The sequence below is a fragment of the Fundulus heteroclitus genome, chromosome 22 (genome assembly GCF_011125445.2).
Source record: "Fundulus heteroclitus isolate FHET01 chromosome 22, MU-UCD_Fhet_4.1, whole genome shotgun sequence".
Lineage (NCBI taxonomy): Eukaryota > Metazoa > Chordata > Actinopteri > Cyprinodontiformes > Fundulidae > Fundulus > Fundulus heteroclitus.
In genome coordinates, this window is record NC_046382.1 from 22303972 (window position 1) to 22376060 (window position 72089).

The 72089-nt window shown below is 39.4% G+C and overlaps 2 protein-coding genes across 6 annotated transcripts in view; one reads left to right on the forward strand and one right to left on the reverse strand.

Annotated features, from left to right (window-relative positions):
* Positions 1–13022: 13022 nt before the first annotated feature.
* On the forward strand, positions 13023–39218 carry crtac1b (cartilage acidic protein 1b). Of its 3 annotated transcripts, XM_012880654.3 has the most exons (15): positions 13025–13230; positions 16309–16499; positions 18782–18978; positions 19330–19466; positions 22113–22269; positions 24762–24896; positions 24982–25124; positions 31333–31469; positions 34203–34285; positions 34701–34801; positions 34906–35074; positions 36091–36236; positions 38060–38102; positions 38197–38340; positions 38583–39218. In XM_012880654.3, the coding sequence occupies exons 2-15, from the start codon at positions 16315–16317 to the stop codon at positions 38696–38698; spliced, it is 1893 nt and encodes a 630-aa protein (XP_012736108.1). In that variant the 5' UTR covers positions 13025–13230; positions 16309–16314; the 3' UTR covers positions 38699–39218. The 3 variants fall into 3 exon arrangements, with proteins under 3 accessions (XP_035982134.1, XP_012736108.1, XP_012736109.1); XM_036126241.1 differs by lacking the exon at positions 38583–39218 and having other exon boundaries at positions 13023–13230; positions 38197–38576; XM_012880655.3 differs by lacking the exon at positions 38197–38340.
* Positions 39219–55795: 16577 nt separating this feature from the next.
* The window catches only part of golga7bb (golgin A7 family, member Bb), a 16834-nt gene continuing 540 nt past the window's right edge, over positions 55796–72089 (reverse strand). Inside the window, exons 2-6 of one of the 3 annotated variants that reach the window (XR_004927599.1) lie at positions 67298–67423; positions 66036–66188; positions 59901–60524; positions 58272–58357; positions 57349–57432 (exon numbers count right to left, since the gene is read on the reverse strand). Coding sequence is in view for 2 of the 3 variants with exons in the window: in XM_021307570.2 (XP_021163245.2) it covers positions 60243–60524; positions 66036–66188; positions 67298–67423 (561 nt within the window). In the remaining variant the exon portion in view is untranslated. Of the gene's footprint in view, positions 57433–58271; positions 58358–59095; positions 60525–66035; positions 66189–67297; positions 67424–72089 lie in introns of those variants that run through there. The other 2 variants (XM_021307571.2, XM_021307570.2) reach the window with 2 other exon arrangements.

Sequence of the window (72089 nt, forward strand, 5' to 3'; positions counted from 1 at the left end):
AGACTGAGATGGTATTCAATGGCACATCACAGGGCCTTTGTTTAGACCTGGTGTGTCTTGACCAGTATCTACAGCTGACAACCACAAATCTTGGTTTTAAAATGGACAATCAGCTTTTATTTGACTGCCAGATCAAGGCTGTCATCACGTCCAGCTTCTTTTGGCTTTGGGGAATGGCCTAGATAAAGCTTGTGCTTAAGAAGAAGCTCTTGGAGACAGTAGTCCATGCCTTTGTGACCTTATGGCTGGATTACTGTAACACACTTTATTTTGGTGTCAGGGGTCTTTAATCAAACGTCTGCTGATGGTGCAAAGCTGCTGCACATGCTTTGGATAACGCACACAAGTTTGAAGTATAGATGAACACCCCCGCTGTGCATCTCTGAGTTTTTACAGCCCAACATGCCTCCTTGTTCTCTCAGGTCAGCTGACATTTTGCTATCGTTAGTACCGGAACCAAGAGAGAGTTGAGAGTGGACGAGGCCTTCTCTGTATCTGCTCCAAAACTCTGGAATGATTTGGCACTCTACATTAGACAGGCATCCTCGCTGGCCATTTTTACAATTCTTGTAAATCAAATTTTTTAATCTCTTTTAAAAACTTCTTGTCTCTCTTTTTAATACTCAGTAGGGTGTTGAGTGTATGCTAATCTTATGTTGTTTTGTCATGGTTTTCCGTCCATCCATCCATCCATCCATCCATCCATCCATCCATCCATCCATCCATCCATCCATCCATCCATCCATCCATCCATCCATCCATCCATCCATCCATCCATCCATTTTCCGACACACTTATCCCTGTTGGGGATGCGAGGCGTGCTGGTGACTATCTCCAGCTGTCAATGGGCGAGAGGCGGGGTACACCCTTAGTTATATTTTGAATTGAATTTATTTCTTGGTGTTACCGACATATATTTCGCTTTTATCTATACAACACTTTAGTCAAAGCTTAGCTAAACAGCAGGAAAATCCATGGATGGAGAGCATTAAAAGCAAAGTCTTGTGGGATGATAGGATCAGGACTTGACACAGATTGGCTGGGGTATGGACACATGACAAGATGATCAGTGGATGGAGCTGTGCTGGGGTGAGTCTTCCAGCTTTGATTTATGTCTAAACTTCGTATGTTACCAGTCTCTGGAGTTTTAAATAGTTGGCTATGTGGCCCCAGTTCTTGGTTCTGTTCATTTTTAGCAGTGCACAAGTCATTTTTACAAGACTAGTCTAACTTGAAAGTCTTTATTTTTGTGCTTTCTTTTATTAATTAAAGAAGCACAAATTTACAAAATGGGGGACAGGAAAGGCAGGAGACATGGAGCACAAGCTGGGGATTAAAGTGGAGGCCATATAACTGAGAAACCAGCTAATAGGAGATGAGACCAGACAGCTTAAATACAGAGGAAATGAGGAGAAAAAAGCAGGAGGGCAGGCGGAAGCAACCAGACGATTATGGATGACAGCTGAGAACAATATAGGTAGAGAGCTGAGGGACAAGGAGACTAATAGGCAGGACAGACAAGGAGGAAACACAAAAAACTACAGAATATGATACCAAAATGAAACAGAATAAACCAACAGAATCCATTAACGAAATTACAAAGTAAAAATAAACAATCACAAAAAGATAATGAACCAAAGAAGGCACGATCCAAGAACTAAATAACCAGTCCAAAATCAAACACTTGGAGATTTTGACATTTAACTACACTATTTAATAGTTTAAGCTATGACTTAATTAATCATTTGAACTACAGGCATTTATCTCGATCAGCCATTAGGTGCGCCCTAAAAATGATGGAGTTCTCTATGCTGTTTCCTTGTCTGTAATATAGGAGGAACCTGGGTGTATTTTTCTTTTGTAGAGTAGACAGAAAGCATGATTTCAGTCAATTCCAGCGAAATCCCCTGACTCTTCATCCTTGTCGGTCACTGATTACTTTGAAAATATCAAAAGCCCCCAAAAAAATTCTGGGAAACAAGTGATCCGCGATTTGAAACGCTGCCGTCGCTGTCGCAGCTCGTGCGTTGGGTCTTCACGGCGCGGCCGATGAAAGCCATTAGTCACTGTTGTTGGCTGCTCCCCTTGTGTCGACCCCATTAGATGTTGGACATTGAGATCTTGAAGTGACTTTGGTAAAAAGCGGTTCTTACACGCAAAAGCTCTTACTTAAGTTTGTGTGCTCTATGCAGTACATGACAACACTGACTGTTGTTTGCATCACTCAGGAAAAATCTGTGCAGTTTGAATAGTGGGACAGTTTGATTTTTAGAACTTTGGACCATTGTTCTAAAAAAGGGGGATCAGCATGGACAGACACCATATCGTCTATCCATGCTGATCACCTTTAGCTTCTCTTCAGCAAATGTCATATGGTTAGATAGTGGCAACAGTTTAAAATTAATCACCTAGAGCCCGTCTATCCTCTTGCACTGTCCACTCGACATGTTCCCTGTTTTCCCTCGCTCCTGTCCTTCATTTGAAATCGATTTGCTATTAATGCTCAAGTATCGGAGAGGGAGGTTGACATGGGCTGAGGTGGATGCAGCCAAATGACAGGCTTCTTCATCTCCAAACAGGAAGTTTGGTTTACATCAGCCCAAGGGCGGGAACTGTCACAGGGAGACCTGAGCGCTAATGGGCTTTATTAATGCCTGCATCTCCTCCTCTTTATTGTGAACCAAGTTGGGAAAAGGGTGAGGTCACTGATGTGTTTGTCGCTGTAGCGTTTCCATCACTGGGTCATCATTAAAGTTTGGAAGCGTGGGGGAGCTAACAAAAATTTGCCTCTAAGACATCAGAAATCATGATTAACGTCTTTAACTATAATTATATAACATTGTTCGGTAAGAAAGTTATTTCTTTGGTTTCCCCATCACGCGGCATGTCAGGACAGATTTAATTCACTTCTCCTCTGGAGAGCTTGGCACTGGGCATTAACCAACCTTTGGTTTTCAAATCAATTTGACAAATCCCCTGAAAATTGTACAACTGACTTAGAGCAAATAATGGCCTGACAATCTGTGTTACAGGAAAAGAAAATGACACGAGACTGACATCTGGGTCATGTGGCTTCTGGGTTTACGCAGAAACGTCTTGTTATGTCGCTCAGGGACTTTCAACAAAGATGTCAGTAAAAGTTAGTGGTTTTTGCGCTGGAAATTAACTTTATTATAGCTTTGTACAACAACCTTTATCTCAGACGCGCTTGCGTGTTAAAATGTTTTAACTAAGCCCTGACCCCAAGAATATTTTTTTCATGCGATTAACCCTCTTTGTTTAGATAAACTAAAAAACACCGTCTGCTATATGACAATAACTGATGCTTTGTATGCATCTGTGATATTTTATGATGTTTCAGCTTTTTACCTGCCATTTCATCCCTTATCTGCAGCCTTCTCTATTCCCTCAACTTCCCCTGCACTCAATCTCTCTTTCTCCCTCTCTCTCCCATCCTTGTGAGCATCACGGTGACTGGACTCATTTTCAGCTATTTATTTGCTTTATTTCCTGAGATCAGCTATAAAGAACAAACACTATTAAGCCAGCCAATCAATAAGGGGGCATCAATGTGCTTATCCCGGCTTGCAAAAATAGATTTATATCTTCCGCCTGAGCAACATAAATCACATATTCATATATTAAATTAAAAACATGATTGATAGCGAAGCCCACAGTATGTTTAAAAGCCTGTGATATAAAACAAAACAAATATTAGTTAGAATGAAGGAAACACACGTCATTTTGTTAGCACAGTTCTTTGCGGGCAGGAGGATATCCATGTTCAGGAGCAGAAATGAAAAAGGGATGCTCTGTCAACTTGCTGCCACAGGCGCAGTCCATGTACAGCTGAAACCAGATATTTACAAACCCTGTATAAATACTCTGAATAAAAAATATAATTATTTTTTTCTTACTGTCTGAAATTAAATTAGACTAAGGATTTCCTGTTAATAGTAACCCTATTTAAAGGAGGCACAATGTGGATGTATCTTAGGGCATCACCTGAATCACATTGCTTACTTGTATGAAATCATCACATTTTATTTAAAATAAATAAATAAATTTAATCAGTCAAACCATCAGAGAGAGCAATGATAACCACCACAAGTCTGGTTCATCCTTTGCAGATGCCCAAAGGTGACACCTTCGGAGTACCCGGAGAGAACCCATGCATGCACAGGGAGAACATGCAAACTCCATGCAGAAAGACCCAGGGTTGGACTTGAACCCAGAACCTTCTTGCTGCAGGGCAGCAGCGCTACATGTCCAATGGTTCAATGAAACTTTGAGGAGTTTGACCTGTTATGAAAAGCTTTTGGAAGGATGTCCAAAATGTGTAATACAGGTTGTTGTGCCATTATGCACTGCTATTCCAGTTATTTAATCTTTAATAAATAACTCTCGGTCTGTTAGGTATTGTCTGGCGAATCTCAGTCCAAACAGCTGATATTAAGACAATAGTTGAAAGGGTGATTCAAGCACTGGCATTGTTTTAACGGCAAACTCTGCACTCATATGGAAATAAAATAATTAAATAATTGCCCTCTGAGATTATTAAAGTATTTCTGATTCTGAATAAAGGAGTGACAAAAAGACAAATAAAATGGTTGAAAACCATCATCAGAACGATTGAGTGAATCCAGGTTCACTGTAGATCTACACCTTAAAGAATGTGGAATAAGGTTAAATTAGCTTAACTAATTTAGATTTGGTATCTGTTTCAACCCATTCACAATGTTGATCCAGAGTTAAACAAAACATTATTCGAGGAAATAACATTTTAAAGATTTATTGCTCAGTAAAACTCAATATAATTAAGACACTTGATTTTATTAATGTGATTATTTCTCCGTGGAATGATTAAGGCTCAAATTGATAATTTAGGATTAAATCACCAAGTTAATAACGATCGACTGGAAATGTATGTCGGGGCACTTCCTGTGGGCAATGTTCACATTACCTTTAGTTTAATCCTAACGTTACACAAGCACCATTAAATCAAAATTAATGTTCCATATTAAGGTTGTAATAACGCTCATAGCATTATCAAACAATGGCGGAGCGAAACGAAAACAACCATTATGTTTAAAATGAAGTGGTGTTTACTCTGTGGTAACCGTAAGCTATTAAGGGGCTAACTAGTGCTATGCTAGCGGACATTCGTCGCTAATTTAAAACACAAACATTAAAGCCCCATCAGTGTATAAAACTCTTATGGAGATAAAGTTTGATATAACCGTAAAAACACACTCAAAAAACATAAGTGACGGGTAGCTTAGCTACGGGTAGCTTAGCTACAAGTAGCTTAGCTACGGGTAGCTTAGCCTCTACTCTCCAGATCTGTTTACCTCATTCAAACCTTCAGAACAAAACAGTAAACACATTCAGAGTGAACCTGTTTATTTCTCTTCCAAACCGGCGGTCTGCGCTCAAGCTGTGAACACAGGGACCTCCGCACGGCCTCCCTGGCGTAGCTGCTTCCTGTGAGGTCTCCTGTGCAGGTGGCAGCTGGCAATTTCCTCTTAGCTTGGCCTAGCCTCAGGAGAGGAGACCACTCCGCGCCGTCTCAACTCAGCTTTCCTGCAACAGTTAGCCGGGCCGGCGCTGCAAATGTTCATGGATGTCCAAACCCATTCAGACCCAAGGGGCGGTCTCCCCGGAGTGTGAACCACGCGTCACGAGGGCTCACAGGCAAAGAGAACGGAGAGTGTTCTCCCCGATACTGCTAAGCAGCGGGCAAAAGAGAGTGATAAACCTGGACAGCTAGTCCTTATACAGTGAGCCCCCCTGCTGTGAAAGGCAGTCCCTGGGTGCCTGTAAAAGTGTCCTGTTGTTTCCAACTCTGTCTTATTTTATTCCACATGGCGATTGCACAACAAGGTCATACAGCTTCAAAGGCAGTTCCTCTAAATACAACTGGAATAAAGGAACGTAACTGATGAACTTGAAACCACGTGAAAGTATCAAAACATTCTCTCTCTTGATTCTTTTTTTTTTTTTTTTTTTTTTTTCTTCCCAGTGTCCTGTCTAGCAATATGGCAATAGGAATTGATGTCTCAATGCCAGATAGAGCTCGACAGATTTTGCTTTTACAAGTGGAGCGAACAGCTTTCGCCATAGTGCTCCACTTGATTTATGCTTGTAAATAGCTTTATTATGATTCCAAATTATATGGACATGACAATGGGAGAGTAAAGGAAGAACAAAAAGTGAAAGAGAAAGAAAAGAAAAAAAAAGAGTAGAGGTGAAAGAAAGAGGAGATAAAAGGGAGAGAATGATAAAACCTTCTCCGTCTGCTCCGTCACCTGGAAAGAGAGATGCAAAAAGAACAGCACAGCCAACAGACATAAAGCAACAGATACAATCGAATAACACCTAGATGCCATTGTTAAATCATATATATTATTATGTAAGCTGACATGTGTAATGTGATACTTGAAAACATTCTCTCTCTTGATTCTGACTTTTAAGAAATAGAAATCATTTTAGTAATTAACAGGAAAAATGGTTGTCTTATGTTACATAGTGAATTAAAACATCTGATTCTATATACAAGTAATAACAAATCTTCCAACAGACCGGTCTATAACAGAAATAAAAGCAACGAGAACTCACAATCCAAGAGGCGTTAAACCAGCAAGGTAACTCTTGTCTACATGTTGTGCTCGTCATTCGTTGAGGTGAGCCGAGTGTGGAGAAACAGGTTCATTCACAAAGTGACACTTAATGGGATATATACAGATTATGCTTTGCATTACAAAGCCTGATGGTTATGGGTGCGTTCTCGAGGAGAGAGGCAGAAAAAATATGGCGGCATCCATCAGAGGCTCAAGGGAAGAAGAAAAGATGCAGGAAGTGAGAGGGAACGAGGGCTCAACTTTGGGGGGCTGCCAAGGACATTTAAGAGAGCTGTCAAGGGAGGCTGATCTATGAAGGACCCTAGTGAAACCTATAGCCCAGTGTGTGTGTGTGTGTGTGTGTGTGTGTGTGTAAGTGCACCTGGGTGTGCGAATGTGTGGAAAACAGCAGTGGAAAGACACAAGTGCTCCAATACATGGAGTAGCACATGCACCCACACCCTGGAGGTTTAAGCAAAGCACAGACAGAGCGTGAGTTCATCCACACAGAAAATCAAACCATTTCCATTTCCGCACAAGATGAAACAAAGAATAAAAATATAAAAAAAACATAGCGAGTGAGTAAACAACAAGGGACAAACTGCTCAACCACAAAAACTGGATGTCTCCAAGGGGGGAAAAAAACGGAGATAATTATAAAAATCACTTAGAGTTTAGTTTTCTGTAACCTAGTACATGACAGGCTAATACACCAACCAACTCAATGTGCATATGTTTTAAAATGTTGTTGCAAAAAGAAGACAAATGTTATTTAAAATGCAAGAAAATAAAACGTGTTTTACCCTCAGATAAAGAATCCCATTTATAAAATTGAATTAATATTGTTATGCAGACATTCAGCTGAAACCAGAAATGTATACACACAATGTCCCATATAATGTTTTCAGACTTTTTTCTATTTTACTATATGCCAGCATAATGAGATATTGTTTTTTTAGAGAAAATTCATCAGGTTTACATACATTTCCTCAGTATTTGGCAGAACTGCCTTTTAAACTTCAGGACGTGGATCAAATATTCTGCTCCCTCCACAGACTTCTTACAATACTCTGCTGTAATTTTATCCCATTCCAAGCTTTAACTTCCTGGTTGACATCTTGGAGATGTTTCCTTAAAATCTCCCCACAATGATCTCTTTTCATCATGCTACCTAGTTTTAAAGTAGCTCATACTTCACACTAGAGATGTTCTCAAGTACGCAAACATTGTTCCTACATAATGCAGACTGATGATTTTTATTTTGGCTGAACGCGTCACTTTTAATTTATTCAGACAACAGGACAAGTCGCTGATAAACCTAACTGTAACTGTAAACCATAATCGACCCTTTTATGTTGCTTTTAGAACAATGGATTCTTCCTCTCAGACTTGTTTTTCGTCCTACATCGCTACAGGACTCGTTTGATGGGGATAATGACACAGTTTTACCAACTTCAGCCAGCATCTTCACACATTCTCTAGTTTTGAGGGTTACATTTCAAACTAAACATGCTTGACTCTGAGTCACAGAACCCGTGTTCTACCTGAACAGTATGAAAACTGGACAGGTTGTAATTCAATGATATAATCATCATCTGGACTTTCAAAACGACCTTAAAGGCTATATTATCTTTGTGTATGTAAATGTCTAAATGCTCGTATTATTCTTTCATTTACCAAATTAAAATAATGTTAGTAAATAGGAAAGATTTCAAGTGTGATTAAATTTGACCAGTGAGGGAAAAGGTTGTTTATTTTTTATGTAGGCTACTGTATGTAAATGTCTGCTTACAATATACTGTTAATACACTTGAGATTAACCTTCACGATACTTTGGCAGGAAGTGTCCTTAGGGTAGGGTTAGGTTTACATGGTTGCCTATTGCTACAAAACAAAATTAATATGTAATAAAACACTTTTATAGAACTATGAATATCAAAACAGGGTTTCACTTAGCCTGAACCTTTGAGGGGAAAAAAACTGTTTAGTTTCAAGTCTATGTCATTGTTAAGCCAAGTTCTGTCCCATATTTTATGCAGGCCTTTAAGGAGATTCTTCCAAAAAATTAGGAAATGTGTTTAAATGAATATTAATAATTACGTAAAACAGGTCCCTTGACAAAATATGTCCAAATTATGACTGACCATCAATTATATTCAGCTTAGGGACAGTGACTGCATCAAAACAAATGGATTGTTTATACTGTGCCCAATGCTGTGTTTTTGTCTTAATGTTTTAATTCATGGCACTGATATTTTAGGTTCAGGTGTGCATTTTCTCTTAAAGTGTAGGTTTTTCCCTTTTTTGAGTGTTTTGAATGCACTCAGTTGGGTTTCTTCCTTTTGTTGCTGTTTTTGATGCCAGTTCTATACCAGGGTCAATAAAACTCCAGCTTCTTTAAAATCTTTATTGACTTTTTATCAGAAAACAAGTGCTAGTAAAAAGAAAAAGAAGAAATAAAAGACCATACACAACATTAGAGTTAAATTATATTAGAAAGATAGTACCCAATAATTATGTGATTTGGAGCTTGGGCTGCAGAGTGTATAGAACTAAATGACAGTATCTTTTATTCATTTTTGGTTAGAAAACTTGTTTTTAAACTGGTTTAAAAATCACGGGAGTGTTTTAAAAAGCTGATGACCTAAAGATATGCAAAATACAAAACGAGTTGTTGGAAAACTACCACTGAACATTAACCCTGACTACACCATCCCTACTGTGACAGATTGACAGCAGTCTTTAGTTGCAACTGTAACTGTAATAAAAGTGTTTTTTTTTTTTAAATTATTGACTCATTTGGCTGAACGCAAATGCATGCAACACTTTTTGGACTTTTAGAAATGTTGTAAGATATTTTGGAAACCTTGCATCCTTTCCCTTCACTTTTACAATACTATTTTGTGTTAGCCTGCCACTTACAATCCCAATAAAATGCATTGAAAAGTTCAAGTTATACAAACACCTTTTCATGGCACTTTGTCCAGGTAAATGTTCAGTTTCTCATCTACCTGAGGACTAAACACTACTTGAAGGGAAGCAGCTCTGGGACCATTACTAAAACTTAATGACATAAGAGAATGGGTCTCCTGTTCTCTGCAAAGATAGATTCATCACAGAGTTTCAACTCCATATTTCAATCAATCGTTTTTTTTAAAGAAAAAAACATGCATTTCTTTTTATGTTGGGAAAGCCTTTCGTTTGCCTGTTTTTCATCCCCTGAGCTCTCCAACCTTGTTGCAGTTACTTACAGAGGAAGGGGCCACGACATTGACAATAAGTCATGGTGAGCAGGGGTGAGGCGGTGAAGAGCGCTGTGTGACTGTGTACATGATAGAAGAGTTACTAACCGACTACAACACGGTGTCCTAGGTTTCTCTCAGCGTGCCCCAGGAGGGAAAAAAAAAAAATACAATTCACTTTCTGGCTCAAAGTCACACTCCACACTGTCACTGGCTTCAGCTGAGCGCTGACTGATTTCTGGCCCCCTCCTCGTAAATAAGCGCCGGTCTTCAGTGTAAGAGACTGTACATCAGGGTGTAAATAGCCGAAGATATCATTTACCACAGAGTAATGCTCACCTGGAGAATTGTCTCTTTCTTTAACCTCCCACATTACAAAGCATGTAAATTACATAAAAGGAGCAACAAAAAAAAAAAAAATCTTCTTCCTGTTTTTTTTTTCTTTATTGCCTGGAGTTTATAAGCAAAAATCACAGCGGGGAGAAGCCTGACGCACGCTGTCCCCGACTCCTCGTTTTTTTTGCACCGTGGGTGTCAGAGCCACCTGCCTGCAGGTTAACGCTGGCACATCGCAGACAATAACATTAAAGACAGGAGTGCACCGTTTTATGACTTCAGCACTTTCAGTTTTGAAGTCTTCTGGCACCAGTGAGTTTAAATTATGGTGGGAGACGTCCTTGGGATGTGAACATCTCATTTCACCATGGCTGTACCCAACCACACACACCCACACACGCACGCACCCACGCACACACACACACACACACACACACAACTCGTTTTATTGGGGTTCTCCGGAAGACTGAACTCGCTGGGGCATGGCATAAGAATTATACATCTGACAGCTGTAAACCTGCAAACTCCTCTCACACACACTCACTTCTGTTATGGGAGAGAACACTAACTTTTCGCTCATTATCCTGAGAGTGAGTCGGTTCATGTCTGAATATTATTGCTGTTGATGTTTTTAATATCCTTTATGCAAATAGGGGGGCTTTTGTTCTATCCATTCTTATATCGCGGATAGCTACAACGCTGTCTCCCCCTTACAGAACAATAAAAAGGCTATTTGAGGACTCACTCTTTTATTCTTCGGTAAGCATTTAGTTGCTTTAATTGCTTTCCTTCGCTTCAGTTGGACTGCTACAGCAAACAGAAAATGCAGTTTTAGTCAATATTTAGATTTGACTATTTACAGATGAAAACAAACAATTTGCTTTCATGCACTAATGAAAATCTATTCTTGTTAGATTTTAAACTACATTATTCCATTATTCTCAAGCGTAGCGAACTGACGGAACGCAGAGTCGTGCAAAACTGTTCACGCCTCTGAAACCTTTCCACGTTTTATCATGCTACAACCATAAGCTTTGCTGTTTCACGGATATTTTAACCGACATAAAGTATACTGCATAATTGTAAATTACAAGGAAAATGATGCATGATTTGTTTGAACAAATAGAAATCTCAAAAGTGTTGCGATTCTTTGGGGAACCACATTATGCAGCTAATATGAAAGCCAGTATTTTGAGTTTCATATGCAAAGATTTCAGACTTTGTTCCGAACACCTTTTTGCAAAAATTATAAGTCTGTCTGGATGGAGAGTGTCTGTAGAAAGCAGTTTCCAAATCAGGCCACAGGTTCTCAGTTTGATTTCGGTTTGAACATTGACTGGACCTTCTATCATGTAAATAAAGTTTGATCTAAACCAGTCTATCGAATGATATATTTGTCCTGTTGAACCTCTGCCTGTCTCTCAATTATTTTACTGTCTCTACCAGGTTTTCTTCTATAATGTTCCTTTATCCAGCTTCACCCATCTCCCCCTAACCGACTGTCCCTGCTGAGAGCCAGCATCCCCACAGCCTAATGTTGCCACCGCCATCGGAAACTGTGATGTGTGTTTGGAGCGATATGCAGTGTTCATTTATTTCACCCCAGATAATATCTTCCATGTAGGTCAGCGTTTTCAGTTTGGTTCCATCATGACCTTGTGCCTCATCTTTGCTGCCTCCCCAACATGACTTGTGGCAAACTTTGAACGGGACATCGCTTTTCCATGGCGTCAGTCTTGCCTCTCTTCCCAAAACGGAAGATTTTTGCGGTATGCTACACAACTGATAGGTGTCCTTACAACGGATTGTCCCTCCCCGCTGGAATTCGGAAACACCTTCAGAGTTACCCTTCCCTCCTGGCCAGGCCTGTCAGTTTAAGGTGGATGGCTGTGTCCTAACGAGTTTGCAGTTGTACCAGTCTGTTTCCCTTTTCAGATGATGGGTTGAACTGTGCTCCATGAGATGTTCAAAGCTTGGGATATTGTTTTCTAACTCAATCATGGATCCATAGGATTCTCCACAGCTTTATGCCTGACCTGTCTGCTGTGTTCCTTAGTCTTCTTAATGCTGTTCTGTTAGGAAGACCCAAAGGCCTTCACTGAACAGCTGAATTTATACTGAGACTAAATTACACACAGGTGAACCCTGTTTACTATACCTAATTGGTGATTTCTGAAGGTAATTGATTTTTTCTGTTTTTTATTTAGAGTAACTTAGGTAAAGGGGCTGGAATTTATGCGCATGGCATCGTTTTCAGAGTTTTATTTGCAAAAATGTGTGGAAAGGTATGTAATGTTTTCCTTCCACATCATAATCACTACTTTACTATCAAGTAAATAAAATGCATTGGTCTTGGGATTGTTACGTGACCACATGTGGAAAAGTCTCAAGGGGTTGGACTACTTTGGCAAGGAGCCGTGACAGGGTGAACTTTTCGTCTGATAATGATCCACGATCATCAATTATAAAGGTCAGGATTTGTTGCAGGAGCTTATGAAAGTTTTTTTTTTTTTTTTTTTTAGATTTTAATATGTTTTTAGCTACATATCATAATCCTAGAACAAAGGATAGAAGACATTCCCAGGACGGCTTACAGCTTCTCGCTCATAAGCACATGGAGCAGGATCTGAAAAAGCACCCAGACCAGAGGGAACAGGCTGAACCCCGCATCTCCATCCCAGCTGCTTCCCTCCCAGCTCAGGCCTGAGGACACGCCCACCCTTCCGCCCCCACCAGCTCCGCCATTGGCCGCCTCGTTACATATTCCGCAAGCTGGCAGGCCATTGGCCAAACTCGCACACCAGGCGATTTCATAAAGCAATTTTTCGTGGGAAGTTGTGTGAAAGTGTGTGCGCGTGTGTTTATGTGTGTGTGTAGGGGGGGAACAAGCCTTTTGATATCCGCGGTATCAACAGCCCCCCCCAATTAGCCGACCCTCACACTCTGGGTTTGCGCTTCTCCCCCGCCGTCCTCTGGCTGTCAATCGCTGCAGGATTTGTTGGGAGTTCCCGGGGAGCGCCTCTCCTGCATCTGTGAGTACCTGAGTTTGCCTGCCTCACTTCGGCTTCACAAACCAAGCGGCGCTCCGCCGGGATGCGCTGCGGCGACAGAGTGGAAGAAAAGTTGCCTTGAATTTGACCGCAACTTTTTTTCTGCCTCCTCCTCCACCCCCCTCAAAGCAAACAATTAACCTTGATTAAGACGCTGGCTTCCTAAGTAGACGTGTTTTAGTTAAGCACCTGCAGTGGCGGTGATGGAGACGAAAGGAAGAGGCGCAGCGCGGAAAGCGGATCACCTTTAAAATGCTGATGGCTGACAGTAAATGTGACAGAAGATCAATGGCTGCAGCGGTTGTGTTTGAATAAGGGTCTTGTCATGTTTTTGCTTTTTTTTTGGCTATTTGTTATTCTTTTATTATGGAAAACTTATTTTTGAATAGGATAAAGCTACGCGTTTTAGATATCTGATATGGACAAACCACTAAATTGTTACAATGTGCAAAACTCATTCAGTAACGCCAGAATAAAGTTTAGGAAAATGTCAACTTTAAGGCAGTGTGCTTTGTGTCTTTGATTCGATGGGAAGTTTGAAAAGTTTTATCCGCTTCTCACTGAGATAAATTATAGGCAAACTTGATTCTGATGCAGTGTTTTTTTTTCTGCTAAAATTAGAAGAAATTCACCTAGTTGTGTGGAGTGCTGTGTGAGAGTGTGTGTGTGTGTGTGTGTGTTCTGCAGTGAGGATCGTCCTTCACAGAGCATCTGGAAGTGTGTGTTTGAAAGTGAAGATGTTGCTGGCTCTTTTTGTCGCAGTGTTATCAGGATCAGAGCTGGGCAGGAACGCTCCAGAAAGCACATGCTGATGTTGCACGCTGTGGTAATGGCCTCTTACCGCCCCGTATAAATAATCTAATGGAAAACATCACTCTGCTTCAAACAACAATGTTTTGTTTTGTTTTGTTTTTTTCTCCCCCCGAGCGCTATCATACCGTGTTTGACTGGTTCGCAACAAATATGTTGCTTCCCATTATTATTGTTGACCCTGCAGATACCCCCACCATAAAACCCCAACGAGTGCATGAAATGCTTTGTGGATCCATCACAACTTCACTTGAGTGGGATGTCTAGGTCTTTACTGCAGTGAATATTGAGCAAAGCGACTCTATGTCCTTGACTGGATAATGTAATACCTCGTGGCTTAATCAAATCCAAAAGTCCCCGGAGGTCTCAGCCACCATTCTTTACGTCTGAATAATAGAGGGTCTAACACAGTTTTCAGGCTGATGCTTAACTGAAAATGTACCATGGGCATGAAGCCTTTTCCCTTCTTTTTTATTGTTACTCAAACAGGCACGGTTCACCCATTCATCTGCCAGGTTCTGACCAGAACATCCATCATTTATCTGGTGCACATGCATGGGAACTATGCAAGATCAATCTCTAATATATCTTTTATTGGAATGACACTACTGGTTCAAATATGTACATGCACTGCAAGAATTTGGATTTTGTTTCCAAACACCTCATTCACAAAGTTGATGTAGGTTAGTTTTTGGACAGTGGCTGCTGTTTTTTCTCCTCAGGCAATGATTTAGCAAATTGTTTGATGTTATGCGGTAGCCTAAATTTGCTTGAAATGGAAGTCCCGCTGACTTCCTGTTTGGTGTCAAACGAGGGTCTACAATCCACGATAGACAACTTCCTGTAAGATTTGGATGAAGAAACATATTTTTTCAGTGGATGAGGTTTGAGGCTTTTATAATTAACAGATGTCAAAGTAAAAGGTGTGGCAGAAAATCATGTCACCTCCTGTTCTTAGTGGACGGGGCTAATGTGATGTCAGCAAATGGTCATAATAGAGTTGTGGACACTCAAAATAAACAAAAGTATTTAGGGAGCGCTGTGGATCCGTTTAGCAACACTCACCAAAAGTGTACAGAAAACTCCACCTGCAGGTTTTTACTTGAGTCATTTTTTTCCCTGCAGCACAATTCTACTTTTTTCTCTTTGTCCACCAATCTTTTTTTTTTTTTTTACCTCTCTAGAGTCTTTACTCCTGGTAATTTATATGTTACCTCTTCTATCTTACATTGGAGTGCATTTCTCATTCTGCCAAACTGCATCCTGAAGTCCTGAACCGGCCGGCTCATTCGTCATCTCACACTCCTCTAATGGGGAGTAACTGCTGTTAATTAACCCTTCCCGCTAACGGCCACTGTCTACGTTTCTGCCAGATTACTGGTGTGCGTTATCGCCGCCTAGCCTCTCCTGCAAATTAGCAGCGGCCCCCGGCTTGCATTTCTGCAGGTGTCAGCTGAGGTGCCTCGGAGTCTCACTGCAGGGCATTACGCAAACAGCGCAATAGTTTTATCTCAAATTGAATTGTTGAAGGAGACGTTAAAGAGTCATACATCACTGGAGTGCTCAGGGCTGAAGGAAAGAATATGCGGCAGTCAGGGAGCAGAGAGGGGAGCCTCTCATTGGTGTCACGGAGGGAATGACGAGGGATGTGTTCATAAATCCCTATGAAGAAAAAAAAATCAAATTGTCAGCTTGTAAACACATTTTAGTGTGTGCTTGTGTGTGTGTGTGTAGTTTTATTTTGGCGATGCGAAGGTGACCTGTCTTTTTCTTTTTCTATCCCGGTTATTATTTTCCGTCCTTGTTTTTGCAAAATCTTCTGCCTGAATGCTCTTCACACGTCAAGCTGGATTTAACCCTTAGCTTTCATCCCCACTCAAAGATAAACACAAGTGAGAAGCACCTTATGTCTCTTGTGTGTGAGGTCATGTTGGTTTTCTCTTGGCTCACCAGACTGTTCGCTTCATGCACGGATATTCTATCCTCTCTACGTGTGATGGGTCGTTAAGACCTAAAACAGGCAGAAGGTCACAGATTCAGAGGTTGACCGCCTTCTTTAGAGAACTCATAGCTCACAGTGGAGGTGTAGACCATATTTCCAACTAACAGAACAAACATGTGAGCGGGTACAAAGCACTGTGTGTGTGTTTTTCCCCAACTAAAACAGCACAACCAGTGCATTTTGCGAGACAAAACGAAGAGCCGATCCAGGTTTTTTCAGGGGGGCAAATGATGTGTTTTACTCTTCAGGTGAGGATGTTGCTGTGCCTGCTCTTCCTCCTGCCTGCCCGCTCCTCGGCTCAGCGATCAGAGCCCATGTTCTCTGCTGTGACCAAGACCGCTCTCCGCCCGGACTATGAGAACAACCCCAGCCAGCTCAACTATGGCATGGCTGTCACTGACGTGGATGGGGACGGAGACCTGGAGATATTTGTCGCCGGGTGAGAGGAGTGTTTCACTTTAATTTATTGGCTTCTTGACCTTGCTACAGTGTTTTATGTGACCCCCCCCCCCCCCCCCCCCCCCCACACCCACCCTCCCCCGTTTAGAGTGCTATCCGATTCTAAAGACTAAAACAGAAATCCATTGTCACTTTCCAAAGGTAAACCTTTAAAACAAAGGTGAAAAACTAAAAGAGGGGACATTAATGTGCCCTGAAGCTCACTCAACCGGTGAAAATGGATGTGATTGAATAGCATGCCACTGATGGGAATAGCTCTGCAAGCCTCCCGCTATCCAATGAAGCAGCAATGAGATTCTCAATGCTTAACAGAATATAGATGAGCCCAAATGAGCGTGCTTACTAAATGTAATTTAGCCAAAACAACCTATTCAGCAGGTATCTGAGGAATAGGCTCATCCGGCAGCCTTATAGAGGATGTAATTTCATTTGCCGTTAGGAAGAGCTTTGCTTGAATATCTTCTGTGTAGTTTATGCTACACCTGTGTTGTTGACCTTCAGTAATCATAGCAATGATCACTTTAGGCATTTTAATCTCACATTCCTACAAGGGTTGTCTGTAACGTAAATATATTACATGTGACGCGTGCTGGAAATGACAAATCAAAGGGTCCAGACTGTTATTTTTAAAGAGCTCATCAACTTCTTCAACTGCTGAGGTTATAGTCGTAAGTTTTTGATTTACAGGTTAGTGTCTTCATGGTTGTCCCTGCTCCGTTTGAAGTGAATTCCTATTCTGAGCAAAAAGGAGGATCAAAATCTGCCCAGCTGGTTCATTACTTTTGTATGTTGCCAAGTCTGATACAACTGCTCAGATGGAACAAGTATCTATTTCAAATAACCTTATTTTAGCCAACAAACATATATCTTTGTATTTATTTATTGTTCCCATGAAGTATGTCAGAAATACCAAAACTATACTTGTACAAAACTACACTTATTTTGAAGCATCCATGTCAAAGTGTGTTTCCTCACAAAACAGAACTTCTTTCAGTGGGAAAATTATGTTGTTTTATTGTCCTCCCCAGAACGTCTTGTAATATTCAGAAACTTAAATGTCACTGGTCTGTTGTGCCTTAAAAATGATGAAACAACCTGGTACGGTATATGCATTAGATTACTCATTATGCTAATCTTAATGAAAAACAGAAACACACCCAGCTAGTGCAGATGTACGCTCGTTTATAGTCATTAAAGAATATTATTTTATTCTTTGTTGCCTTTAAAAAGAAAACACATTAATTTACTGGGTATTGTTTCTCCGTGTAGCTAGCCAGCTGTGCCCTAGTGTGGACACGTGAAATAGGCCTTTCTGTTCCACGTGCTCACGTGTCCAGAGCTATAAAGGGTTTGTTAACCCCCAAAAGATTGAACGTTTAAAAAAAACACAGGGGTCAACGAATTTCAAGCAATATTTCACCGTTCTAATCAAGCAGCCTTTTAAAACTGACCATTATCACGTCGTGATAACATGCAGAGCCTTTTGTAAATTTAACAGGCATTGTTCACACCGCTTTCTTTTAAACTTTCCTGAAGTATTTTCCTTGCAGTTGGAAATATAATTTTTGTATCGTCAACCCTTCAAAATAGCAGGCAGTTTGACCGGGCAGGTCAACTGGGTCCTTTAACCTGCGATGTCAAATTAAAAACAAAGAAAATATATTATTATGTTTATTTAGCAGTGAATTATTATTTTTTAAGTTACGAAACCTGTGTGATTACAAAATTAAAGACACTGCAGGTGAACAGAAGAACATTTTTAGGTAACAGGATATACCAATACTTTTCCCCTTTTTTACAATTTGAATGTGAAGCTGAATAGGATTTGATGCATTGATATGCCTGTATTTTCCATTAGAAGAGGAGTTCTGAAATCCTGATTTAGTTAAAACATAGTAATGTATTTTTAGACAGAATGTGAAATTGTATGTTGAAAATCATTGTAGGTTTCCAATGATTTTCACAAGGAGTTTATTCCATCTGATTTCCTAAAGGCCAGTCAAGTGTTCTGTGTTTTTCTTTTTTTTATTCGTCCTGTTTTTTTCCCACAACAGGGTGCTGCAGATCCCCCATTAAATAAACTAAATAACATAAATAAAATCCAGCTTCACCAAATTTTTGCTTGAATAAAAACAACAACAAAAAAAAAAAATATAAAGAAGCAAATAAGCTCTCACTGCTAAATTTGCTGTGGATGTTTTTTAGTTCTCATCCTTGGCTCCGATTCATAAAGAAAGAACCGCTTTGTTTCCCCACGTTCAGATACAATGGCCCAAACCTCGTGCTGAAGTACGATAAACAGAGGAAAAGGCTTGTCAACATCGCCGTCGACGACCCGACTTCCCCGTTCTACGCCCTGAGGGACCGTCAAGGCAACGCCATAGGAGTGACAGCGTGTGACATAGATGGAGATGGACAGGAGGAGATTTACGTCCTCAACACCAACAACGCCTTCTCTGGTACAGTACAAGCTGTCGCAAAGGCACACGGTCCGCACGCCGTATCTCAAGCAGGAGCATCTGTAAGCGGTAGCGGGGCTTATCTCATCTGAGTCTTCATCAGATAACGGATAAGCTTCGTGCTGCTATAAATCACAGAGAGAGCCGCAGCGAGCGCGCCGTTAACGCCGCAGCGGCTCACTGCTGTCATTTTCTCAACTCCACGCTCACGTTTCTGCCACAGCATCTCTATATTCCCTTTTTTTTCCTGTCACCTGAATTTATCATGCTTCAAAGTGACCCGTCCTTGCTTCACATAAACTTGCCGTGTTTTCAACTCTCTCTTTTTTTTTTTTTTTTCCCTGCCTAAAGGTCGAGCGACATATTCCGACAAGCTGTTCAAGTTTCGCAACGGACGCTTCGAGGACCTGCTGAACGACGACATAAACGAGCACCGGGATGTGGCCAACCCCATGGCCGGGCGCTCCGTGGCCTGCATCGACAGGAAGGTACTCCACACACGCGTGCAGAGCAGAGTACAGTATGAGCTCTACTCCGCACACACACACACACACACACACACACACACACACACCCACTCCTACCACTGTCTTCCGCGTACATGCACGGCTGCTTCTGTTTGTTTACCAGTGATAAGTCATGCCCTGCCTACGCCGCCCTTCTCAGCATGTGCTCTGACAGTTCATTTGGGCGAATGGTGCGCTATTTTCTCTCCTCTGTCCATCGCGCCAGTGTAATTACAGAAGCAAAGGCTCGTTTGTTTTACAGAACGCATCCTACGAAGAGAGGGAGGGAGTGATGACTGCACGCTTCTGCTTTCTGCCTGTAGCCGTTTCCCCCCCCCTCCCCTCCGTCTCATTTCTTTTGTTTTTATCCTTTTCTCACTTACATTTTTTCGCCCTCCTCTGACTGACGTGCTCTGTCTTTGTCTCTTATCTCACACACAAACACACAGTTCCAACTTCTAATAAGAGGATGGGATAAAGATAGTAATAGGCGAAAGAGGACAGCAGGGATTACAATAGTTTTTTTTTTTTTTTTTTAACAATCCCATCTCGCTGAGCACCGATAGGAGGTGCAGGTGCCAAGCAGATTGGAAAGATATCTTCTTTAATGGCATACTTCTTTTAGAAGAAGCCAAAGCCCTGATGCATGCTCTTGCATGCCAGTTCGAGCAGATCCAAACGTTTTTTTTTTTTGGTTTTTTTGGAGCAAGTGCAAAAGGAAGCCAAGCGTGCAGCATTGTCAGCTGGGTAGTTAATGTGTTTGATCTTGTTTACCCATAAATGAAACGTTATCTTGTAGCAGAGGGGGTGCATTTGTCATCGGGCCGTCCCTTCTCTCCGGGTCTCCTTGAAGCTGCCGCGCCGTCATTATTCCTAAATGAACTGATGAGACTGACATATTGAGGCGTCTCACGTCGAGCTGATGGATCAGTCCACTTAGAAGAGGACTTAGAGAAAATAAGTTGACTTTACAAGCTCAAATAACGGATTTATTTTACAGTGGTGACAGGCTTTGAGAAGAATGATCAACAGTTTCAGTAGCTCAAAATTGACATTATTACACGCGCAGGCTTTGGTGGTTAACACAAAGGATTTGGGCAGGTGTGTCACACTACCTCGACTGCCCGTCCCAGAGACAGAAATTAGCCTCGGGTGCCAACTTATTGAAAAATCACTGACTTTTAACTTTGTTAAGTAACAGCCAGTGGCCTTCGGGTCTTTCATTACACGTAATGCTTTTCGTTTCCCTGCATTTGTGTGTGTGTGTGTGTGTGTGTGTGTGTGTGTGTGTGTGTGTGTGTGTTTCTGTGAAACCCTTCGTTTTACAGCCCACTCTAAAGTGGCATTTACAACAACCCGACGTGTTTACCTTCCTCTCCACGTAGGAATACAGTATGGTGAGCAGAAATGGTCAGATGGCTTTTATTTGTGTGGTCTTGCATACGTGCATGTGTTTGTATTGATGGAAACACGTTAGGCCTGGTGGGAAAGCTCATTTAAATCGAGTGTATAGTCTATTAGTGTGGTTCCGTCTGTGAGTTTGTGTCTGCAGGGACTCTGACTGATAATGGAGTGTGAAATTAATCTCCAAAGGGAGGCAGAGCAAGAAGTACCAGGCTGGGAAAGAAGGGACAAGGGGTAAGAAGCAGGGTGAATGGAGATAAAGGGAAAACAGGGAAGGTTTGATGAGGAAAAGGGGTGTAATAGTTACAGGAAACGAGCGAAAGAATGGAGAAAAGTTTGTTTCATGTTAAATCCACAAACATCTCTCTTTTCATGCTATTTTAGTTAGCTATCAGCTATTTGTCTAAGGTTACTGTGACGTACCAAACATTAAAAACGATAACGATTTCCCTGATCATAAAATTCCTTAATATAAATAAATGATTTCTACATATGAAAGAAAACTGAGCATTGAGTTGTTAACTTTGCAGAAATTCCTCAACCTGAGAAAGCCCGTGGCGCCACTGGAGAGGACCAACCCTCTGTTAACAGGAACACACATCCAGCAGAAGCAGCCGTCCTTATTAACCAGCTGGACATTGAGGGTACAGAAATGAGACCCAGATAGCTGTAACAACTGTAAATAACAGCTACATGGATGGGAGGAACAGATTGCAATCAGTTCGCCCTCATGAAGCCTAAACCTTTTCCACTGAATCTACATAGAAAGCTGTTGATCTGCCCCCAGAAACAGGAGAGGAGGTGGAAAACAGGAAGCTCGGCACCCCGATTTTACTTTAAGGTATTCTGGGAACCAGAAGCAGGACTGTAGGTTGAGAGGAAACCAGTTAGTTGGGAGCTTAAAAATAACCTGTAACTCAATCATTCAGAAGATTAGGTTCCAAGTCTGAACTCTATGATGTTTCAGTTATAACTGCAATGTCAATTCAAAGAAGCAAAACAGAGACCGGACAGATTTTCATTGCTAAGTTGGCTAAGTTGGCTTCTATAGGAACTTCATTCATTCAAAGTATCTGGTTGTTGGAGGTAAGTGGTGGCAATAAACATTATGTCTGAGATTCCCAGAGAGGTCAAATGACCAAACAGTTTTGCACATGTCTGAACTTGTGTTTTAAACTGTCAACAAAATGTGACGTAATAAAATCTGCACTTGTTTTTCTGCAGGGCACAGGCCGTTATGCCATCTACATTGCCAACTATGCCAGTGGAAATGTGGGCCCCCACGCTCTGATAGAGATGGACGAGGCGGCCAGTGACCTCTCACAGGGAGTTGTTGCCCTCTCCAATGTTGCAGAGCAAGCTGGAGTTAACAAACTGATTGGTGAGTATCAGGAACTGATGGAGACTGTGGGACACTTGATGATGCGTTTGTGCTACCTGCCCCTACAGTGTTATTAATTCTGACATCTGCAGAAGAGCATGCAGCGTTTGTTGCCATATGTTGTAAAACAAAATAAATCCACAGAGAAGAATTGTTTTTAGGTGTTAAATATAAGAGACAGAACAATATCTTTTTAGAGAAGAAGAAAAGCAAGGAAGAACAACATGAGAACATCTTTTGGTCCTATTACTTTTTAACTAAGATGTTAGTAAAATATGCTTGTGATGTAAAATATACCTTGAATCACATTAGTTGCGCCTGAAAAGCATCTGTTACCTTAAAAAATACATATTAATGAGAATCTCATCTGCCATAGTCAGCAGTTATAGACGAGGCAACTAGTGGTGCCTCACCTAATTACATCCCTTATAACACCTGTAAAATAATTTTAATTTAAACATAGATTTTCTTTTATTGTATATTTTAATTATTTTCAGTGAGGACAAACCTATTAATGTTAATGTGTTGCTTGTTCCCATATTTATTCAGAGTTTAGTTAAGACTGGAACGCCTACTGTGACAAACAAGACGGGATGAGGATCCAAGTTTATTTTTCCACTAAACACATAGCTTAAAGCTTAATGTTAGGAAAATGCAGCAAAGAGTAGCATCTTGGTTTCTCCAAGTTCTCAAATACACTTGTCAATAAAGTGATTGGAAAGCATGTATTTAGAAAAAGAAAACTATCATTCTATGTCCCTACCATCACTAAGGTGTGGAATGTACAAAACACTAGTGGGACTTGAACCATGTGCTTTGATCAGATGAAACTAAGATTGAGTGTTTTAGCAACAGATACTCCATGTAGGAGAATACTTGGGAAAGCCCTCTAGGCCCACTGTGAAGTATAGAAGATACTGTAATGTGTTATCGAGTGGGCTGGTTTCTCTTCCAAAGGTTGTCTTGTCTGAGTTCATGGCATTCTTGAGTCTGTGAAATACTAAAAGATTTTAAATCCAAATCTGGTGGCCTTTGTTAGAAAACTAATGAATAGGGCTTTACTTGGTCTTTAATTAGCATGTCGATCTAAAACATTTGGACAATTCAACTAAAATTGTTTACCAATCAAACTCAACCTTCTTGCATGGTCAGTTCAAAGACCGAAATCCAATTCCATACACAATGAATAAATATATATATATATATATATATATATATATATATAATATATATATATATATATATATATATATATATATATATTTTTTTTTTTATTTCTAGAAATCTCTGTTTCTATAAACAGCTGTTCTTTAATATATTTTTTCTCAGAATTTATTGCATCTTGTTTAAAACAGATCAAAAAAGTTTAAAGCACATCCTAGTTGCCTCGTCTTTTAGAGCACTAAAAGTCAGTACTCCCTAAACTCAGTGACTCAATTCGAGCTTCGACCAGTGATGTATGGAAAAGCGGAGCAATAAATGCCAGAAAGCCCAACCTAACTATGATTGGTTTCCTTACAACCAAGACCAAGATCACGTTTTAATGAAACTTTATTGTAACCACTGAAAAGTCCTTGGTGTCAATGTTCCAGTAAGTTTTGAAAATGGGCGATGACTTTGTGTTTGAGAGCGACAGAATGAATCTTCATCATCTCTGAATCCTTTTTTTTTTCTTCTTTTTAACGCGAAGGACATAATTTGATCCACCCAGGGGGCCAGAGAGAGCTGGTTAAGAGTTACTGTGAGTGATGTCCACTGGACGGCTTTGTCATCAAACTGCTGTTAATCAGAGCAGATGGACAGCTTGAGAAGTTGTATATCTGATGGTTACATATCTCTGGAGAGGCATTTTGTGGTTTATTGCTGTTGGGGCCAAGTGATATTTGTCTGGGCTGATGAAGCGGGACAGTAAATCAGGAGCAGGGCCTGGCTCACAGCACTGACTCTGCACGGAGAAAGGGCAATCAAAGCCCCGTCAGCTACGTAATTAAACTCTGCTGGTCTGAGATGAAACGCTGTAGCGAGATGCTTCACTTTATAGGAAGTCATTGGAAAATCATGGGGTGATTTTCAGTGTGCACTGTGATTTTTTTCCTATTTATTTATTTATTTATTTCCTTCATCATGATTAAATTACTGCAAGGCTTTGTTTAATGCAAAACATCTCAGTATGTGCTGTATCACTTGACTGCTGTATTTGTTAGCACTTGTGATTCGCCTGTAGTTGTTTTCCTGTGTTCGAGGCCATGGGAGTTAGAGTCTGCGTCAGCAAAAAAAGACCTACACTGCTCTAAGGAAATGGACCAAGAAGACACTAATGATCTACTATAATCCCTTTTTGTTATAGAGCGGATCTTTCTCCCTTTTGTTTGGTACGGTATTTCATGTTGCCTGCTCCATTGTTTTTCAAAAAAAACCTCGTCTCTCCATTTAACTAGCTGCCTCGTTTTATCTTACTGAGGAACCTTGTCTCACTGTATCCATCTGCATAGGGGGGAGAGGTGTCGTGGTGGGGCCCATTGTTAGTCAAACTCTATCTGATATCTTCTGTGACAATGAGTATGGATCCAACTTCCTGTTCAGGAACAACGGTGATGGAACTTTTACTGATGTGGCGCAGCAGGCTGGTAAGGGCTTCAGTGTGAGATTGAAGAAACGATACCCGTCCAGGCTTTAGACTATTTCAAGAACCTTTCAGCGCGTATTTTCTAGGTGTGGAGGACCCCATGCAGCACGGCAGAGGGGTGGCCCTGGCAGACTTCAACCGTGACGGCAGGACGGACATCGTCTATGGGAACTGGAATGGGCCTCATCGCCTGTACATACAGCTAAATAATCGCAAACATAAATTCAAGGTAGGGGCCTGATGTCCTCAATCGGTAATTAATGTGCACTAAAGAAAATAAAATTCTGCTCTAAATGGTGGTGCAAAAAACAAACTTGATGCAGCGTGAAGAAGTTTGTTTAGAGATTTTCTTTTATTAAATACAGGAAGATGAAGTTTAAGAAGAAAAACAATATCTTCTTGTTTTCTATACAAAGCAAGTCTGAAATGTTTATTTCTTATACAAAGCACTGCTTAATGATTATATTTATAAAACTGCAAAATGGTAAAGTCAGGAGAAACTAACCGGTGGGGATCTTGGCAGCAGGTTTGGTCAGTAACATTTATTAGAATGTATTAAACTAAACGTTTATTTATATAACTACAGAGCAAAACAGGTTTTGGTTGTTCAGTTCTGTAAGTTGGCTATTCTGGTTGAAACTCAAATTTCATAGTGGTTAGGTAAAGTCTGATAGGAATTTATGAAGCAGAGTAACCTTGTCAACTTTTTAAACTCTTTGACCAACTTTCTTTCTGCACCAGACTCTCGGTACGGATTGCATTAAACACATGCAGATGCAAACAAATCCATCAGAACTAAGTATTTTTCCCATTTTTGCATCAGATCTCAGTGTTTCTATTTTAATGGCAAAAACAAACATCTCATCAAACAGCATCAGAAGACAAAGATGCTATATGCTTAGTTTGTGCTATTTTATAAGTTGATATTTCTTTGCATGTGCTTTCCGAACCTATGGTTTACATACATTTAGCTTTTTCAAATAGCTTCATGAATTTGCTCATCAGTGTGGTGATTAAAATGAAAGAGGAGACACGTGATAGCTAAGTAGTATGTAGACGGGATGAAAGAAGACTTAGAGATAGTTCTCTACACAAGCGGAGGACCGAATGTTCTTCAATGTGAAAAATGGAAAAGAAAACAGGCCTGTTAGTCCAAAAGATGTGATGGTGTTCTTGTAAGGTCACCAGTTTAGCTCTAACTACAGTAACTAAGAACATTATATTCTAACTGTGTAATGGTGCAGTTGAATAAATAGTGTTTTACTCATAACTGTAGCAATAATTCCAAATTAAGCTATAGCACTAACCAAGTATCACTGTCATAATCATACATAATAGGGTGTAACACTGATTCACGGCAACATATTGATTAAATGAGTAACAATCCAGTTGCGTCAATGCAAAATGAGAACATTGATCTATATCATAATATTTTTAATTTCACGAGGCATGAGTCTATAGTGAACAGGTGATCTATCATTATTACTTTTTATAATTAGGAGAATGTTGTTTTTTATTTAAATGCTTGATCATGCATTTTTTTTGTGAGACAATATCAATGTAAATAATTGTTAGATGGGCAGATGATATCAGATCATATTGATAGCAGATTTGGGAATTGAGTTGAATGGAAATCGTATCATAACAGACTTTTGGCAAATATTGTGTCGTCACCCAAACAAATATATAACATTGTATGATGATGAAGCAGGTGATTTACACCCCTAACACCTGGTAAGGCATTACAGTGTAATGATGACGCTTCCCATCAACGTAACCCCAATGACAAAGAACCTGGGTTTGCAGTTATTAGCTGTAGGAGAAATGATAACAGTAGATTTGTATGTTCTATCATAATTGCGTTTTTTGATTCTTGTGGAGTAATTATAATCATAGTAGTACGGAGGCAGAGATTTAACCATCAAGGCAAGATGCTGCATTGATGGTTATGCTTATTGATGGTTGAGAAACAGTGAAGATGGCTTTTCTGTAGAATATGGTCAAGTGCTGATTCCTTTTCACAAATATGGGACTCAGTACCATTTAGCCAGGATGCAAAAAAATAATATAGAGATCTTGCTTTTTCTGTATAAATATATCTGACTAGTCTGTTGAATGGATGAATGAATTTTATTTGAACTTAAGAGAGTGTTTTGTCTGACTTATTGACCGTAACAACCTATACAACTTTGTTATCAATTTCTTATCCTGCCCCCTTTTGGGAGTAGGAAGTTCTCCATTGGTGTAGTTGTGGTCTGAGCTACTAGTAAAAGCTAAATAAATGCAGAATAATAAACTCACTATTCTCGCTATGGAGAGGCATTTTAGCAATTTCCTTCTGGGAATATTAAAGTATATCTGATTTGATCTGATACGGGACAGAGCTGCTTTTATACCCACAGCAGCAGCGCTGGTGACACGTCAGTTTCTCCTGGTGACGTCACACAGACTTTTGAACCAATAGCAATACTGATTTGAAATTCAATGCAAGACACCCTCTTAACCTTAGGAGGGCGCCACACTGACAGTTTTAGACACAAAAGCCAGAATTTCAACAAATAGGCACAAATTTGTCAAAATAATGAGACAGCACTATAAGACAACCAAAAAAAGTTGATTTGAGTGTGAGTTACCCTTTAATAATAATAATAATAATAATAATAATACATTTTATTTCAAGCGCCTTTCAAAACACTCAAGGTCACTGTACATGTAAAAACAATAAATGGTAAAAGCAGTCGTCATAATTAAAAGAAACAACACAAATTACACAGAGGAAAGTAATATAAAATCATAATGAAAAGGCAATCTTGAACATGTGGGTTTTGAGTTTGGATTTGAACACGGGTAAAGACTCGGTATTGCAGATGTCAGGGGGGAGAGAATTCCAGAGTGTGGGCGCGGAACGTGAAAAAGCTCTGCTCCCCATGGTTTTAAGACGGGCTGAAGGAACAACTAAGTGAGTGGTAGAAGAAGATCTAAGTATGCGGGAGGGAGAAGAAATTTGAAGTAAATCAGAAAGGTATGGAGGGGAGAGATTGTGAATAACTTTAAAAGTAAGTAGGAGGATTTTGAACTGAATATATCAAACTGAAACCTGTCTTCTCATATGTGCAGATGTGTGTATATATATACACAGGCAAGTTTGGAGGGGGAAATAATCACAGAAATAATTCAAACCTAAAACTCACCAGCAGATCTGCGGGTAATCCAGACTAACTATAGTGGTAGATGGACCAAAAGGCCGACGCCGGCTTGGCAGCCACATGGTGAGGTGTAAAGGATGATTTATTTAAACGATAAATAAATGATAACGGCAACATTTACAGACAAGACGAGGGTTTAGGAACAGCACAAGAAGTGGACCAGAGATAGGGGTTGCACAAAAGAGGACCTGACATGGAGTGTGAGGATACCAGTGATTTAAATAGGGAAACAAACAGAGACGACAGGTGAGAGTAATCAGCAACAGGTGAGAGATAAGACAGGGATTAGGCCGAAAGGAGCGGGCTTGGGGGGGATCAATTATATGACAGGGGCAGGAGGAAAACGGAACCCAATGAAAAAACAGACTATGACAAATTAAACTCACTAACTGAACTGAAGACAGGCAGGCAGGAAAATAAGAATCTAACTGAAAGAAGAGTAACTAAATCCACAATGAACAAAATACTAAAATAACGTCAGGAAACAAGAAGGAAGGAACATAATCTACAGACTAATAAACAACACTAAAAAGGTGAAAAACAGCAAGATGCACGATCCCCAGGAGCATAAACCAACAACAAGATAAACGCCTGGAGATCGTGACAAGTGCCTAATGAGAAGCCAGGTCAAAACAGCAAATCTATCCTACTGTCACAGTGAACGGGTTCTTGTCAGTGCTAACAATTGCCAGATGAAATACTTAATCAATGAGCCCCAGCAGTCTGCATGTGTCTTTTCGGTGGTTCTGTTCTTCATTCAGCAACAGGGACAGAGGGATGAGCGGCGCAGCGTGTAAATCTGCAGAACCCTTCATTCTCCGTGATCTACCTCTCCCTGCCTGCTCCCACATCTTTTTTACAGGAGATAAACGTCACAGGAGTCCTTTTTATACGGGTCAAGTAAGGGGTTAATGTGCGATGCTTAGCCCCAAGACGATTCCATCGGATCAACACACACACGCGTGCCTATTCCTGCACACACTCACCAATAAGGCCAACTGAATTAGAAGGACAGGGTGTTTGCTTTTTAATGATGTATGTTGATGCACAAGCCAAAACACAATTAAGACCCCCTCCCCCCCAAAAAACCCAAAAACTGACACTTTCAATATTATCCAATGTTGACCCATGACTTCGTAATGAAGCTGTTGTAGCACTTGAATAAACCAACAATTAAATCGGGCTGAGCCAGCATCTTGTCTTGGTAATGGAAAGTGCAGATTAGGCCTTTTTATATGTAATTAAAATCTGCTAGTTAACTTTTTCTTTGCAATAGGTTGGAAACACATACACACTCATCTAATACAATCTTTGTAGATATTTGGATAGATGACCTTAGCAGAAAGGTTTTAATGCTATATCTTAACTTTCTGGGTTATTGCAAAAACGTTTGAAGCTTAATTATTTTATAACAAATTTGATATTTTGATAAAATGTTAAAAGAAATTTTTGATGGAACTATATGACAAATGTGTCCATCTGTAGTCATGCAAAGTCATTAGTTTACAAAACCACAATTTGCTTCAGTTGCGGCTTTGAGTGCCTGGGGAATGTCTCTTCCAGCTTGGTTTATTTTTTTGAAAATAGCTCCGCATCAGTCAGATTGGACGGAGAGCATCTGTGAACACCAAGTCTTCCCAACATACAGAGTCAGCGCATTTAGGTTTGGGACGTCCCAACACAGGAATATGCTTTGATCTAATCCATTGCATTGCTAGCTCTGGTTTTACAGTCACAATCTTCTGCCGCTTCTAACAGGTTTTATCCAAATATTGAGCTTTATTTATCTCCATGCATTGTCCCATCGACTCTGACCAGCTGCCGCGTGCCCTCTACTGAAAAGCTTCCCCACAGGATGATGCTGCCGCCACCGTTTTTCACAGAAAGCGTGGTTTGTTGATTGCGTTCATTCTTCTCCGTTCTGTTTTCCATGCAGGCAATGCTGCGGTCCCCTTGGTTTTGTCTCTTTCTTCTGATGACAGTTAATTGCAGGGAACTTTATCTAGGGGTAAAATAATACATGTACATAGTGTGATAAAAAATATGTCATAATGTCTACAATTTGAATTGCTTCGTAACGTGATGGATCAAATTTTCGATCACAAAATGTTAAACTGATGATTTTTTTGCTCAGTTTTAGTCTCGTCTCTGCACTTAAGTCGGTGACATATTAAATGTAGTTGTTCCCTCGGAGCCTCAGACAGCCATCCCCTCTCCTTCACCTGAGCAGGAGAAGGTCAATGTGGGCGGCCCTACCTCTGCAACTTTATGAGGCTTATAATTAAAACAGGGAGTAAATACTGGGAGGAGTGAAGGGCTGCCCTATAACTCTTTCCAGACTTATCACTAGCTCACTGAGGCGAGGACATATCTGTTGCTTTCTCATGCAAAAACGAAGCTGCTGCAGAAACTTATTTCTAAAAGTGGAGCAGAGAGGAATCATCTGACTGATTTGCCCCATGTCTGAGAAAGAATGCATTCACCCTAACAATCCACCTTGTGTCCGGTAGCATGACCTGAGTGAGGGAGCTGGGAGCTAATGATTACAAAACAATTGTAAAAACAAGGAGGAAATACAGTATGGATCAAGTACATCTTAACTAAACTAAAGCAAATAAGACCAAAGGTGATAAAGCAACTCGGGGAGAGAAAATACAGGATGTAGATACAGTCCAGCACACAAGAGAAACCAGATTACCAAAATACAGCAATAGCTACAACTTAGACGAGAACCCAAACCGACACATGAAACACCTAAAATGTATCCTACTTACGTGTTGGGCATGGTGGTGGCACAGAGTTGACCCATGTACGGAGCTGTCGCAGGTTCGAGTCCCGGCTCGTGGACCTTTGGACGTTAACCGACGTCTCCGTCAAGCTGCCATTTTTTTCCACATCAACTCAATAATTTTTGTGTTTTTTTATCTTACACACTGAGCTTAAAAGCAATAGTCGGTGGAAGTGACTGACTTCGCAAAATCTTTTATCAACCTTGTTTTGAATCAAAGATAAAAAAAATTTTTTTCTTTTTCAAACCGAACTCAAACAGTTTTACATTATTTTATATGTTTAGAAAGAAGCATAAAGTGAAGTTGTTAACAACAAATGATGTAAATTCCAAGCAAATAACGAAATATTTGTATAGTTTTGAATAAAGTGGAAAGAAGAAAAGATGAATAAATGTAAGGATTTGTTGAAAAACTAGCACTTAATTTCAATTCTGTTCCTCAGGACATTGCCTCCCAGAAGTTTTCCATGCCATCCCCGGTTCGGACTGTTATTGCTGCAGATTTTGATAATGACAACGAGCTGGAGGTGTTTTTCAATAACATCGCCTACAGAGGACCCTCGGCCAACAGACTCTTTAGGTACTGACAGTGAGCGAAACTCAAACAATCTTATATGTTCACACTGCACACAGAGATTTATAACCTTATGTCTAAAGAGAATTTTGATGCGGGGGTTAATAAACTGCTTTTGTGTTTTGATTTAATATTCTAATGCTGTGCTTGAAAGCTGAAGGGAATTTAAATTTCCAGAAAAAGGATACTTATCTAGTCTGGCGTCCCGCCTCTTCCTCCTTCCTTCTTCACACATGAACGAGTCTTTCATTAAGACAGTTTTAAGATCTTTCTTTGTTCATGGTTTGGTTTCCTCTCTAGATAATATTAATTAACTCAGTGCTCAAAATGTGCAAAACGGGTGATCGGTTGACTGATAGTAAAATAAGCCTTTTTTTCCTTTCTGAGTAAAATCTGATTTGGCAAAGTTGTTTGAACAGGATTCAAATTTCAGTTCCCACTGAATATCAGCAATCAGTCTATGCACCAGAGATCTCCTGGATCAGAATATTTCTGCACGCCAGGTCACCCAAGAAAAATCTATCCCCCGGGTCTGAAAGAGGTCACTACTTCACAGCCAGTGACTCGGCCATTGTCTTCGAAGAAGACGAACTAGCTTATTTTTTTCCTGCTCTTTGGCACAGAAAAAAAAAAGATGCTTGAACAAGCTAATTAATCCAGTACAACAAATCAATATCAAGCTGATGTTAGTGCTTTCACAGCTAAAAATCACCACATTAGCAGCACTAAGATATTGAATCGTTATAATGTGGAACACTTTCATGCACAGTGGTCAACATTGTGGACAGCTAATCTAAAGTCATTTGTTCTGTATGTGTGTGGTTGTTGATGGTATATGAGCCACTTAACTAGACTTCAGCGTTTCACCATACACAGCCACCCACACGCCAACCAGTCAGACATGCAGAACACCTCTGGAATATCTTGCAGGTGCTTTTATGAGACCTTTGCAGGTAAACATGGATTGGTTACAACAATTAATAACCAAGTTCTGATTTCTCTGCATGAAAGAAATTGTAATTTAAGACCTGTCCGTTACAGTGGACATAATGCATCACTGGCTTTACAGTTCTAGGAAAAAGTATTTACCCCCTTACAGATTTCTGCTGGTTTTGCTTTTTGTTGTCACACTTCAGTTCAATCCAATTTTGTTTATATGGCGCCAATTCACAACACATGTCATCTCAAGGTGCTTTACAAAGTCAAATTCAATCAAATCACACAGACAGATTGGTCAAAAAGGTTCCTATCTAAGGGAGCCCAGCAGATCTTATTGGGTCTTGACATGCAGCATTCCCTCATACTGAGCATGCATGTGGCGACACTTAAATGTTTTAGATCATCAAACTAATTTTCATCTTGAACATAGAAAAGCTGAGCAAATGCAAAAAGCAGTCTTCAAATGATAATTTTATTAATTAAGGGTAAACTATCTAAACCAACCTGGCCCTGTATAAAAAAATGAATTGCTTCCTAAACCTACTGAGTTTATTTATACCCTTAGCCGCCACAGTGATATCAAGACTTTATGATAATTTGAAGTCTATTACATCCCCGCTGAGGAATTTTGTCCCATCCTCCTTTGCAGAAATGTTTTCATTTGGCCAAATTGGAGAGTTTTCAAGTATGAACAACGTGTTTAAGGTAATATTACTGAACTGAACTGGATTTAAGTCCACACTTGGCTAGGCCACTCTAAAACTCCATCCAGTGTTTTTTTTCTGAGTCATTTAGAGTTGGCCTTGCCACGGTGCCTTGGATCATTGTCCTGCTGCATAACCAAAGTGTGATTAAGGTCCGGTTCTCAGGGCTGGACATTCTCCAGCTGGATGTTCTGGCCATATACACGGACATAATGATTTAATAAATTGGGCAATTACTTCTTCAAATAGTGTCAGGTCGGTTTAGATAGCTTTTTTTCCCCTTAATTAACAAAATCATATTTTGAATAATGCACTTTGTTCTACCTCCATGTTTTCTTTTGTTGGTGATACAATTTGCTTCCTGATCTCAAACATTTATATGTGAAAAACAACAACAAAAAAGAAATTTACAATAAAGCAGATGCAACATTGCATTTTAGTAATTTTTTTCTTGACCAATATTGGTACTATACTACTTTTAAAAATACCTTTTTGGCTGCTTAGCCATCTTGTAGTTCCTCTTTGAGCAACTGTTTCCTCAACTTGTGGGGCATCCAGTGGAAGTTTAAGTGTTAATGTTCCCTGAATGAGCCATCCACATGTGGGATTTCCTAAATATCCGACTGAAATCAAACTCTGTCAGGCATGTTGTTAGATTAAAGCGGAAGCAGTTTCTTAAGAAACCCCCGAACATATTATACACGACTCTTTATTTCACGGTAACATCTATTTATTTAATTACGTTTCATTGTGTTGCCTAATGAGTATTATGCTCTTTCCTCAGCTCTCTGTTTGTGTGTTAAACATTTATAATGTTCTTTTTGTTCTTATGTAAGCAAAATGACCAGCTTGGGAACATTATTGCATATTTTGGTAGCCTATAATCGCTGCATCGTTTAGTATTAGTGTTAATCCTTAATGTTTGCCCCAGTACTAATAAACTATAGGTAAATAAACATTTATCTTCAGCATGCCGCCGAGAGACATAAGACAATGGATGTACCAAATTAATTTTCACTTTTTATGTGTTTTAGATGCAGTGTTATTAATGGCGTGCAGAAATGTAAGGGCTATTTTTATGTGGATGCTTTTATAGGGTGAGCAGAAGAGAACATGCGGACCCCCAGATAGAAGAGTTGAACATTGGGGAAGCAGCAGAGCCTGATGGACGAGGAACTGGTAAAACTAACTAATACTAACCATGTGCAGAGGAAGCCTGAAGGCACATCCCAGTGATAAACTTTTGTTGACATTCAGCCTAATGAAACAGGAAATTGAATCAATTTGAAATATATATTTTTTTTTATTTTTCTTGATGGTGTGAAAGAGAAAAATATAGAATATTTGTGTGGTTGAAGGTGAGTTGCTTATAAATATTGTATATAGATGTGGAGGAAAAGCGCCCATATATGGTAGTACCACATCAAACCACTAGATGGAAGCAATGCTCCATTTTTGGAACTCCGTTTTCCTACATATCTTTTTCTCATCAAAACATTTGTTCTTTGCTTATGTCCATATTTTCTTTCATGATGATAGCGATTATTAAAAGATTGTTTCCTGAAGCTGTGTCTTTTTGGTGATGGATCTCCAGGAGCCATAGCCACAGACTTTGACGGTGACGGCCGTCTGGAACTGGTGGTGTCGCACGGTGAAAGTGCAGCACAGCCGCTTTCTGTCTATAAAGTCAACCAGGTGAGTGTGCGTGTCTTGAATGGCATTTGACACTCTGCAGGTTGCCTCAGCGTAATTCGCCCTGTTTGGGGCCCGTCTTCTTCCCTGTTTCCCTCGCGCGTCAGGGCCTCACTAACTCATGGCTGCGGGTGATTCCCCGGACCAAGTTTGGAGCTTTTGCCAGAGGAGCTAAAGTGGTTGTCTACACAAAGAAGAGCGGCCCACACACACGGATTATTGACGGTGGCTCGGGGTACCTGTGTGAGATGGAACCTGTGGCCCACTTTGGCCTTGGTAAGATCACATTTAAAGAGCCAGGCAGTTACACTGCAAAAATGTATCTGAAAATAAGTGAAATGTTCTTAAAATGTGTGTTTTTGTCCTAGATTTGAGCAGGTAAATAATCTTATCTGCCAATGGAATGGAGTATTTTGACCCCTAAAATAAGATAATTAGACATCCTGCACTTGAAACAAGATGATGGAGATGAGTTGCTCCTATTTTAAGTGCAAAAATTTCATTCCACTGGCTGATCATCTTATTTACCTGCTCAAATCAAGAACAGATACACTCATTTTAAGAAAATATTACTTATTTGTAGTTCCGTTTTTGCAGTGTATACAGGGATCGACCCTCTCAGATAACTAGACCTGCACCTCTGTAGGGCAGCAAGTAGTAAATTCTGGATCAGATTAACAGCCCTGTTTTGTTTAACCTCTAAAAAATATGCTTTCTTAACTAAGTTATTGCAAACCTTGACAGTAACAGTGGGAAAGATAATGAATACAAAAACTTTGTATTATTCCTTTGAGCCCTCTGGTCCCTCTCACTGAGCCAGTTCTGCATCCTGCCGCCTTCACATTGCTCCCTGTGGGGGCAAGCTTTCTAAACTGTCGTAACTTTAGAAAACACCTCCAGACTTTATGGGGTTACATGTGATACACACCGCAGCAACGTGAGATGGTGTCATCTTGGTTCAGAACAGGTGAAATATTCTCTGGCTCCCTGGCAGTGCTCCTGTCTGGCAGGGTTGCTGAAGATCTGTTTACATTAAAAATGCCACTTTAATTAAGATCCACAAAGGCTCCCATGAGATGAGCGCTCTCTGTGCCTGATTAAAACAGTTAATGATGAGAAGAGAGTGCAAGTAAGTTCTCCTTAAAGAAGACAAAGATGGAAGAGTCATGACTGTCAGCACAGTACATTGTTACTAGAGTTACTCTATGGATTCCTGAGGTCATATGACCCCTTTTGTCTGTGTGTGTGTATATGTGTTTGATTTCTATCTGGAGTCATTCTTACCTAAACAGGTAGGGACGTGGCCACGAACGTTGAAGTGTACTGGCCAGATGGGCGCTCGATAGCCCGTCCCCTGGAGCCTGCAGAGATCAACTCAGTGCTGGAGATCCCCTACCCAAAAGATGAGGAGGAGGTCACTCCCACTGTGGAAATAGAGGTACAGAACACATCAAAGGAAACTCTGAGCCCTCAAAAGGGAGTTATATTGGGAAGAACTTGCTTTACTTCAGCCAGTGAATGGGCTTCTGTCAGAACAGCATGATGGTGTTGCAAAAGTATTCATACACTTTGAGCTTTTTCCCATTTTGTGATATTACAACCGAGCGCTACAATGCGTCTTCTGGGGATTTTATGTGAGTCAAAAACACAAAGTAGTGCTTGAGAGTGATGTGGAAGAATAAGAATGTCATTTTTGTTTTTTATTAGTGTGTTGTGGGGTTGTATTCAGCTAGTTGGAGTCAATACCTTGCAGAGTCGCCCTTTGCAGCAGTTGCAGCTGCATGTCTATTGGGCCATGCTCAAACAGCTTTACACATCTGGTTGCTAAAATGTTTCCCCGTTCTTTGTGGAATAGCTCAAGGGCTGTCGCGTTGAATAGAGGCCATCTGTGAACATCACATTTCAAGTATTGCTGTAGAGTTAAATGTATTTTTATCTGTACATACTGTACATATATGACTTTATTGTCACTCTAACTGTATGTTTAGCGTTGTTGTCCTGATGGAGGGTGAAGCTCAGCCATCTCTCAGGTCTTTTGCAGCTTCTAACAGATTTTCTTCCAGAAATGCCCGATTAATCCCCCCCCCCCCCCCCCTTCCAACATCCCATCAACTATGAGCAGTTCTTCTGTCCCTGTTGAAAAAATAGCTCAGTGTCACACATTGCATTTTGCATGTAGGCCAACACAACTTGTTTTGGTCCTCACTGCCAGTGTCGCCTACATGGCTTCTGGCTAACTGCAAACTGAACATCGTACGGTTTTCTTGTAACAGAGGCTTTCTTCTTGCCTCTTTTCTATGAAAGCCATTTTTGTGGATTGTCCTTACTAGTAGTCAAGCTGATTTGATCTCATTCTACATTCCTTAAGATTCACTGAATCATTCTGATGATGATGATCAACAATTTTTATTTTTTTTCTGTGTACATAGTTCTTCACCTTCTTTTTCTCTTAGTTTTGCTCAGGTTTTAGTTAAGTTTCACTTACGTGGTAGAGTTAATTCAGATAAACAGCATTCTATAGTGATGTTCTCTGGATGTTCCTTTATTTCTGTTAATAAATTCTTGAACTTGAAGAGAAGTTGTCACTCCTTTATTCCATAAATGTGCAGAGTTTGCTGTTGAAACAACGGCAGTACTGGAATCACCCCTTCAACTATTGTCTTAAAATCAGCTGTTTGGACTGATATTCACCAGACAATACCTAACAGACCGAGAGTTATTTATTAAACATTAAATAACTTAAAACAGTGTGTAATGGCACAACACTGGCAATCGAGTTCTTGCTGTTGACCCCATGAAAGGTCAAAGAACAGGAGCTAGGAGCTATAATTAGATGTATTTGGATGGAGCCAGTGAAGTTTGCAGTGATGGCAAATTGGGAAAAAGGGTGCAAAGGCTCTGTTATAAATGTATTATTGAAATATAAGTTAGGATGGATTTAAGAAGGTCAGAAAGTTTCCAGTAAAACTATCTGGCATCCACGTTTGATCGGGCATCATGTAGAGTTTATTAACTGATACACTGTAAACCCCGACAATTAAACGTAGAGTGCTGAACTGCTGCTTGGTCAAGACTGCTTGGTTTTCTGCCAGCTCTGTTTTTGCTCAGTAAAAAGTACCACTCTGTTGTTTTTCAGTCACTGGTAGAATTTGAAGATGCTGTCGGAGGCAGTACAGATGATTGCAGCAATGATTTTTACTGTCAGCGTGTTTATAGGATTGTAAAGATTTTTTTTTGCTTCATACCAATTGTGTTTTACAGTGTGGCCACGGGTTTGCTCTAAATGAGTATGGCCGTTGCACAGGTAAGCTGGCCTCGTTTGTCTTCTTTTCATGAACTCCTGTCTCCTTGTATGAGTCTCCTTCAGTCTCTGCCTTCCCCGCCTTCACCATCCCCAGATAAAGATGAATGCACCCAGTTCCCCTCTGTGTGCCCCTCTGACCGCCCCATCTGTACTAATACCTACGGCAGCTATAAATGTCGTGCCAAGAAAAGATGCAACCAGGGCTTTGAGCCCAATGACGACGGGTCTGCCTGTGTGGGTGAGTTGTCCTTACAAAACATTTGCTTAACTGCCCGAGCTCAGGAAAGCAAAAGACGTGCCACCAGAGGAGAGGCTTTAAGGTCTTTAATTGCACTAGTTTTGGGTAAAGGTTTAGACTTGCTAACATTTATGTGACTATTTCCCCTTTCTGCACTTGTTATCTGCTATCAGTCTAAATGAGTTGTTGTCTGACAGTTTGCCGCCCTGTTTCTTTTTTCTTTTTTTTTTTTTTCTTCGCAGCCCAGGTGGCTTACTTTGGAAGGACACGCTCTTCTGGGGAATGCAATGCTTTCCATATGCTTGCTCTCACTCTGCTCCCCCTCATCTCTACTCATCTGCAGATAGGACTGCTGTAGCTTTAATTCTTTTTTTTCCTCCTCCTTACTGCTGAATGGAGCTGTACAGAGACTGTGTGCAAACTTTCTCTCTGAGAAATAGCCTCCTTCTTCTCCATGAATCTCTGCTGTCTTTTCTTCGCTGGTTGCTGTATATACAGACTTGCTTCGTTGTCACCGCTGCTGTGTTTCACCCCGCGGCTTCTGGCCTCCTCTGGGAGCTCCGTTGTGAGCTGCAGAGATCAGAACTGTCACCTGCGAAGCCCCGGATTCGTTGTCTGGCGTTAAAAATACAACCTGAACTGAGGCCAAGTCAACGAGAGAAGCTTTGCTATGACCCCCACCCCGTACATACGGAGATGAATCCACAGAGCGGCCCATCTGTATCTCTGCCATACCACAATGCTAATCATCACATATCACTCTCATCTTGATTATGTGTTTACTGAGAAGCTTGAGAGCAAAAAGCTTTAGGTTGTGTGTGTATTTATGTGTCTGTGTGGGCGATGTGTGTGTGTGTGTGTGTGTGTGTGTGTGTGTGTGTGTGTGTGTGTGTGTGTGTGTGTGTGTGTGTGTGTGCGTGCCTGATTGTGCGGGGTCCAAGGCAGTGTTCAGGTACAGAAACATACGCCGGACCATCTGTCGCCAATGGCAGGGCTCACTTCTTTTTTTCTTTTTTTTAAACAGATGAATGATAGAAAGAAAACAGAAGAAGATGAATGCAAAGCTGTGTGAGTGAGGAGACGCATATTTGAGGCTGCATATTATTACTAGATGTTGAAACAAACACTGAAAGAGAATCATTGGACGGTGTCAGGAAGACTAACATTACTATAAGAAGAAAAACCGAGTTGTTTCTATGTGGAGCTATTTTTTTTCACACTAGCAGCACAATGTTGAGCGATGCACAGTAAAAAGTTCCCTTTGCCATTTTCAATGTACAAATCTAAATGTAAGGCACTTTTTTTCTGGTGACTCTGTATTGCACATCCCAAGTTTGTTTTATTATAATAAAAAAGTGCAGGTTTACTTTGTTCATCCTTGCTTTTATGATCCGTTTTAGAATTGTCCCTGAGAGGGTTTTGTGCCAATGTAGGCAATTTGTCAGCAATCATACCTTTTATATAAAGCTGACAACATGTTGTAAAACGAGCTGAACGCTTTACTGTTCTCAAATAGGTATGTTCAAACGTGTGATAGCATTGCTATGTTGTGAGAACCTAAAGAATGCTGTACTTCAGCTGAAAAAAGATGTTCAAAAATAGAAATCGCGACGATGCTGACATCTTGACTGACAGCTTGACATTTCCTTGTTATTCTCCAGGGAAGCATTGGTTAATGCATGCACTTTAAGGTGTAAATCTATTTTTAACAGAAGTTTGAGGCCTCTGTCATTTGAAGGTATTATTTGGAAAATGTCTTCATGCTGTTGGACTTACCAAAGCTCCTGTCTGTCATCATGATTAATGCAGGAGGTCGTTCTTTATGGAGATCTGTATATGAATAAAATGGACTCATTGTGTATTTTCATGTCAGGAGATTGTATGAATGGTGCTTGATCAGATAACATTATATTCCACCAGCTTGTCATCAGCTACAAAGATGTACCAAAATAATCAGCTGCCCCCATTGTGGTGTTAGGCCTGAACATCTGGTATCAGTTAACTTCTTCATTTAGTTTCGCAGCGAGGTTTTTTCTTTTTCCCCTGAAAGCTGAAAAGGCAGCAGCCTGTGAAAATTCAATAAACTTAACCTAATAATATTGCAATAAAAATCACTAAAGATCTTTGTTCGATCCATTTTCACATTGGTGGTTTGCTCTCTGTGGTACCCAAAGCGTCTGTGGATAGTTTTATGAGGGTTTAGAAGACTGCGTCCACTCAAGTCAAAGATTTTGTGTTTTCACAGAAATATTTTTTGGACGGTTTACTGGAGACTGAAGATGAAACTTTAGTAGAAGGAGGAGAAAAAAAATATTCTCCCAAGGATGGACTCACTTTCCTAAATGAGAAATGAAATCTAAGCTTCCAGTTTGCAAAATGGGGGAGCTAAATGCTTTTGGAAGGACACCGCTGAACGTGTTCCAACTTCACTGCTGACCTTTTCTTTCCTTAAAAATCACGATAACTCTCATTACCTGAGCCGGGTGTGTCATTCCAATTCATTCGTTTTCCTTTAAATGTTTTGAAAAAAGGCACGTTTGGTGAAACTCAGCTGCTGCTGAAATTTGCTACAGATGTTGTAGTGCAGAAAATGACCCGAGTCCTCACTGTATGTACATTTATCATGTAAAACATAATGAAATGTGTTCAGAATTTACCTGTTGGGTTCTTCCTATCTAAACTCAAAGAGCAACTCTGAAATCGTATACCGTTGTACGGTCGTTCAAAGATTTCTGGGTCCAGTGAGACTGAGAACAAGGTGAAGAATAATAGATAAATGTGAAATGTTCCACCAAAATACATCATGCTGTGCTACCAACTTAATTATACCAGGGAGCTATAAGTTAAAGGGTAACTCACGCCTGAATCGACAGTTTGTTTTGCTAATAAACTGTTAACATAGTTGTGTTTTAGCGCTGTCTACATATCTCGGCCATTGGTTTGACAAACTACTGCATATTTGCAGTAAAGAATAATAATAATAGCTCACCTGCTCACTTTAATCTTGTGAATTTTGATTTTGAAATAAAGGCGTATCTTAAAGATGATGACGTGAATCAATGTGGATCAATGTTTTCATTTCGCATCGTTGTAATCGGATCATTAATCATTTAATCGGATGTATCGATATATTGTTACACCCCTAGTGGGTGTTGATGTGCGTTCTCTGACTCTTTGTGTTTTTGTGCTTCAAACCAACAATAACAAAAGCTTTCTCAAAGAGGGGTTGCACATGCACAAAGTAATGCAGAATTCCCCAGAGAACGAAGCGGGATCTGATGGGAACAGATATGACGAGAAAGCCTAAGTGGAAAATGAGAGAAAGGGCGCCAAGAGAACACCGTCCAAGCGGTGTTTGTGTATGATCTGCAGTTGTCATTTCCTCTCAGCTGCATCTGTTATATACATCTTTTGTCCCGGATCCAAGGAAGCCATTTCGTCTTTGCAGTCCTGCGTGCGAACTCTGCTAATGCTGGCCCGAGGGTGCACGGAGGTTTCCTGCAACTTTAGATCGAATATATCTTTTCCAGCTTGCTTCTTACTGCCAGAGAATGTAATTCGATTTGAGCTTATCAGAGTAATTTAAGTGTGTCTGAAAACAGGAATAAGTCACTGATATGACCGATAAAGCTTCTTCCGTTGCCTCTTAAGCATGAAAGGCATCACACGGACCATGTCTTTGAAGGTCATACTTCTTTATGCTTTTGGCTTATGTCGAGACCGTAATGGAGACATTATGATATAAAAATATAACTAACTGTTATCAGTTACCTCCTACTTACAGCAACTTTTTAAAACACCTATCAGTGTTAGTTCAGACCGATATTCCTTTGGGAGAGAGATCTAAAACAACATGAAGAAAAATCACATGTACGGGTAAAATGATAACGGCAAAACATGTAATTAAAGGAAGGTTTTCTCATAAATGTTTTACCTTTTTTTTCAATAACACAATAAAATAGCCATATGTGTAACATGTTAAATCATTTCCAAATTTGAACAGAAATTTGCAAATGAGAACACTTTTTTCTGATCTGATTTTACAAAGGAACATAAAAGCAGCGACATCACAAAGCACACGCAATATTCCCCTGATTTTAAAAATGGTTTTGGATCATTATCGGCTGAAAACTGTAGTTTAAGGAAGCCTTTGAAGGCAAGTTAGATTTTTTTTATTTTTTTTTTAGAGGCTTATTTTTCTGAATGTCTTAGTAGGATTCTATTCTGGCGCTGGATGGCTTTTTCTTTCTTGTCGTGTTGTTTAACCCTATAGCCGAGCAATGATCTAAATGAAACGTTTCATGTGGGCATCACAGGTAATCCTATGTTCATGTGTTCCAGGTGTCTCACATATCATTTTAACATGTGAGAATTCACATTTGGTTCATCATGTTTTTTTGTTCCGATAAAAGAAGTAGCATGTAGTTTTCATTAATGTGGAATGAGCCATGTCATCCACATTGGAAGCGGTTCTTAATCTTAAAGGTTTTGCCAGGTTCTGTGAAGGCCAACGTAGATGTTTTAAACCTGCCCCACAATGTTACCTATTTACGATCTAGGAGGTAAATTAATATATATATATATATATATATATATATATATATATATATATATATATATATATATATATATATATATATATATTGCCATGTCAATTTTTCTTCACAAGAATTGTGACTTAGTCCTTAACCCTGTTGAAAGATTATTTTGTGTGTTTGTGAACAGACTTTTCTTTCCTTCAATGAAAATGCCACATTCTTCTGAAAAAACACATCCATGCAACAAGAAAGGTGAGACTAAAGTTGAACCACAGTAACCATGATTTATTTGTGACAGATACCTAAAAGGGTTCTAAATTCACAATTTCTTGTTTCTGGCTCTATTTATTTTGAACACAAAATCTTCTCCCTTGTGACATCGAATGGTTTACGAAGGTTTACTTTGAAGCAGCATATTTGACTGAAGGTACATTCCAGTGATGGCTTATCAAAGATCAAAGTTTTTTTTTAGTTATTTTATTACATAGAACGTCAATAAAAGATGTATAAAAACAGAACATGGCACCTGTATTATAGTATGAGAGACAATTGCAATCAAATATTTCCCTCTAACCTAAGTTTGAAGTCATCAAATCAAAAGTTTTCAAAATATTTGCGATTGAACTTCAATGTCACATTAATCGGACATTAGATTATGTCCTGTTTTAGGAAAACGTGCTTGCGGTTGAACAATTAGGAATAAATGTAAAAAAAATATATATTTAAAGAGGAAAGGTGCTGGTTTGTGCATGTACCAATTAAACATTAACTACATTTAAAGGGGTTTTAGATGTCTTAGCCAGTCTCAACCAAACTTTACCCCTTAATGTGACAAAAAAAAAATAACAGTTCAAGTATTAGTTTGTTTTGTATGTTATTTTGGGCTTTTTAAATATTTTTTGATGAAAAAGTGGTTGAACGTATTTGAAACTTCTGTAAAACATCATAATAAACTGAGTAGTCAACCTTCATACTTAAGTATTGTAGTGAGTAACTTTTTTTCCACTACATGACACTTAAAATGCTCTTTGGTGCATAATGCTGATGATGTGAATTCTTCAATTTCTGTGCGTTTTCTTATCACTTCCTTTGGTCCTAAATTTGGTGTTGGCAAAATAAAACAGAAACAATTGGTCATATCTTCCTCTGTCAGCCATTATCTCATCTTCAGTCCTGCTAAATCAAGTCTTTGACTCACTAACAAAGCTGACTGAAGAGCTAATGGTATGACGTATTATGCTGTAGTCCATGCAGTAGATCTAAGAAGCAGGAAACACTATAATCTCCGTCTCATCAGGGTCAGCGTTATCTGAAGTGACGTTTTAACTGGAACCACACATTTCTGGGCTTTGATGCTCATTGTGTTTTTATGTAGATGGACCGCAGCTCTGGAGGGTCCAGCAGGAACCGCAGCAACTCTCAATCATACTGAGGTCACATAAAATGTGCTCATATTCACGCCAAAGCTAACAGACAGAAAGCAGTTTAGCAGACGATTGTCTGGTATTGCCTTCACACATTTTGTTTGTGCCCAGGCTTCTAAAAGAAACACTCTACAGCTGTGTTTACAGACAATTTTAAAGACATACATATTAAAGTATTTTACCAAAAGACATTTAGTCCATGTATAGACTGTGGAGCTTGTTGCATCCTTTCGGCTTCAGAATTATGACAGGAAGGCAATGTTTGCATTGGATTTATATCATTGCACTGCTTTCAGATTTTCATTTGACCCCCTGAAAAAAGGAAAGTCATGCTTTGTTTTTCGTCGACTTCATCATTATGTACAGACCACATGCAAAATCTACTTTTTTAGTCGTCAAACATTTTGTCGTGTGCGTGGGGGAATGCAGAAGATTTTAATTTAGTCTGTCTAGGAGCTGCTAAGATATCTTTATATTTTTTGGGTCCTATTTTTCAAGCCATTCAGTTTTCTCTGTTTTCTATTACGTTTTTTTTTATTTTTATTTTTTTTAAAGAATCACGCTACGGTATTTGCAGTCGAGCTGCTAAACAAGTTTATGGACGTCCAACTGACCCGTCTCACAAATCCCCCCATTTTTATTACTTGGAGAGATTTTTCTACTCCAAGCTGATGCAGAAGCTAAATGTTTGGTTCATTATACCATCCACCAGGATACTATAAAAATGGGCAAACATGGTAAAGTGGAATTCTCTGCAACCTGGAGAGGAGCGGCTGTGAAGTGCCTCCTTTAGATTTAAAGGGACCGCACTAAAATGAGTAGCCTTCAAATGCACCTGAAGATGTGTGGGAATGTGTGGGGAACAGGGAATTCGGATGAAAAGCATTACAATTCCACTTTATATAGGCCACAATTGAATGATTTCAATTTGAAAAGGAAGAATCCTATCCTAGTAAAATACACAAAGCTATGTGGTTGTAAAATGACAATGTGGAAGCTGTGGAATGTATGTTGCTTATATAGTTTTATCCTTTCTCAAGAAATATAAACTATGTTTCTTACTGTACTACTGTTGTCCTGGGTGTTTTCCTTGGTAACCTAAATAAATGAAAATGCACCTGTAATTGAGGTCATCATGTGTCAGTGGCAGATTAAGAGGGTGCAGACAAAGATGTCTCTGTAATAAAAAGTGATGGATTTTCCTGAGGGATTCTATGTTTTACATGCGAGTGCACAGATTCAAGCTTTACTGCAGTGTTTACCATTTTCCAAATATTGCTGCCAGCTAAAATATTTCTGGAGAGCAGAATCATGGGTGGTACTCAGATTCTCTGTCATAAGTAAGAATAAGCATTTAAGCTCATTTATGCGTGAGCAACAAGCGACTTTTCTTCACCGTGACTCAAAACACAAATAACTGTAAAGGTTAAGCAGACAACTTCCTTTCTGTAGAGGAACCAAGCCATAAAAGAGCAGGAAAGTAGAACAGAAGGAACAGTGTTGTGCAGCCAAAGAACAACAAATTTGAAAATGTGGAAACTTCAATTTCAGTACTGTCTAAGCCAGGGCTTTGCAACGTTTACAATTCAAAGAAACATTTTCGCCCTCAGTCTAGCTAAATAAAACTCGTTTAGAGCCAAAAATGTTACACAACCTTTTGAAAAAGGACATCTAATTTTTATATCTATTATAGGAATTTTTTTTGAAAATAACCCCAATTTATTGATATTTTTAGGCTTTTAAATAACATAACACCTTTGCAACAAGAGCATGGATACATTCTCTTCTATGGGATTATGATATTTATGGAAAATTATGTAAAAAAAAAAAAAAGCACATTGTCTCCAACCCTATCACAATAAAAATAGATCTACAAATATTCCCGGTCCTATTAATGTCATTCATTTGTGGAAATATCAATGCAATTATTCTTTGAAAATACAAAAAAATGCTAAAACCTGCATTCGTTATATCTATATTTAAAAGCATTACCTGCTTCTTTGTAATTTTTAGCTAAAAGAATGTGGGATCCCGCACTGCAGGAACAGACATCCTGTCTTAGAAGCAGAGTTTTTTTTATTTTGTCATGGGTTTCTGTTACTATTTTTTTTTTCTTGTCCTGCTTGTGCACACTATGGAGATAACAGCTTTGTGGACAACCTTGTTTATGAAAATTGTGTTCAGAGACTGCATGTTGTTTACACCAGAGATCCGCTGTTAGCAGCCCGTTATTCCCTGTGAGCCAAGAAGAAAAAGATGCAGGACCTATGCTGGCAACGGCTTTGCAACCCCTTATACCTTCCATCCATCCATCCATCCATCCATCCATCCATACATACATACATACATACATACATACATACATACATCCATACATCCATCCATCCATCCATCCATACATACATACATACATACATCCATTCATCCATTTTCTTACTCGCTTTATCCCTCATGGGGTAGCGAGGGGTGTTGGTGCCTATGGGCGAGAAGCGGGGTCCTTATACCTTCCATCATACATATTTTTTTATATTCCTTTTCTGTGTTTTGTGGCACTAGTGGCTTATTTTTCAAAATAGGCTGACAGAAAAGGAGAAGGGGTGGAAGACATGCGGTAAAGGATTTCAAGCTGGAATCAAACCTGGGTCAACCGGTTGAGGACTAAGACCTCCATGCATGGGTCGAGCTCACTGCCCCTGCACCATTGGAGCACGCCCCATACCTTCATTCATGGGACATGTGAGATCTCTTCCCAACAAACTGGTGAATGGACAGCGCTTACTCAACATCCACGGGCTCATCGAAAGAGCAGCTTGGTTTTGTCAACCCTGAAATAGGGGCTCTCCTCAAGGAGAAGAAGATAGCCTTTAGACCAGGAAACGAGGAGCTGAGAGTTGTGCAGATGGTACTGAGAGGAAAGATGAGGCTCGGTAGAATCATCTACAGATAGCAGATGAAGGACCTGCTACAGACCGTGAGGAGGGTTTGGACGATTTCAGGTCACAAACCAAACTCCCAGGCCGTACGAGATTTAACGTGGGTAAACTGATCTCAATCAATACTGCAGCTACAAAAAAAGTATGGCATCAGCCCCAGGCTCCTGAGGTGCTGTGCAGATCAACTGTGTGGCATCACGGGGTACATGTTCAACATGAGCCTGAAGCTAGGGAAAGACGCAAGAAGGCGGAGATGACGTAATCTGCAACTTGTGAGTTCCAACCTCCAAGATAAAAGGAACGCACCATTACTATGCATAAGCATCCTGAGTTTAAAAGAACATACCGCCAACTAGGGCCCTGGCGGAAACATTACACCATGTTAAGCACCATGTGTCTGTGCTAACAGACACGGAAAAACTATTTTGTTTTCATTGAATCGCTGTCGTGTGCACAAGGCTTTGAATCTGTGTATACCATTTCTAATAATCGTACAGTATTTTTTCTCACATTATACACATGCCCTTGCTGTACAGTCTTTTATTCATATTTTGTTTTTGCAGTTTTACCTTTGTGTTTATCCACATGGTCTGACCTGCCTGTCGCTTTGCTGCTGGTACACCTGAATATCCCCACTAAGGGACAATAAAGGATATTTGTGTTCTATTCTGTTCTATTCTGATTTCTAACAATTGAGGGAGGTCCGTAGGGCCCCTTGCAGCTCCTGAGCCACAGGCTGGAGACCCATGGTCAAAGCAAAAGGTAAGAGGAGAAAAAAATAGGGAGAAAGTCTGTCGCTCTGCTTATCGCTGATTTTAGTGGGCCAATGGCCGGGCTAGGTTCATGCACAGGTGGTCAGAGCGAAAGGACACAGGCAGTAGACGAATCCAGGTGAGAGAAATTGATAACAGGTAGCACACACACCAGGCAGAGGAATTCAAATAGGGGTAGAGGCAGACGGAGGATCCAGGGTCATACATGAGTCGGTAATGGCAGTCAGTAGAGTCAGACAAGGGAACAGGCAGTCAGGTTTGGTCGGGTCTGGCTTCAGTGTCCAGAAACAGAAGCCAACTGGGGAGTCCACCAAGGGCAAGGCAAAGAGGCAGAAATCCACAAACGAAAACTGGTCACAACAGGCAGACAAACAAGGAGCACTGGATGGCCTTCTCACACAATGACTGTCAAAGATCTGGCTAGCTATATATAGTGCTCCTCTGCAGTGCAACAGCTCCAATAATCAGAGCTGTCGCAGATGTGGACACTCAGTCCTAATTACAGGTGAGCTGCAGGGGGCAGAGAGTGACGTCACTGTCACTGCAGAGCAGCAGGTTCATTATAGAAAGATAGATAGATAGATAGATAGATAGATAGATAGAGAGATAGATAGATAGATAGATAGATAGATAGATAGATAGATAGAAAATTAACATACAACAATTTTAAGTGGGATTAAAACAAGGAAACAAAGCACATTTAATGAAATGCCAAAGTGTGGAGTGCAACACAGAACTATGACTCATACTATGAATTATTGTTAGAATAAGACTTATTTTTGTGCTGTTTTCACACATTCCATTAGCTTCATGCAAGCGCCCCAAAAAACATCAAAAAGGTCCGACTTTACAGAGAAAACTGACCCATACAATCATAACAAGTTTTGTTTTTCCGAGGAAGAATCATGAGCAGTTTATCAAAACCAGAACTTCTACATATTATTTTTTGATTAAGAGACTTAACACTGCTGTTAAGAGTAAATCATTTTGAATCAAGACAGATTTAACAGGGGTCATTTCTCATGTTTTTGTTGCATCTGCACTTATAATTTTTCATGTTTTTTAATTGATCGAAGCTTATTGTTGCCTCAAATTTTATGTCAAATGTTGCTTTGTTACGTTTTTATCTACAACAGTGAAAATCCCCCAAAATTTTTTTCCTGTTTCTCTCTCTCAGCCGCTATTGAGGGGCACTCACAGCTCCTCTGAGCGTGCCGATAGGAGAGGTGGACAGGAGGCGGGACAGAGGGGGAGATGTCTCTGACTTTATAAAACATGGGAGAAAAAAAACAGCTGAATTAGAAACAAAATAGGATTCCAATTAATCAGTGAAGTAAATAGTGTTAGTCCTAGTTCAGAAACTTAGAGCTTAGGTTTGAAAGTTAGGAAACCCCCCCCCATGCCTATGGTCAGAGGTGAGCTCTATCTGAGGATATCTGATCGAAGCGTGCAGAAGAGCCCTTTTGACACAGTACAGACACCTTTTCACTCTGATTTGTGAAGGGACAGAGGCAGTGAGAGGGATTGAAATCAGCCCTCTGCTGAATGTTCAGAGACTACCTGTGTACAGTTCATAATTTGGAAGCACGTCATTTCTTTCCAAAAAGACACACTGTACATGTTATTATTAAGGCCTTTTTTTTTCTTAGAATCTCAGCCTTAAAAAATGCTGAATTGATTACACAAATAATGTACATAACCTAAAACTCATTTTTGGATGTTGCACATACAAAAATATGCCTTGATTGTTAAAAAGTGGTTACACAAAATGAGAGGATGCATCCCGCAAATAAAATGATACAATTAATTTAATTAACGTTTTAGTAACCCAATATAAACACACAAACAACACTACATATAACTTTTTCATGACAGCACATGGCGATATTTTTAAAGAGGGATTTATTTTCTTGTCATTTGCTACCATGTTTACAAACACATACCATGCAGCATGAAACATCATTGGAGAACAAGTCTCCCCACAGGCAAAACAGCTGGGGCTCAAAGCACCAATATTGTATACATTATGTCTGCTATTTTCAGGAAAATATCATAGTTACTGCTCAATAATCTCTTTCTCACAGCACATCAACCATTGGGTATCTTCTTTTCAATTATTTTGCGTGATTTAATAAAAGGTTTGGAACTCTTAGATACATTACAATACAAGAATAAAAATAAATACATTGTGTTACAAAAGTTTACATTATTAAATAATCTATCAATCACTGTGTGGCATAAGTGTAATTATCTGCTTCTCTTTCTGAGCCATATTTTGATTAGTTATGTTTTTAAAACATATCTCAGTGTAAAGTATCCAATCCTTACCTCACATTGGTGGTTTTCAACAAAGAAATATACAAAAATACATGGACATTTTTCTTCCTTGGTTGTTAAAGATCTGTTGTGATTTTTTTTAAATACCACTCACATTGGATTAAATATTACCCATACTGAATTTTCCCCTTTTGTTCATTGGGGCTCACCTTTTATAATGTTCTAGTTTAGCTATTACTTTATTAAGACCATCTTCCCAAAAGTTCATTATGAACTGTCATACCTGATGCAGCTTCTTATTTTTAAGCATGTTTTACTGCAATGCAGTTCTGTTTTTTTTTAATTCTACAGACAGATTTCATTTCTGTTAAATTTAAGAATTATGGCTTACCGCTTATAAAGCAAAACATTTGATTTCTCAGAAAAATGTGACTTTTACAAAAAAGTTTTTTTAATACAACTTTACCAGCCTATTGAAAAGTATGTCAATTTACTGTATAGTATAGGCATTAAATAGTAGTCAGGGTTCCTTATCCATGACTCGCAGCATCACAGCGCCGTGCCATGGATATAAGCCTGTGGCCGTGCAGAGGTGACCTTCAGCTTTTCTGGATTTGTCGGTTCTGATGTTTCCCATCTTGCTCTTGACAATACTCAACAGATTCTCTATCAGCTAACCAAGTGCAACAATACCATGACATTGACTAAACATTTTGTGTGGGGAGGTTCCAGGACTAGCTATAAATGAAATCAGTATCTCCATAAAGCTAGTAAATAATTCAAATTACCCAGTAGATAGCTGGGTTGACCCAACGCAACCCAAATCATCACTGACTGTGAAAGCTTAACCATGTACTTCTAGAAACATTGATTCTGTTCCTGTCCACTCTTCCTTCAGACTCTGGAATCTTGATTTGTCAATTAGTTGCAAAATGTATTTTTATCTGAAAACAGGGTATGAGACCGTTGAGCGATAGTATTAGGGAAAAGGTACTGTTAAAGTACTGGATTGCAAAAACAGCCCTTAAGACTTGTCTACATACAAGTGAAGGCGACAATCATATTGGTTATTTTTATGTTTTTAACCACTGAGCCTCTGCTGGCAAGCTTTATTACATGAATTGACTCCTTTTGTCTGCAGTTTTGCATGAATCTACCACAGACTGCTTAATGTATTTGAATCGGGCTAGCTATTTTACAGGGTTAATTAAATCAGTAGATGATTTTGGTGTTGGGGTTGTGGATGGTGATTATCGCAGTGTATGCTTCATCTGAAATAGAAAATGCCCAGAATGATCTCAGTTTGGAGAACCAGGGAGAAATGTTCGAGGGAAAGCTAAGTTACCAGCTGCACAGACATAGCCCATCTGAGATCCAATTCCTGCCATCTAAAACAGAAAAAAATTCTAAATGTTTGCAACATTGTTAACACCCCATCACTTTGCATCAATTGTTTATGTTGCATACATTAAGGCTCTTAAATTGACCATGCCCTGAGCAGTGTTTAATTCCTAAAACTCTCAACCATTCCTATAACTCTCAGCATACAAAATGGAACCTACCCTTTAAGACATTTTGAAAATAATTTTATGTGGTAGACCTTCCCACCTTTGAGTTTGAATTGTTAAATGTAGGAAATTCACTCTTGAATAGACCATGCCCGGAGTAGGAGTTAGCTTCACACTCCCATTTAAACCTTCTAAATCTCCAAACCGAGATTAACCACTCTAAACTACAAGTGAAACACTGACACAAACACAAAAACCTGAACTACCTATTTAAGAGGATTGATTACTAACCAAATGTCATGAGAAAAACTGTCTTCTCCTGCAGCCATCAGGAAAAGCAAAAAAATAAGCAACACTGAAGAGTAATGCCTGTTCTAAAAAAACATTAATGTTTTACCGTTTTAAGTTATTCCTAATCACATTTTTTTTTAGAAATGACATTTTACAAATGACTGAATATTTTATGACACTCGTTTGCAAATTTTAAGATCCATTATACAGTGCAATTTCTATCACTTTCTGATTTTTTGAATGCCTACTCTGCATAGCAATATTATTAAATATCTGAAAAGCATTTTTAGACCATAGAGAAGGAATACATTTTGTAGAAGAATTTTGTAAATGGGTAGTTTAATGTAAACTACTAAACTAATACTATTTTTTAAAGTCTGGCCCAGGTTTCTCCTACTACCAGGCTTCATGCTTGCTCAGTATGAGGGATTGCTGCAAAGCCATGGACAATGCAGACGACTCTCCCTGTGGCTCTACGCTTCTTCAGGAGGAGTGAATGCTGCCTGTCAAGACGTGATGCAATCTGCTGGGTTTCCTTAGATAGGACATGTTAAGAATCTGTATAATCTGACCGAATCTGTATGATCTGATTGAATTTGACTTTGGAAAGTGCCTTGAGTTGACATGTTTCATGAATTGGCGCTATATAAATAAAATTTAAATGAAAATTGAATTGAATTTTAGATGCATCCCTGGAGCTAATTAACCCATTTGATTGAAGCGTGTCAGAGCCAGGGCACATTAAAAATTTACAGGATGGTTGCTCTGAGGACTGTAGTCGAACCCCCGTGGTGCAGCTCATTCTAACCTGAGCAATCAGCTGAGTAACGTGACCATCCCCATATAGGTGGTAGTATTTTTGCACTCAGTTAAGACCCTTTAACATTTGGCCTTTTAAGAGTTTTCCCTGAGGATAATTGTCGACATCTCTATTATTTGTATGTATACTCTCAACTTCTTTAGATACAGTATTAAAATGTTCAACATAATTATAGAGAAATCAATAATGACTATAACAAATAATACAACCCAACAGCTTCATCTGCTTGTAGCTGCTCCTTTTCTTAAAAGTATATAGCCGCATAATATTCTTATAAAAAAGACCAAAAACCGTTTGACCATCATGAAATAAGGTTATATACATCTTGATAGTGCTTTGATGGTCCTTCTTGAGCTGAAAAATAATTTGCTCTCAGGCACGATTAACAAATATAAACAGATGTGGCGACATCTAGTGACAGTATCACAGAACTATCATAAATGCTTGATTTATAAATCACTTATAAATAATGCCGGACCGAGCCTGTCCCTCTGCAATGCCTCATAATAAGGCAGCAGCTCGGCGTGATCGCAGACCAACGGTTATTAATTAAATATCCCGATCTACAGCAACTTTAACAGCCTCATTTCAGAACATTTACTCACATCAATCAATTTTGGGGTCACATCTGAGCAATTGGCAGGTTTAGCTTCCACTACAGTGAACACAAACGCTCATACTGTATTCCCAGCAACATTCCAGTCTTTTCCCTCTTGGAATCTTTTTTTTTTTTTGCTCATTTTTCCAATGGATCTTTTCTTAATTGTTTTGCTGGAAGACGCTGATAGCCATTAGCTGCTTCCTTGTTTTAACCCTGCTGCGCACGCGCAGTACGTACTTCCGTTAATATCGTAAATAAACATTAAGGGCTTTATTTACTGACATGTTGAGTATACAACACCAAAATAACACCTAATATGCCAACAGGATGTAATAATATTTCATAAAAACTTTGTATGCAACCAGAGTGAGCTACTGACATACAAATGAAAAAAAGTGAAATAACGTGGCTATGCACCTTTAAGGACCACCTTAGAAACAAACATTCAGTCATCAATATCATCTAGTTAAATGACAATATGTTATGGCCTACTGTTCACAAATGTATACATTCAAAGGTACAAAGGTATACTTGGACAGATGGTTTATACTTACAGTATTGTATATACATTGTCCATTGAGCTCCTTTATGTGCCTTTTGGCAGTGTTAAGTCACTTATTAATTGGTCAGTCCATCAGCACCAGGTTGGATATCCATTCCACTGGGATGAAACATGAAGGCATCAAAAAACAAAGCACAGGAGGCTAAATCCAAGCACAGCGAAACTGTATGGTATAAATGCCTGTGGTTTAAACCAGTAATCCAGGGTTTAATGATGTAAAACTATCCGCAGCAAATGAATCAAAACACTAAAACACATCACATCTGCAATGGTTAGGTTAACATTGAACATCCATTCATAAAAGATGACAGTATCAGTTGTTCCAGTAACATTGAGGTAAACAATATGACAAACATGGCTGAATACAAAATGGATGTCGGGTTGAACATTTCCATCAATTTTATGGTCACAGTTACTGACAACTCACAGACAGGATCCGCAGGTTTCTCTCAAATGCAGCTGTTGAGCTACTATTGTCCTTTAACTCTTGCTGCAACTAAATCTTAGTTCTATTGGGTGAAGAAAAATGTATTTGCTTTCCTTTGTTGCGTTACTTCTGTTAGAAATCTATAATTTCTTGAAAATTGTCCTTTTTATCCACTGTTATTTTATAAAGAAAGTACATCCTTTATTATTAAACAGATTATTTAGTGTTTTTATGTATCCAGGGTTTTTGTTGTAGGCTTAAAGTATCTTGTTTTGCCGTTAAGTGGTTTTGTACAGTTGACATTAGATTTAAATAATTTTAGAATTGACAATGACCATTTTGAGATTTTTAGGCAACAATAACCTCCATCTTAAATGAGCATAGCACACGTTCCAGAGATTTTGCCCGACTTTACCCCCTCTGGCGACAACTTGAAATCACACCAGTGCTGTGGATGGGAGAAGAGGAAAATCATCTAGTGCTGCGACTACACAAATCTTTTTTTTAGAGATATTATGTATTATTATATATATTATTATATTATGTTATTATATGTATTATTATATTATATATATTATATGCTATGGCGCATACAGCTGGAGACTCTGGTTATTTCAGCAATTCCTTTCTTTTTTAAAGGCATACTATGCAACATTTTTCAGTTAATTAATGTGTTCCATACCGTTTTGGATGATTAAATGAGTCATTTCAGGTCGAACAAAGGTTTTCTCGGCCGCCCTGGGGGTCTGTGGGGGAAATACCGCACTTGAGCTCACGGCCCGCTCACACAGAAGTCTCGCTTTACAGCGAGAACTCCATGTGTTTTTGCCCTGCCATTCACTATATGCACGCGCAAAAGCAACAACAAAGAACCGCGTGTTAACGTCAAATAAACATGCAAGCATATCGAGTTTTTTTATTATTATTATTATTATTATTATTATTATTATTATTTTTTTTTTTTTTTTTTTTATGTTGGCGAGACGCTACCGCGGCGAGGCGGCGGCGGCGGCAGCTTGGCGAGGCGGTGGCGGTAACGTCTCGCCAACATAAAATAAATAAATAAATAAATAAAAATAATAATAATAATAATAAAACTGGCGAGGCGGCCGCGGCTTGGCGCCGCCTTGCCAAGATAGCGCTGCGGGAAGCTTGATGTTCATACCTTCATTGTGTTAGTCATGGTTGGTACTGTCGTTTTTTCGACTTTTCGTTGCTTTCGCCTGTCTGCTAAGCTCAAAACAACCGCGCCTGGCTTGACGGAGAAACCAGAACAGCTGAGCATCTTTACGACAGTGCACTTTTACTTTCGCCCTCTGGGGGGAGCCTCGCTGGAAAATCAACCCCGGTTGCATAGTATACCTTTAAAGTGTTTTACCTTCAAGGGTGCCGCAGCAGAAAGATTTTTGACGTTTTTAAAACATAAAACCTTGGTGTACCTTAATGCCGAGGTTTTAACCAATTTAAAACTTTGTAAATCATCTCAACTTCAAAACCCTGGAATGGACAGAAGGTGTAGTTTTGTTTTACCATTTCTGTTTCTCTGAATGTGCCAGTTTGATGCAGTATATTACAATATTTTTACATGTTGCCCTTTTGTGTTTGTGTTTTTAATATGTAAATACAATCTGCATCTACATGGCAGCCATTAAAAACAGTCTAGAGGTTCAGTTCTTTTACTGTGTGGGCTGCTTGTCCTGCGAGCTCCTACACTCAAACAGAAACATTTCTCTGCTTAATGACCGTACCGTCTACAGCTTCACTGACAACAGCCCACACTCTCTCAGCTTCCTTAGGAAGCCAGAAAGTCTGTTTAGGGAAAACGTTTTTGACAGTGTTAAGATCTGCAAGCTTTCATCTCACACTAGACTGCAACTGAAGTCAAAATCATAAACACTGCCAGACATCCAAACTATCATGCAGATAAAAGGACAATTTTCCAGGGCCTGGGTTTGTGTTGTTCCCAACTGAGACCATATTAAATATTTTCTGCCTTCATCAAATCCAAACTCTGCAAGATTCTAAGTGCGTGAAAGGAAAGCATAAGCACATATCACATATACATGTGGGTCTGAAAGCATATGCTGCATGTACATGTTATACATCTCTGACGTCTGGACTTGGTATGCAAATGTGTTTGCATATGTGTGTGTAGGAGCATGACCTACAGCTGTGCTGCGGATCACTTAATCCACTCTGGTGAATAAGAAAGATTAATAAATCAAACTGTTCTTAGTTCAACAATTATGCCAAATGCCTCTGAATAAAGCCATGGGCCTTAGTTGGCCCAATTAGCCAACATTCAAAGCGATTTGACTTCAACTACCTGAAACAAATGCAAGAAGCAAGAACACTGTCTCCTGGAAGGCAGGAAACCATCCTCATTTTAGATGCCAGAGCTGCTGCAAAAACTTCTGAATACCCTGATTGTAAATGAAGACAGAATAACAGTAACAGTAAAATGATACTAGTCACACAATGACGACAGATCTAATCAAAGGTGAGCTTTACAGAACAAGCTACAGCACAAAAATGTGACTCACGGTAACAGGCATGATGAAATGGAACAAAAATGATTCACTTGGATAGCTTTTTAAGAAGTAAAGGTTTTCTTTCATAGACACTGAACACTGCAGTGTGTCACAAGCTGATATAGGTTCTGTTATGTTGAGCCACAGCTTTGATAAAAGCCAGATCCCTCTCTCAGGGTGGTTATCTTGTGGATCACCTCCTTGGCTTTCTGTCTTTCTGCTTGTGTTTAGAACCTGGTGCTTTCATGTTTCAGCATGCGGATGTTGGTGAGTGGTCCGCTGCCCCTGTGGTGGTACCCGTAAGCCTGGCACTGCCCCTCCAGTCACCGAGCAGTGCTGCACGATGACATGCTGCTGCTGGGACTGGAGCCACTTGAGCCCCGGTCCTCAAACACGCTGATCTCTAGCTGAGGACACAACGAATGTCAAGGATCATACGGATAAAGAAATACCATAATAGAGATGAGAAAATACAGGGATTCTCCACAGCAATATTGTCCTGTAATTCCCAACAACAGCTACATACAGTATATTGCCATATCAAAGCCATCTATACAGTAGCAGTGTTGCTTGAAGATATGCGAGTCTCCTGTTTTACCCAACAGAGAAAGAAAAAAAAACTACCTTGCAATATCAAAAGGGAAAAATTGGATCTTTTAATGAGGACATAAACACACAATTGTTACCCCTGATCCCCAATTGGGCAAAGTCAGTCTGCGCTAGTTGTTGTCACCTCCTCTCACAATCTGCGAGTGTGAGAGGAGGTGACAGCTGGAGTCTGCAAGTGTGTGAGCAGAACTGAGTCGACCCGAGTTGCAGTCAAAACAAAATGTGAAATGATCACTGAACTAACTGTAAACACGTGTCTCCATCAGACAATGAACAAGACAGGCTAGGACACGACAACAGCTGTGAGTCGACTATTTTAACAACTTTATTTGAAGCTATACAACATTATGAACATCAGCTCAAAAACAGTACTGGGCTCTATACAAACTATAGCCTAACTAATTATGATTACCATAGTCTTTGGACTATAAATTACTCGGGAATATAAGTAGCTTCAGTAAAAATATGCGTCATAAAGAAAAAAAAAAAAAATATATAAGTCGTACCGGACTATACGCATATATCTAGAAATTTATTTCACACCATCCTAAGACTAAAAACTGACATTTAATCTGGTAAACCAACTTATTCAATTACACAACTGCATCTACAACCAGCTGAATAATGTGGAACATACCTGGGAGGATGAATGGGGTAAATTAGCAACTCCAAAAAGCAAGGTTCTTGCCAGCGCATTTTGCGTAATGGCCTGGTGCGCTGTTCCTGGGATGCCGAAAAATTGTGTGTTAGTGTAAACACCAAGGCTTCTTAAAATCTCTCCGGCTGTCCAGACTTTCAATCGGCTGAGATTTTGGGTTTCCGGCTTTACAGATAAAAACACTTTTCACTCTGATATGCTGGACATAATCTTCAGATTGTTGTTCAACATTTTTGCCTTGCTAAGGTCAAAATCTTGACCTCATTTTCTTTTTTCAACTCCCATAATTTAGCTGACCATTGTAGTGGCACTGATACTATCTGCAAAGATGATTTCATGCTGTGTTTCAGCTGCCTTGGAACTTGAAACTAACAAGTCGCAGATTGCGTCATCTCCACCTTTTTGAATTCCAGTTTCCTTCCTGTCAGACATTAGAAAAAAACATAGACGCTGGCACATAAGCCATTGTTAAACATACAAATATAGCCAACATGAGTCTCAGAATATGTTTTTAAGACCCATTTTATTCCAATATCTTTGTACTTTTGAAGTCATGCTGAACTGTTCAACTAAACATGAAACGTAAAACAATAAGTGGCGATTCTTCATTGCTTGTTTAGCCGCAACGGCAACGGCAGCGCGTAGAGCAACCCATGTACAGAGGCCTTAGTCCTCGACGCCGTCGACCCGGGTTCGACGGCATCCAGCAAAGGACCGGGGGTCCTTTGCTGGATGTCTCTCCCCCTGTAGGCCACTAAAGCTGCGAATCCCCCCCCCCCAAAAAAAAAAAGCAATGACTGTTCTGCACCATGTTTTGTGCATATAAATCGCACTGAAACATCTTGTCTTATGAACACTAAAAAGTAATACTTTTACAACTGACTAAATGTTAAATAAATAATAGAGAACTGCTAGAAAAATGCAAAATTCTGAAGTTTGACTCAATGTTGCTACAAGTAGCAGCCATCATGATTGCCGAAGTTAGAAATGGTCCTGTTTCGCTGACTTTCCAACTTGTAATTCAGATGTTAGGGACTGTTCCAGTTGAAATTTTCAACTCGGAGGTCGATAATACCAACTACCGAGGACAAATGGAATGTAACATTGGATAGAGACTTCTCCCCACAAACACTCATCTTGTGAACAGTGAAACACAGGATCACTGCAAGCTTGTGGTTACCCAAACTGGACATTTCTCAAGTTGGACAACAAAATTAGCAGACCAAACAGATTTACATCTGACTTAGAATGCACCGAAGAGGATGGGCCTCCATGTCCTTAAAAACAGCAGCGCTCCAACTACAGCTTGCTCAAGTGAGAACCATCAAAATTGACCAAGACTCCTGCGTAAGTGTCGAGACGTTTTCAGAAATAACTGAGCGAAAGTCCAGTTGCCTCTGATTTAAGCCTGTTTGTTGATAGAGTATTATTTTTTTATTTACTGTAAAATGGTCCTTAACCTTAAAAACATTTTGCTAAATAATCTATTGTACACAGAATTTTCACTTATTAACGTCTTTTGTTATAAATAAGGTTTTTGGCGAGTCCACAGAAAGCGGGATTTATGGTTTCAGGACAGCATCAAATAATATGGTAAAAAAAACTCACTTTGACTTGTAGTCTTTTTTTTATCATTCTATGCCAGGCCTGTGTGTGGGTCTACTGGATACATTTTTCTCTCCTCTGTTGTCTATATACCTGTACCATGAGACATTTAGAACAGATGAGCATTATAAAATAATAAAAATGCTGAACTCACTTGAGCAGATAAGACTTTTAACAACAACTGCTTGTTCATTTAGTTCTCTCCTGATTTTCTGTTACTTACTTTCTGCTTGCAGAATTTGTTTTTAACAGACTCAGTATACAGACTTCTTCAAACCTGCCTTTAGATGTGCCTCTCCTGCCTCTTCTGGAAACAAGGAGACCTTGTACAGAGACCATGGAATATCAGGATTTAAAATGGATTATTAAAAATTTACAAATTGTGTTTTTCTTTGATCCGGTTTTATGTCTCTGGCAAATACATTGGTAACAGACAATCTTTCCAATTGCCAATCCGCTGCTAAACCTCAATACAGTTCTGTTTATTGTTCTCAGAGAGTAAGGCAGCTGCAAAGTTAAGGATACAACCCTCATTCCTCTCTCTATGGGGTCTGTGAGCAGCAGACCTCTCGGAGCGTAGATCTTCTCATTCTGCTCCTGGATGTAGCCTGATATCTTCTTCAAGACCTGAAATAAAATGTGGGTGAAGAGGTTTTAGAGGACTGAAATACATCTGGCTATAATTCAGATTTCATTAGAGACATCAAAAGGTTCATTGAAAGCAAAAGCTGAATGCACAGTTTCACAGAAGATAATCTAAACAGGCACACTAACTGGAGACTAATACCTGCATATTGCTTTTTAAAGTATACTCTGTGTTACATGTAATGGCCATGTATTGTACAGAGATTAAACATGAGTTTGGATTTGGCCATTTAATTTCTCCCTATGTTATGTCTCAAATGGAGAACATAAAAATGGAAGAAATTAGTTCTGAATCCCTTTGCACATCTTTAAAGCACATGTTATAAAATACCTACCCTTGAGTCATTTTTTCCTCAGAATTATAAAACAAACTTAAGGTAATTTTATTAGGCTCTAAGTACATGAGTAACTTTTAAATATACTTCCTAACCACTTATGCTAAGCAAGACTATGAACTGAATTTTTAAAACTAAGGAGTAATTCTCTTTCTGAAAATCTCCATCCAAAAGCTATGGCTCCAAATGGAACAGATGGCTCTCTCAGGGCAAATGTCATGCTTTGGTTAACCATCAGGGCAAACTCTCTAAAATGTAAAGTGGCCAGTTTATTTATATTGCTTTGGCAATGAACCCATCCATTAGCTTTGCTTCAACTGTGCAGTAACCACAGAGCAGCAGTGGGTAGAGTCTGTGCACTTTCAGGCCATGCCTCAACTAACAAACTTAAACTGGCATGTCTGCACACATTTTTAGAGCATTACAACTAAAACAGTTCCAAATAACCATTGGAGTCTGTTTGTTTCGAAAACGTTGCTCCAAAGTATTAAACAGTCATGCTAAATTAACAACTACAAACTAATATGCCATGATCAGAACAGCTCCTCAGATGTACATCTGATATGCCTGTGTGGGTCCCAACAATGCGGACATGCCATGCAACTCTAAAATACAGTCTAATCATGTCACTCAGATACACTCCACTCCATTGAGTCCTGGGTATATTAGGATCACTGCTACAAAACCAAACAAAGTCAGTAGATCTGAAAAAGAAAACACTTATATAAACATACAGCTGTTTAAATGTTATGCTCTACAAATCAGATATGGGACTTAACTGGGCTTGAAACTGGTCATGAAGGCTTTTGATACGGTAAATATGGATCATTATTCTGGGTGGCATTTAAAGGGGAACACAGCGGCACCAAATTTAAGAATACATAATCTATTGAAGAGTTACATACAGTCAATGTGAAATGAGTGTTTCCTGCCATATTTGCCAAATACGTTGCCAACGCTTCACCCTATCTGGGCACATTATATTGAAACCAAATGCAGAAAACTTTAGCAAAACCAGTCAAATGGTGGAAAAAACATTTCAGATTGTGAGGTACAATGAAATGCTGTGCATTCCTGCATAAAACAGATTGCCGGTAAATCGCTTGTAAATAGATCGCCTGTTTGAGGTAGCGTTTGCCCAGGGGCGACCATTTATTCAGGAACGCCTACTGTTTTTGATCGACAGAATTGAAGTGAAAGAATATCCTGTAGTACTGAAACAAAGTTTGAAACATTCTTTGGAAATCTTGATTGCAAAGAAATCACATAGGCTAAGGAGTAATATAACCATCAGGCTTGTTTTAAGCATCAGTTTAACAAACCAGCTTTAATGGTGACAATCCAGGGATTGTAATTTTTCACATTTGTTAAAGGCCGAGTTGCCAACTTTTCCGAAAGGTTCCCATATTCCCTTTTTGAATAACTGGACATGTGCAAGACCGTGTTGCCTGCTCTTTCACTCCTCAGGGGGTCCCGTGAAATAATATCCCAGTTCCACTGTTTCTACTGAGGCCTTCCTCTTCTTCTCTTAAACTTGTATGGAGTTTGCTTCTTGTGACTCTCAGCCATTTTCAAAGAATACAGTGAGAGCAGCAGAGCCACAATGAACGGCTAACACCGAAGCTAACAGTTAAGCTAACCGGGTCCACAAACACTAGAAGTGTGCATGCACAGCCAGCAAGCGGTTCATGCTTGAACTCACTTATATTACTTTCAATCAGCTTTAAGAAACATCTTTTAGAGTTTGGCCATAACATTGTACAATTAAATCCAGACAAAATTAACCCACACCAGGCCAATCCTTGACTACATCAAATTTAAACTGTTTTCCTTTCCCCCCTCTTCACCTGGTCCCTTCCTGTGACATTATTTCTAAACAGAAAGCCATGATTGCAGGAAGTGAGGCAACACTTCCTCCTGAAACACAGGTAAGTTCACCAAAATTAAATGCACAAGTTAAAACAATGAATAAAACCTAGAGTTGTACATTTATTTAAACCAAGATGTCATAGTAAATAATCTGTTAAATGCTAAACATAGACAAACCCGGGATAGTATATGCTTGCAGACTACAGAATAGATAAGATGTGGCTAATTCAAGTAAACAAGAATGTTACCTGAAAATATAACTGAGGCCACTGGTGTTCTCATCCGCTTTGTCACAATAAACCTCATTACTTTAGAAATTTGACATTCAAGTATCCTTATTCTAACTGTGCCACCGGTATGCTGGCATGATTGTGTCAGCAGCTCTGGGGAGTCTATACACAGACTACACACAAGCAGCCCTCCTCTTTAGCATTATCTTTAAGAAGTGCATTGTATTTTTTGTACAAAGTCTGAATGTAAACTTGTATCATTGCAAATCCGCTGTTGCATTTTTAGCCATTTTCTTGTCAGTAAAGAAGAATCTTGTTCTGACATGCAGGGAACAGTCTGTGCCTTTTGATATTGAGATGTACGTGTTAAGAGGATTGGAGATCCACGATTGTGTGGCACACATGAATATGCACACTCAACTTCAACTTGGGTGGGTATATTTTATCGTCATCAGTCATGGAGGCATTCATAAAGTTTAAAAAAGTAAATAAACAACTCTCCTGTGGAGTCGATAGCATCGGAGACTCTCAATGGAGCGGTACTACCTGACAGGGAGATGAAAGGTGACTCAGACCAAGCCATTTCTGCATGGCTTCAGCACAGCAATAAACCTGCTTTTTGCGGTCAACTTCCCAGTACCCCTGGGCAGCTTTGATAAAGCAATGCTTACAAAATGCAACAAGATGAGGCAGAGGAATGTTGTGTGAGACAGAGTTCAGAACAGGGAGGCATGCTGGAACTTCACGCCACTACAATCTCTTCTGAAGCATTGGCAGGTTCACAGGAAATCACAAAGAGGATTCATCAAGCTCACTGTTACTGTGTGCACGACTGCATTATGCATGTGTGTGTGTTCTTGTTCCATCTCAGCGACCGGCAAGCAGCAGTACAGCCATGGACAGGTTCAACCACCTGTCCTTTCTCAAGATGGGCATCTTAGTAAAACAATTTTACAGATGGCGTGCCATGCTCTATCCAGTGGAACTCAGGTGTGGCCTTCAGAACAGGATGTAAAAGGTAGTGGATGGTTATGAGAATCAGATCTTATCTCCCAGATTCTGCCTGTTTCCCACTGGAGTGAGTTTTTCAAACTGCCCTAATTTTATAAAATGCAGCAGATCACAAAACAGAGATGAATGCCTTCTTGTATTTTAAACATAAATTTTTAAACATTAATTCAAAATTAAGAATGTGCGAGTCAAATCACTGTGTAAGTTTAAGTGTTTGGTGCTACACTGATCAGCTTTATTTTAACAACCTTAGGAGTTTCATACTAAACATTAAATTATATCACATGCAACTTCTTAAATTTCTATTTTTAATCTCTGAAAACTGAACATTGTAATGAATGCTGCTGGTGAACCCAATACTCAGTCAAACAGAGTTACATTAAAAAGGGTTCATTGTAAATGTTCAATGCTGACAATTGAGGAGTTGCTGGCAAAACCAGACTAGACCAGATGCACATTAGCACACAAGTACTGAAATCATCACGGCAGCAGAGCACAAGTGAGGTGATGAATCAATCTGGCAGTGAGTGGGTGAGTGAGGCAGGTATAAGAAGGCTGAGGAACAGGTGAGCAGAGTAGGAGCTGATTAATAGCAGCAGGTGCTGGTCTGGGCTGAGCTAATTAGAGGGTTTCTGTGGCTGAGAGGTGACAGAGCTGATTCTAAACAAGTCCGGAAAAGTCCAAAAGAAACAAACAAAAAATCTAAATCATGACAAACATGACAAAGCATGCTGTTAATTGCCATCATTTTACAAATAGATGGCAGTGGGTCAGAACCGACATCTTCATCAAGCTTTTAACCGAAGGTTGGCAATCACAAATCGTAAACAGCTTTACTCAGGCCATTTAATACCCAAATTTATTCTGCAAAAAATAAAATTTAAATTTCTCAATTGGTGGCTTGATGCCAGGAATGAATGACATTGTACACTATCATGTAAAATTTCAATAAAATTTCACATATGTAGCTTAAATCATTGAGCATAATCATGAGCAGTGATTATCATGTATTAATTTATTACAGTCATCCAACAACAGTGGTAACTAAACATGTCAAGAAAAATGTACAGAATCAACTAAAGGCCAACTTTACTAAATTTTACAAGGTTCATGAATCTTATAAATACATTTAAGCTATTCTGATATTTAGAATACAATTCTTTTTAATAACCACTACTGTTACATAAAAATTAGAATAACCACAACACAAGAAAATAATTTTACATCAAGTAGAAAATTACATACTTTTTGATTCACCCATCTTAAGGCTGGAATTAAATACAGGTGTGGAAAATAGTTCTGCTCTTACTTTTTTGTATGACCTTTAAATTGTCCAAAAAAAAAGGAAATGAATAAGTGCTTCAGTTTCTTCCTCCAAAACCTCCAAAACTGTTACTAATTTTACTACCAGGCTTTACTATGACTAGTTATTCTAAGTCTTTTATACCTTCTGCAATTAGGTTTTTAAACTTGAATTAAGTGTATTGTTTGCATTTGTGACCATTGTGTATGAAAGGTTGTAGCACACATTTGTCTGCTTGTCTTCTTTTCTGTGTATATCTTGCCTGGAAGCTGCATTGATTTGCCCTTAATGGGGTTAATAAAGTTTTTCTGATTCTGATTCTGAGACCATTATTCAGTGTTACTGTATGTTTTTGACTGAAACAAAATGATAGAAAAGCTAAATCCTGTCTGTATGGACAAGATAACATATTGGATCCCAAATAAAAACCACCCTCTAGTACTGTTATAAGATTATTTTATTTTTATTTTTATGTTTGCTGCATACACCTGGGTGTGAGTGTATCCAGGAGCTCTGCTGGTGTCCTGCATTTAGTAAATGCCAGGCCGTGCAAATTCTCTGAAAACATTGCATTGTAACAAAATGATCAATGCCATTTACTTGACGTGCATGTAGCTTTTAAGGTTGTTGATAATGGCAATACATAGTATACTGGCAAGAAAGAGGTTTTAATCTTTTATGTATTTTACCAAGAATATTTTCTTGCCATCAGGCAATTACATTTTGCGATTTTTAGGCTGCTTACCTTCTCATAGCGTGTCTCCATGCAGAAGAAGACGATATACGCTGTTGCACAAGCCAGGCATCCTTCCAGGTATGACTGACCTCCAACTTTTTCAGCCTCCACATAATAGGAGTTCAGCGTCTTTACTGTCTGCTCAAGCAGAGCTCTCTCTATCTGATTACAAACACAAACAAGCATTGGGGCAAGGTTATGGGTGGTAGAGACATGTCAGACTGGGAAAACAAGTAAATTTAGCTTTCTAACAACAACTAAAACAAGATGTGCATCTATGAAGCACTATGTCAAACATATTGGCTGCATGTACCTTAAGCCAATATACTCCTGTTTTGATGAATATTTACTATGTTATCAAATAAAATAAAAAAACTGCAAATTGTTCAGGATGTTTTGTTCTTTGTTGTTGTTTGTTTACCAAAAGCAATGCCCTTAGGCTATCCAGGATCTTATTAATCCTGTAGTCATTTATTTACAGTAGTTTCAGCCGTTCACTGTGGTGCCACTGCTTTCAGAATTACTTTGAAAATGACTCGACTCAGAGTCACAAGAAGCAAACTGTTTTCTAAGTTTATGGGAAAATGAGGAAGGCCTCAGGAGAAGGAAACAAAACCAGAGTGGATTTGCAAGATTTTTTACATGTTCCCCAAGAGGAGCGGAAGAGCAAGTAGCATGTTGCTGTGAGTTTGCAGTTATTTAAAAAGGGACTTGGCGTTTGTTGCCTACATTTCCGGAGAAATCCTCCTCGCTACCTTTAATGATCCTTTTTCTGAGGAGCCTCCTGCTGCCTTTCAAACGGTGTTACTCCACTCTGGAAATCCAATTTAAGTAGAACTCATCAGTTTTTAATCAAGGATGTTTGATGGATAATCTTGCCACTTGGTTGCATATGACTGAGTGCTGAACTGCAAATAAATCATGCGCTCCTTAAATAATGAAGATTTTCTCGTTAGAAAATAAGTGTTTTCCAGAAACCTGAAGGCATTTTAGGAGTTGGTTCTCTGTTCATAGCACAGGAAGTTTACATTTGTTCACATATATGTGTAAGCTTGTTATTAGGTCAACTATATTGTATGTTTCATCAGTTCAAATGGCATGTTGCAAACGCATAATTTAATTCTTAAAAGTTTATATAATTTTGAGTTAAAAAACATAGACAGAAACACAGATTAGCTCAGCAGTCACATGTACTTTATTATACTGAAATGACTTTGCTTTAACTCGTGCAATGTTGTAGTTGTTTCACACAGTTTTGCTGACGTCCTCACCCTGTTGTCGAGCTCTGTGGGGAACTTGGTCTGGAATCGGCACACGGTTCCGTCACTGTAGTCTCGCTGTATGAACACCTTTGTTACCAGTGATGCTGTGTGCTGCATGTCCTGAAGGTTATGAAACTGGGGAGATATACAATAGCGGGGGAGAAAATGAATGCAGACTTTGGAGTCCATTTGAATTCCTAAACAAAGGACTCATTATTTCATTTCTTGAAAAATAATAGTTAAGAATGTATCAGTTAAAACCCTAAATTACATCCGACATATGACATTCCTGAAAGCAATTGTCCAAAAGTGCCACAAGCGTTCATCTAACATTATTAAAGAACATTAATTTTGATGCAAGTTTGTGTAACTTAAGTCAAAACTATCAAGCTAATGGCCACGTGACCCAAGTATATCCAGCAGCAACCACTGTCATGATTTAGGTTTTTGTTTGTTTTGCTTTGGACTTTTCTTTATCTGCCTTCACTTCAAAGCCATCATCCAATCAGCTCTGTCTCCCTTTCAGCCACCACTCTACTCTAGATCAGCTCCACCTGTTGCCACTAATTAGTCCACTGGGCTCACCTATGCACCTGTCCACATATACCTGCTTCAGCCAACTAGTCCCTGCCAGAACGTCTCTTCTAGTCTCGTCTCACCTGATCTCGTCTAGTGTGCTGTGCCCTGCTTCTACCAGTTCCTATGTGTTCAGCCAGCTGGACTCTTCCGGGTATAAGTTACCTGTTTCCCCATGAGTTCCAGCTGCTTGCTCTGCCCGTTCTGATGGTTCGCCGGTCCACATCGCCTGTTCTGGTCTTTCACTACTTGCATCTACCTGCTCATCCCTGCCTGCTTGCACCTTCAGCCATTAAATCACCTGTCAAGTCTGGTTCTGCTTGCCTGCCTCACCCGCTACTATTCATCCCTCACAATTAACCTTTTAAAAAAAGATAACTCTGTGTTCGGCTGAATATCGGGTTCACCAGCATCATCCATTACAACCATGGACCCTACAAAACTCACCCTGTCCAACAAAACATGCTCACTGACTGTAGGGTTAGGGGACAGGGAAAGGCATATTTTGCGGTGGGTGTGTTTTGCACTGAGTGCGGCTAGACCCTTCTCATGTGACCGGTTATGCTTCCAACTTAACATCTTGTCCTCTTTTCCCTTAAAGTGTCCCTCCACCATCTTAACTTACTAGTTCAAATCTATTTATTTCTGGAGAAATAATATTAGAAACCGAGTGTCCTAAAGGTTGTTGATTTTTAATTTAACAAATAATTTTTTAAAAATATTTTCTTAAATAATGTTTTGTCTAACTCAGAGTTGAGTTTTGAATAAGTTGAACACAATCCAAGCGTTGTTCTAAATCAGTTAAGCAAATTTAAAGTCATTCCAGATTCTTTAAGATGAACTTCGGTCCTCTAACTTAAAGCTCTTCAATGAACACCAAAAGTCACTTTTTCTTAGCTCTTCAGTTTTGTTTTATCTTAATTTTGCTAAGTAGTAGTAGTAGTAGCACATTGCCTGCTGGTGGTGATCAGAGGTCCTGGTGGTGCCGATGTATGGCAGTCTCACCTCTGTCAGTCACACACAGTCTGCCCCAGGGCAGCGGTGGCTGCTAACATTGCCTTCCACCATCAGGGTTTGAATGTGTGAATGACTGATTGTAGTGTAAAGCGTTAGGGGTCGTTAGATTAGTTAAAGTGCTATACAAGTAAAAGCCATTTAAAGAAGAGTTGTTGAGGGAAATATATTGTTAATTCAGGTAAACATTATTTTTGGAGCTCCCTGGACAGACATTAATTTCTGCAAATACATTCTGGTATTTGAAGAATACAACACTGCTCATTTATTCCATGTTCCATATATTTACTGTTAAATACTTGTGCTCAAATCACTCGTTTGCTATACGTAGTCTGAACCCTGAGGATATGAAATCGCCACTAGGTGAAAACTCTCAGCAACACCAAATGTAAGTTCATTTGCTTGTTTTATACAACTACTTCATTGTATTTTTAATTTGACAAAAAACAGTCCTGTTTTGTTCTATTTTGATCATGCATTTGCACTCAATATAAAGTATTGAAAAGTGTACATAGAATATGTGTAATTATTGAAATGATTTATACAACAAATTGATTCCGCGCAGATATTTAATAAAAATGTCAATATTGTGATGTGAACTCGTCTTGGCAGCTTTTAATTACTCCATAGTGCTGGCATAAATGTGAGAATTTCACATTTTCTCAGCATTGTAAGCTTACAGTGGGGCTCTGACTTTATTCCTTGAGCTACAACAGACCCAGTTTCAATTATAGCCCTCTGAAAGAATGCTCTTTGCAGCACAACTGCTATGTTTTACATCAAAACAACCATAGTAAACTTGTCTCATGCTGATCTAAATTACTTGTCCCAAGAGGATGGCAATTAGTGATACAGAAAAAGTAAGCGGAGGGGGTGGATAGAAGGGGGACAGAGTGAAACAAAAAGGCAAGTGTAAGAAGATACAGCAAGCACAGAGCCTCAAGCTCCTTCAGGTTATGTATATAATATTCTCTAGGAATGCTAAACATTTGTGCATCTGCCAAAATTAACTAGCCAGCTCTTAATCCATGACTCCTTCGCAAAGTTTTGCTGGCCAGAGCACTCTTGTTATTATTGGAAGGTAGCAAGTCCATGTAAGCAGACAGAGCACAGAGGCAGTCTTTCATCTACATCAATCAGAACCAGGAATAGAGTCTAAGCTTCTATTTTCATCTGCTAACAGCCATAATCATCTCACAGCCAGAGCTTTTAATATCTGTTTCTTTGCTTTCTCTGCCTCTCTAGCACAGTGTCTATCTTTAGGCCATCATGATCCATCAGTTATTCTATTAATAGATGTAATCATCAAGACATGGCGGGGCTTTGTTTAGTCAAATCAGAATCAGTTGGCCCAACATCAACCTCACTATGTTTACATGGGCTCTTTGTTTTCCAGTACCAGAATGTGGCCTAATGTACTTTGCATACAGTATAAGTGCTAAACCCAAAACATTTAAAGATGACTTGAATTGGTTGAATGGTTGCTAAATAAATACAGGTGAGAAAAAAGTAATAGCAATGCAGCATTGGAAACTACATCCATGTGCTTTTTGAGTTTTGCTTTTTTAATTGAATTGGTAAAATAAATGTACTTTTTGAAAGTATTCTAATTTAAGACGAGATGTTACGGAAACATGAAGAGTGGAGATTAGGAAATGAAGAAAAGAAGGAAGAATGCTCCCAGAACAATGAAAATATAGAAATACCAAAATAAAAGAAAATACATAAGGAAGAAAAAATGGAAAACAAAAAAGACGCCAGAGGGCATTCTGAAGTATAATGATCCTCTTTCAACTCAAATATTGATTGTGATGACAGGAAGAGTACTGACAGTAACTTTTTCAAACTTTATTAATGATGCTTTGGAAGAGGAATCAGGGAAACACATCACACCAAGAATATGCACAATAAATACTCTGCAATTGCCAAAAAAAAAAAAAAGTTTGACTTTATAAGTTTGGTCAATTGCTTACATGTGAGCGAAGAATGTTGAAATCAGTACTGTCTTCCACTAATTTCCTGTGACGGACCAAACATTCATTACATTGTAAGGAAGATCAACTATAGGTGCCCTTCATGTGACAGTGCAAGTTTATATGAATATCTTTCTTTTTGCCTCAGAAATTTTAAGTATTTTCCTTACATAAAGTGTTTTTTCAAAGGTCATGCAGCGATCATGTCATTATGTAAAAGAAGAGTTGAGGAGATGAAATAAAAGAAGGAATTACTCACTGGTTAATATAATAAACTACAGGGACATGCAAAGATATTGAGTACTAATTACAAAGATCTCTTTCTAATCGTTATGCAGGAAAAAAAATTAACGTTATTTAAAAAAAGAAGATGGCTCATCAAGAAGCAATTAACATCAAATAAAAATAAATAAAATATAAATCAACATAAAATGTGTTGAAATTTTGGATAAGTACTGGTTGACAAACTGCATTTCAAAAAAATGCCAAGACTGTCATCAAAACCAGCTCCAAAAAGTGACATTCAATAAGATGTTTGCGATGTGTTCTCTCGCAGGTCGAACATCAAACTGTTCCAAGTCCCCTTCCTGGCTGTAGCTTTACATTCAGCGTCTTAGAATTACAGCTTCACTCACCAATAAACTGGAGCCATTTTGGTTGACATACACCTCCTATACAAACCCATACTGGACATGCTTGGATAAGTTCCCCCGCAGGGACATCAGTGCATCCATGCATGAGCGTGCTGTCCCAACCATACAAAGTAAAAGCCACATCCTCCTGTGAGATCATCAGCACGATAACTCAGCCAGCTATGTCTCCAGCATTATGGTGACATTACCAAGGGCACAGAGAGGAGAGGAAGATGTGCTGCTGGCCCGTGAGCTAACAGGCATTACTGGAGCTAAAAATAGACCATCAACTCCTGTTTGAGGCAACTAGTTGTGCTATTAGACTCAGCGTGAACAAGGATATTGATGTTAGTCTTGTTTTAGAATTGCAATTCATATAAAAACTACAGTGAGTAAAGGCATTGCCTGACTCCAACATGGTTGAGAGGGGAAATCTGTTTTAACAGTCTCAGAATTGGCTCACTTGAGTTAAAATAAATTAAAGCATTGTCCAGACGAGTAAAAGCTTTATGTAGTTGAAGCTAAGAACAGGCTGTGACTGGCCATGGTGCTGAATATAATCAAAATACTCATTATACTATATAGCATCATTATCATCCGAATCAA

Bases quoted from the DNA above. Each gene is read 5' to 3' on its own strand.
- crtac1b (XM_036126241.1), top strand. From the start codon at position 16,315: ATGTTGCTGTGCCTGCTCTTCCTCCTGCCTGCCCGCTCCTCGGCTCAG. The intron at 34,286-34,700 runs GTAAAACTAACT...ATGGATCTCCAG, and splicing joins GCCTGATGGACGAGGAACTG to GAGCCATAGCCACAGACTTT. The intron at 35,075-36,090 runs GTAAGATCACAT...TTACCTAAACAG, and splicing joins TGTGGCCCACTTTGGCCTTG to GTAGGGACGTGGCCACGAAC.